This window comes from Dermacentor silvarum, chromosome 6 (genome assembly GCF_013339745.2).
Source record: "Dermacentor silvarum isolate Dsil-2018 chromosome 6, BIME_Dsil_1.4, whole genome shotgun sequence".
Classification (NCBI taxonomy): domain Eukaryota; kingdom Metazoa; phylum Arthropoda; class Arachnida; order Ixodida; family Ixodidae; genus Dermacentor; species Dermacentor silvarum.
The window spans coordinates 3,223,744-3,295,477 of NC_051159.1; the positions used below are offsets into that span (position 1 = coordinate 3,223,744).

The 71,734-nt window shown below is 47.4% G+C and overlaps 2 protein-coding genes across 3 annotated transcripts; one reads left to right on the forward strand and one right to left on the reverse strand.

Moving 5' to 3' along the window:
• Window positions 1–8,776: 8,776 nt before the first annotated feature.
• LOC119455258 (pyruvate dehydrogenase protein X component, mitochondrial) lies at window positions 8,777–10,346 on the reverse strand. The gene has a single exon (XM_037716657.2). It carries the CDS (start codon window positions 10,325–10,327, stop codon window positions 8,918–8,920), a length of 1,410 nt encoding a protein of 469 aa, XP_037572585.1. The 5' UTR covers window positions 10,328–10,346; the 3' UTR covers window positions 8,777–8,917.
• Window positions 10,347–10,588: 242 nt separating this feature from the next.
• LOC119455259 (metaxin-2) lies at window positions 10,589–43,576 on the forward strand. 2 transcript variants are annotated; one of them, XM_049668665.1, is made up of 9 exons: window positions 10,589–10,780; window positions 10,925–10,972; window positions 11,082–11,201; window positions 11,299–11,375; window positions 12,585–12,677; window positions 19,934–19,972; window positions 27,107–27,232; window positions 36,011–36,087; window positions 37,647–37,885. In XM_049668665.1, exons 1-9 carry the CDS (start codon window positions 10,720–10,722, stop codon window positions 37,648–37,650), a joined length of 645 nt encoding a protein of 214 aa, XP_049524622.1. In that variant the 5' UTR covers window positions 10,589–10,719; the 3' UTR covers window positions 37,651–37,885. The 2 variants fall into 2 exon arrangements, with proteins under 2 accessions (XP_049524622.1, XP_037572587.1); XM_037716659.2 differs by lacking the exon at window positions 37,647–37,885 and adding an exon at window positions 43,204–43,576 and having other exon boundaries at window positions 10,590–10,780.
• The last annotated feature ends 28,158 nt before the right edge of the window (window positions 43,577–71,734 follow it).

Here is a 71,734-nt window from a genome sequence, read left to right on the forward strand (position 1 = left end):
AAGAAAAACTTCAGTTGCTGTTTTTTGTGATGTAATGCACTTTGTACATGATGTAGACTTCGCAGAGTGAATATTGTACTGTATGCAAATTATAATGTGTTTGTTCCCCTCCTGTAAGCCTACTGTAAGCCTGTTTAGGGTTACAGTATTGAAAATAAAATAATAAATAAAGAAAAAATATATTTAGCCACTTGAAAAATATGCTTGATGTTTTAAAACAATGAAAAAAATTGAACTGGCTATATGACGGCATGCTGACATTGTGAGCAAACATGCAGTCTTCCAACTCATTCTGCTAAAGTACTTTGGAGACGTTATTCAAACTTGCAGCACTTGTTCGATCAAAAGTGTTTCAAAATGTGTGCCATATGCTTAAAAAAAAACTAATACCACTATCATTTTTAGCAGTACTATTGCTTTTGATGCACCATCTTGGCGTGCTTAATTGCACTCACAATGCCTGCAGGGGTTAAAGCAATCAATCGAGGCATTTACATTGCAGGCCATGGACAGGCACCTGAAGGTACTGCTCCAGGAGCGTGCTCGGCTGGGGCGCTTCCGCTTCGCCACACGGCAGGAACTCAAGGGCCTCGACGATGTCTGCCCAGTGTGCCTGCAGCGCATGAGTTTGGCTCGTGTCACCCCGTGCCGCCACATGTTCCACGGCGACTGCCTGCGCCGAAGCATCAAGGATCGCAGCACTTGTCCCATGTGCAAGCAGGAGCTGTGGTGCTGATGGCCTCTGTCAAGTTCTGTTACCACGCCACAGTTTGAGTGCTACGGCAGTCTTCTCCTTCGCCACGCCGCAGATGGCGCCGTCGCCTTGCCATGTACTATCTCTCCGAGTGGTGACTGCATCTGCTGCGAGGCTTGCCGAGAGGAGCTGATTCTTTTCCGTTGGCCTTCCCTACCCCGGTTCTTTGCTTCTTGTGAAAGAGATCCAGCTTGGTGTGCAGCTATTCATCCTGTGAGTTGTTAGTTGAGTTCAACGAGTTTTTTGCAAGATTTCTTGTGGCCTCTTAACACCAGGGACTCCAATGTGAACACTTAGTTTGGTGCAAGTGTGTGGTTGCTTACTCTGCAGAACTTCTGTTAGCTTAGAGGTTTGTGACTTTTGTTCCTTCGCTGTGTTGGTAATTCTTCCCTGCAGTCTGGATGGACAGTCGACTAGGCAGGTGCACTTGTGACTACTCACAACACGATTCCCGTTAGTTGGCAGCTCTCCTTCACTTTTGAGTGTGACTTTTCTGTTGTGTTTGTGTGGGGGTCGGCACTCCCTACTGCAAGTGTGTGGGAAAATGTTTGAAACATACATCAGGCTGTGCCAACGCATGTTTGCTGCACATTGCCAATGAAAGTACTGTCAAATAGCAGGCGTTGGAACTGCTGGGCAGTGCTGCTCTACTGCGACTGCTATTGCACATGCTCTGTGGTTTTGTTCAGTCTGCTTTGTAACTGTGAATTTTAATTTATACTTAATAACGTCACTGCACCAATGCAAAACTGTCACGACTATATGTCAGCGGACTGAGTCTGCTGAAGTTTGCACTGTTGGCCGTTCCTTTGACCACATCCTGATATAGTTTTTTTAGGCCTGTATCATATTCATTTGTTACTACATTTTGCTTGTGCTTTTTACATTGTTGTAGTCTGACAAAAAGAAAAAGAGGTTGGCCATATCTGGCCAAAGCTTTCTGAAAGCGTTAACACTGGAACTTGACCAAATACTTTGCCTGGCAAAGCAAGAAGTTTAAGTGGTTTTCATATATCCAATTCACCACGTGAACTATTTAGTTTTAGTTAATAAATACACAAGAGAGGCAGCAGTGCATCATTTTTGAGTCAGAGAAATGCACGACTCCTATAATTGCTAAACTATCTCCTTGTGGCAAACTTTTTTTTTGGTGCAGAGCAAGGTTACTCCTAAAGTGAAACGGTTAGTTTGAAAGAGGGCCATGTGCCTTTTGAAAGAAAAGTGAGCAAACTGGAGGTTCATGCATAATTTTGTTAGCAGGCATCTCTGCTGTGAACTTTAGCTGCTTCATCGGCACCTGTTCGTGGGCCACTGTCAGGTTGTCGTACAATGGTGCAGCAATTGAAGGTGGTGCAGCTAGAACATTGGTTTGCCTGTCTACATAACTCTAATTCAGACACCAGCAGCCTATAGCATTTCATTTTCTGTGCTTGAAAGTACGGGTGTTTGAATTGCGAAATGTCTTAATTGAATTGTATACAAATACCATCAAAGAAAAGCAATCTTGGAATATTGAATTAAATACCAAATACAGTACAGTAAAAGTAAACCCTCTTAACTTGGAAGCCCTACAAACTAAAAATTTTAGATGAGCAAAATTGTAAAAATAGAAGCCTGCTGGCTGTGCATAGACCACATACAGACTTTCCAAAATGCTGCCAGTAATATTCTCGGTCATTGTCGCACGCATTGGCACCGCTCACATAGGCATCTACAGACAAAGGTGTTACTGACACCGTGGCAAGACAGTGTGCACTTGGCACGGAGTCAAGGCGCTTGTTCCTAATGCAGTGTTTGAAGCCAGTCATCCGAACCGGTCAAACATCCAAAAATATGATGTTGCTACTTTGTACTGTGGGGGTCTCGCACGTGCTCTTGGGACAAAGGAACAACACAGTAGTGTAAACAATCACAAGGGCATTTATTGCGCCTTTCATACACCAATGCACACTAGCCGAATTACAACCAATAGAACATTCACATGGGCGCGCGACAAATCAAGGAAGTCCGACTCACCGTGACTGGATAGCGAGTGAATATGTTCGCCCCCTGCTATGACACCATCGCCTAGTCGTTCACGTGTATGGTCACGCGAACGGTGGCGCGTTCGAACGATCCGTGTTCGTCCATACCAGTGTCCCGCTCTTAGCCTCGTGAGATGGTCTCGCGAAGCGTAGATCGGCGCACGCGCGGCACGTCCGCATCGCTTACCGATCCCAACCCGCAGAGGAAGCGCCTTCTTCCTTTTGCCCCCAAGTCACCCCGCCGTTCGGTGGCGTTAGCATCACGACACTCACGCCATCTCTCGCAATGCGCCGCAACCACTACGACCACCGCCGGCGCTTAGCCACGGGGAGAAGCCGGATTACAGGAGACGTGCGCTATGTGGAGAAAACAACATCAGGGGACGCGTGACACAGCCGGCGCTTAGCCACGGGAGGAAGCCGGCTTACAGGAACGTGCGCTATTTGAGAAAACAACATCAGGGACTGTGAGCGCGCTACCCCAGTACATCTTAATAAATCCCGGACAATTTCACTTCCAAGACCGAAACTGAATAGCGGAAGAGTGCACTTGTCACGCCTCTAGCGGACGCCCACGAGTGGTGCGACGTTTATGCCTCACCATCATTGGAGCATGAAGTCAGCATCCTGATCATGCCATGATGTCACTTTAGACGTTGTGGGCTCACATCACACGTTGGTTACAGACTTGAGACATTAACTAGTGCAAAAAAGACAGACAGGACAGAACGCTTGTTGCTGTCGTCCGATGTCCTTGTCGCGCTAGTTAATCACGTCTCAAGTCTCTAATGAGCACTAACTAGCCCAACTGTCTACTCAAATTGTCTCACTTGCTGTCTTTTGGGCACAGTGCGTGGACTGATTGTGCATGCTCAAAAGTGTCGATCATTTTGCTCAAGCTCATGATTAATAAGCTATAACCACATTGATGTGTGATTTAGCACAACACTCTAATTGAGAGGGGAAAAAAAAAGACTGACTCCCAGTTCACCGTTGCTGCTTGAGGCCACAACAAAGTGCCAGGTGAAAAACGAGTGCAAGCGTCGCTGCCGATGCTGGCCCACCACCTTTTATTGCGATAGCAATTATATGGACACTCAAAGAGGATTTCTGCCGTTGCATCGCCGTGAGGTTTCGTACGACGTCAACGGCGATGAAATCGTCGCCGCGCACCGGACGCTGTATGTGCGAGTGAAAGGGCGCGAGAGACGCACGCTTTCACGGGGAGCAAACGTATGGCAGAGAACAAACGCGTGGTCTGCGCCGTGCTCCCTGAAGGGCTGCAGAATTAAGCGTCTCTTTCCTCCTTTACAATCACCATATATACAGAGCAAACTCGACTTCTTCCGTCGTGCGAAAGGCCGTGGGGGGACGGGAGGGAGGGAGGGGAGGCGACATTTAGCTGCGGCACTAAATGCGTAATTATATAAAAACATTGTGAGGCAAGAAGGTGGTAAACACTTCTGACGCTGCTCGACAAGCTTCCCGTTCTGATCTCGTCGAAAACCTCCGGGCCGCCCCCAGAGGCCCTGGCAAGTCACCAAGGCCGTGTGCATTCGATGGGAACGCGGGCAAAACGGCGACAGCGTCGTCAACAGTTCTGCGCGTTGCTGGTGCTGCTGCATGTCCAAGTTTATACAGCTGATAAATCTACTATCCTTACTCCGTATAGCTCCCTACTAAGTTGCTATCGCAATTGATGCTTCGCCTTTCGGGTGAAACTGCGACAATTTTTTTCCTGGTATTTTCAAAGTCGAGATTTCAAGATATCTGGAGTTTGGCGCGAAAAATTTTTCAAGATTAAAGGTGAAAAACACATGGGTTGACACCATTGCCAGAAAAAATATTATACTTAGCTGATATTTAGAGATATCAGAGTTCGAGTTAATGAGGGTTTACTGTATATTCTCATTTCTAAGCAACATGAAGCGTAAAATCTGTGCAGGGTCTATGTGCTAAGGAAAGAAGGCTTATCATGATTCACTGCATGTAAAGCTGTTCAGAACTGGACATCTGGTCAGCTGAGGAGCTTGTAAAAGAGTAACAACTGAAAGGTGATCGTATACAATACATTATCACGACTCTAATGAAACATAGAAACAGTGGAAGTTATTACACGGTTGGTCAGTAACTGGTGTCTCTCTGCAGAGACTGCGGCTTGCCCGCAGTAGAACAGTTGCCACTTAAATCTGGCTTTCCTTGTGTAAACTTTGATAAGTGCTGTTATCTTGTGCATTCCAATGGAAATCAATATTTGACAATGTTGCATAATCATTTCTCAAATGATGTGGTAATTCACAATTTCGAGTATTTGCATGCCCTTACTTGAAAGTAAAGATGCTATATGAATTTACGCTTTGGCAGCTAGTCAAGAAAACCTGTGTTACCAGTGATTTAGATTGCCAATAGACGTTTAGCTTTAGCAGACATGAGACACAGTCTATATGGAGACATGCATTTGTAATTAAACAACTTTAAAAGGACGTTTTGTGTTTCTGCTGCGGCATTTTTACTTTGACTTCTCAACAAGATTGCATTTTCGGTCTGCAGTGTTCACTGCAACACGTGGCATTGTTCTTTGCCTGGTGCGTCCGAATTTTTGTTTGGTAATAGGCAGTGAAAACAGACCATGTTTCTGCAGCAACTTGTGTTGCTGATAACAATGTGCACATACGATGGTGTGTTATTATTTGTTCTGGATGAACCAAGCAAGAAAAAAAAAAAGAAAGGAAAAGAAAAAAAAGTGCAGGAACCAACGACGATGATTTTCAATGTAAGCAAATACTCAAAGGCTTCAAGAAAGCTATCCATTTTATTAAAGGAATGGTGAGCCTGACAGCGAATATTTGTTGCAGTGAGGATAGTTAAGCAGCATTTGTTGTTTCATTGCATAAATTCGTACAGAACAGCGCCGTTAACCGGCATATCTGTAGCAGTAGTATAGGTAAACAGCACGTGTGTCTCAAAGAGCACTAATAGTTACGCGCAACTCGGTTGCGTGAATACATGCATTGTTTGCATCAGTGCCTTTGCATTGGTGGCAAGTGCAACCTCAGACCACCAACCACCGACTGTGAAAACTGGCGAAAGAGAGAAAAAAAAAAAAAAAACTTTTTGCTTTTAAAAATTCAGAGTGCTCAGGATGCCAAGTGCTTTATAGAATGGTGCAGACCAGAAGATATGATCTTGCTGCAAAATTTGAGCAAAAGTGAAGCAGATGTAAGCACTAACCTGGCCTACTTTAAAGTAGGCTAGTTTACAGAGTTTGCCGGTGCAGATATGTTACAGTATATATATTTTGTATGCCTGCTTCTATGAAAGGAGTGTGCATGATTTGATGTTTGCACTTTTGTGGAGTTGTCTTTGGCACTTCAGCACAATTTGTATGCACACGTGTCATTTGTTTTGGCAACTGCAGCAGTCCTTCAGACAAGTGCAGTGCTCTGTCGCATAGCTACGGTTGATGCAATCTGTTCTGCAGTGCTTGAGCATAGCCTCCTGTATTTTTTCAATGCCAAGCCAGTGATGTTTAAGCTCGGGTGACTGAGAGGGCGCCACTTTCCCAGTAGTTGGTCACAGTTTATGGGACATTGTTAGGGTCATGTCAACTATCCTTCACGTGTCTTGCGGAAGCCAATGAGCAGACAGGGAGTCGTAGCAGTGCCTAGCTAAAGTTGCCCATGCTTTAGCAACAATGAGTATAAAATTATTCGGAATGTGGTGTATCTACTGTGGACCACTGGCTCCCATGCATTGCAAAAGACTGGGCAGGCCCTGCAAAATACAGGAGGCTGTGGCTACAGTCACTGACCACTTGCTCATGGTTGTGATGCAGCCTTACAAAGCCTCTGACAATCCCCATTTCGAGACATTCTAGTCTTGACAATGTGCCTCGAGTTGGCATGACTCGCAATCAAGTGCCACATATGTATGTTGCAATTGAAATGTGAATATTTTGTGCAAGGTCAACTGTAACGAAATTTCAGACTGCACGTGAAAAGCCTAGTTTAAGATGGTGTACATAATTTAGGAGCCTCCATGCAAAATCTTATGGTTAAGGTAGAATTGGATGCACCATAAAAAGCTCGCATAAAATACCGAAACAGAAAAAAATGCCGCCACTACTGCTCACTAGAAATGATGCTGAACCCAGAATGTTCAGAGCAAGTGCGGCTCCTGGACATGGCCTCCGAGGTCAGGCGTCACCTCTGACACAGTGCAAATCTCGGAAGCAATATGCTGGGACTTGTTCACATCCACTAACCACCAGGTGCATACATTGCCTGCTAGTGTTACTTAAAGGCTGTTAATAATAAAATTAGATAATTACCACCTCTCCAGATTTGCCAAGATTGCTTCAATAGCATATACTACTCATTTTTAAACAATTTAGGTAGCGAAATTTCATTGCAGTTGGCACTTAATGTTTGCGAATACTCATCTGTTCTTGCACCCTGAGAGACGTTATCAATGTGTGCATGATGCAATGGACTCACTGAGTAGTCGTGTATAAAATGAAAAGACGGGACAACCAAATGCATTGTGGAAGCACCTTTCACCTCAACACATTATGTCTGATGCAATCAGGGGTGACCTGCTAAACTTATGAGATTTGGTCCTGTTGCTTTTGCCAACACGCTTGTCAAATTTAAGCACTTGTAGCAGTTTTTTCTTTTGGGGGGGGGGGGGGGGGGGGGTTAGTCAGCAATCAAGATTTTTCTATCAGGGAGTAGTAATCTGCTGTATATTGCCAAATCAACTTTGGCAGGCCCAAGTTTCTGCTTAGACACAATTCACTTAAATATGACTCTCTTGTTACAAATGAAAAAAAAAAAAAAAAGCTATTGGCATTCTTGATTAGTGCATTATTGATGACCTTTGGCCATTATTTCTTTTAAAGGAAAATTCAGCCATCTAATAAAACATGTATGAAAAATGATGTAATAAGCACATTTTCAATTGAAATTAGTTGCATTATCAAGATGCTTTATTGACAAAATATGCTGCTTGATTTGGGCTAGTTTGAGGAAAGCCATCTTATTCTTTCTTTCTGTTTTACTTCCTTTCTCTTTAACTTCAAATTCTGTTTCTATTACCTCCTTCCTAAGAGCACGCTGGCATATGCCAACCTGCTCCCTCCTTATTTTCATCTTTATCCGTTGTATATGTTTGTTTTTATAGTGAATATTAATATGCCATTCTGTCGAAGTGGGCTTGGCTTGAATGGGATATTTTCCCATGTCTTATTTAATCTGATCATCTGGATTCAGAATGCATATTGGGATTGGTGCAAGAAAACAAGGGACATGGGAAAAATAACATAGGACGAGCACTAGATTTTTAGCCAACTAGCATGAAATTCATGGTTGGTCACCGAGACTGCAAGTGACTGTACAACTGTTTGAAAATCAAGACTGCTGCTGCCCCATAGACTTCACTACCTAGTTGGCTATCACTCTGTGCACAATTGCCATTGCAAGAGGAGTACCCGGTTTGTGCTGCAGGTCATGGTCAAACGTACTGAAATATTAGACATCTCTTAAAGCACTGGTGGCAGGCATGGATACCAACTCTCATTATCATTATCCTTGCAGCCATCTATGCTTATTAAACCCCAGTGAATGTGGTAGGTCATGATAGGTGCCTCTGCATTATCATTGTTCTCTGGCACTGTGTTCTTTTTGCAGCAGTTGTCCCAACCTCTTAGCATTGGCCAAGAGGCATTTTTATGCTTGAAAGAAACATGTAAATTGATTGAAATTGTTCAGCCTTTATCGTGGCTTTCGGGCACAAGCTTCGTGTGCAAGTCTGCTGCGAGCTTGCATGCTCTTCTGCACTGCAATTTTCATCAAATGTGCTCAACATGCTGCTGAGTTGACAGTTTCGGTGGTTTGTCTTGCGTAAATTCAGAGTGCACATTTTTTATCTGTTGCAATGTTTTAATGGTCACCCCTGTTCATTTTTTGTTCATTGATGGCTGAATAAATTATGCTGAATGTTTGCTGGTCACAGCAGAGAATGTTTATTTTTAGCAGTACACACCGAAGAGACTAGCAGTGTGGATAAAAGCTGAGCAGTTCAGAATAAATATCGCACCATGTGGCAGCTGCCTTTGTCACCTACAGTTTGAGTATGTGGCCTATTGCCCTTGTGCTTCACTGTGCTTTACGAGAGGCATTCCCAGCATGTTGAGCGGCTGTTCGATGTGGTCTTTGAATGCTGTCACAAACTCGGCTGCAGTTTCCTCGGTGATGACTCGTGCGTCGTATGAAAGAGTGGCAACCATGGCATGCAGCGGCCTTCCGTCACACCCAGGCACTAGCGCAGATCCTCCTATGGCCAGTATGGAAGCCTGCGGAGGGTTGATCACTGCACTAAACTGCGAGATGCCAAACATGCCCAAGTTGGAGATGGAAAAGCAGCCCCCTTCGAACTCGTTTGGCTTCAGTTTGCCCTCTCGGGCTCGGCTGGCCAGTGCCTTGACAGTCGTGGCGATTTCGTCAATGCCCAGAACATCTGCGGCTTTCACAATGGGCGTGATGAGGCCTGTGTCGGTAGCCACAGCAATGGAGATGTCGATGTCGGCCAAAAGCTCTACGCTTTCGTTTTTCCACATTGCATTCATGGCGGGCACTCGATGTAAAGCCATCGCTGCTGCTTTAATGATGAAATCGTTCACAGACACCTTGACTCCTTCGGCGGCGTATTTCTTCCGGGTCTCTAGCGTTTCGTCGATGTTGCACACCACGTTCATATAACTGTGGGGGATCGTCGTCTTCGACAGGGTCAGTCGTTTGGCGATTGCACGTCGCATGTTGGTTAAAGGTATGTCCTCGTATTCGTTTTCCTCCGCCAACGCTGTCGATTGAGTAACCAACGGCTTAGGCTTGCCGGCAGAAGATGTGGCAGGCGCGGCGCCAGAGATGCCTTTAGAGGATACGTACCGAGCAACGTCCGCTTTCAGCAGTACGTTGTGGGGACCCGTAGCAGGCACGTCCTCCGCTTTCAGCCCGTACATGTCTAAGAGGTGCTTGACAGCAGGACCAACCATGGACGCCTTGGAGCGCGAACCGGCCGGTTGCTTCACTTGTTTCGGTTGGGAAGCAGCGGGAGCCGTCGCGCTGGGTGCCACTGTTTCCTCGCCAGCGGGGATGTCGACGTCCTTCCAGTCCTGCCCTTCCTCGACCATGAGTCCGATGAGCGTGTTCAGCGGCTGCACTCCGGAGTTTGCGTCCTTCAGAATTTTGGCGAGGATACCAGAGTCCTCGATTTCGTACGCGACAACGGCTTTGTCAGTCTGAATCTCGCAGAGAACGTCTCCGGGCTGGACCGTGTCCCCTTCGTTCTTGAGCCATTTGATGATCGTGCCTTCCGTCATGGTGGGCGATAGCGCAGGCATCCGAAGCTCGATGCCTTTGACGCCGAACAGGTAGGCTGTGTGGTGGAAATTGTGCCTCGGTGGAAATATCTGACGGGACGACCGTAGTTTCGCGAGCAGCCGAAATGTTTGGACGAGACGGGAGGATTTTCCCAGAGTCAAGGGCGCCATATCGACCACAGCCAACCAGTGTCGCAGCACGAAGCATACTGTTCACGCTTTGCGCCAAACGCAGAGTTTCGATTCCGTATTTCACCCAAAATTTGTGCTCAAACATTTCCAGTAGGTTTTTCTAAATAAACCATACACTTGCTTGTATATGTTTAAAATTGTAATTAGTTTTTTAGCCTTTTGATGTTAGAAATATTCAACAATTTTTTTTAAAGCTTCGCCGTAGCCACGTCTTGACTGGTCTTGACTAGAGTGTAGTCTTGACGTGAAAGCAATGAGAATAATATTGGCACGGCAGTCGTGTGCGTCTGTATCATGGTCTGTATGCATTTCCATGTGAAAGTTTAGGCAGATATGAGCGAAATTTAAATAATTATTTTTGTCCTGAGCCAATGCCTGCTATGACTATGCCTTCAGTACTTTTGGCTGACTCAATCGCTGTTGAGCTTGGCGGTAAGCGCTTATTCTTCTAGTAAACTTTGTTTCTTTTTAGAATGCAAATGCCCTTCTGGGGAAGGACAGTCATGCTGTTTTTCACTGTGTGCACATTATAGCTGCTAACTCAGCCCTCAATGCCCTGCATTTTTCTTTTCTCAGCTAACCAGCCGTGGCCTGACGATGCTAAAGTATTTCAGTCTTTTGAAAGTAAGCTCTTGCTTGCTAATTTATTATTTTTAATGTCCAGCCACTGTTTGCAAGGTCGTGCTGTCTTAATTTATTTCCTGTGTCTCTTGTACGTCTGTGGCGAAAACAGAGTATCAAGTACTTTTACCGGAAAGTGCGAGTTCGTTAGGCGTCCAAACATTCCTTCGGATGGCCGGCCTTGACCATGAAGTGGAAATGCGCCCCAACGTCGAGAGCATTTCGCCGTCAGGTAAAACATTCAAATTCTGATGTGCCTGCAGAGGCCCTGTTCTTCGCAGCCCATGGTTATTAGGTGATCTAAGCAGCTATTTTTTTTTTTTTTGTAGGTAATGTGCCGGTGCTCAAATGTGGGCCGTTTGTCATTGCCGAAATGGACCCCATCGTCGCATTTGTTAATACAAAGGTAAGAGATTACCTGACGACATGAATTGTAGCTGAGGTAGAGAGTCGTTTGTCATATAAGTATGTCCCGTTTCTGTGTCATTGTCAGTGCAACCTCGCATATTAAATGATGATATTTAGCCACACATTGACAGTGTGGTCTCCATGAGCCATAAGCAAGGCTGAGCAGGTAAGTGGAATTTCTGCTTGGCAGCGGTAACAGGTTGAGGTGACTACACACATGTAGAAGCACCCATAACGTTAAAGGAAAATTTCTCATGCACCTGAATGGAGAACTAACTGCAAAGTAGATTGATAAATTGCCCTCAAAATAAAGATTTGCAATTTGGAAAAAAGAAGAAGATTGTCATGATTATTTGAAGATCACTGGACCACTACCTGACTGACTCGGTCATTGTATATCAGCTAACTAGCAGACACTATTAATGACTGCAGTACCAGGGTGTCGAACTGAAAAGCTTTTGAGTTCAAGTTCATACTACATATTTTCTGGTTTGGTTCAAGTTTAACTCCAGAGCAACAATATAATGGGTTCATAATGGTTCAGAATTAAGGGGAACGAAAAGTTCTTGAAAACAAACGTTTTTCAGCCTGATTCGCACATTTATTTGAGCAATAGATAAATAATCGCTATTTTTCACACTGGTGTACATCTCAAGACAAGCAAGTGCACTGTTATTTGTTTTCGAAGTCCCACAGAGCCTAATGTGTTAAAAAATGTTTAAATCTGTGCTGCAGTGCGCATTGAAGACAAGGGTAGAGAAAAGCACATGGATAAACATACGAGAGTGCTGAAGCAATTTACATTTACTGACACTTCCCGTGCTCGTGTATACATGCGTCGTCATGTGGCCTTGTGACGCATCCTATCGTACTTTTAAAAGCACATTTCTTTTTCCAACAACAAAACTGACGATGTACTGACACACCTGGCTCCTCAGCTGATTATGGCTTTTGCCTCTGTGATTTCAGGTGTTCATTTATCTTTGTGGTAGCTGTATATGCCACAGTTTGAAAACTGGTGAGCAAACACAGCTATTGCAGTGTGTACACAGGTGCCCATCTCAGTAACATGCAATGCCTTGTTAGTGCTCTCTTAACTGATCACAACAAAATGGAGAGCAAAGCATTGCGAGTGGCCTGTGCGCGGTTCTTGAAGTACGAAGTTATGCAAGTATCCTATGGGTCACCGTTTTCTCTTTCATTGCAGGGCATTCAGCTCACCCAGAACTTGTCTGTGCAACAGAAGGCTGACATAAGGGCCTACATGTCCTTAATCAACACAGTGTTGGTGAATGCTGAGGTATGCCATTGTCGACACTTGCGAATAACCATGACCTTGTTGGAATTCTTGCACAGCTTTTAGTCAAGCTACCACGGAATGCACGCATGGGTTGAATTGTGTGGAAGCAGAAATCTTGAGTTGGCTCATTATTTCTCTTATGTTTTAAGTAGCATTATAGGCATCATTCAAGGGTGCTGAGCATTGTGGTTTGTCACCAAAAGCAGTTGTTACAGAGAGACCAAGAAATTATGGAGGGAAGGGGGTGGGGGGAGCAGAGGTGAACCATTTAATGCTTGTTGCACAATGTGAGTTCTTACATGGCAGTAATGCAGTTGGGCCTCAGATAATTCAACTAAAGAACCACAAGTTGATGTATGAGTCAGCACACCTGCATGATTTAACTACAACGCAAGCTAAATAAGTGGGAGTGTAGAAGGACGGCCATGTTACACAGGTGATGAGTTGCAACTGAAAGTCTTTTGCATGTGACATTACACACACACACACACACACACACACACACACACACACACACACACACACACGCACGCACCATTTTACAATGAGAGCAACAAAACCAGCACCAAGCAAGCACATAAAGCGAAGTGCAAGGTAATTTCCTAGAAGCATAAAAACAACTGATTTCTCTGCCTTGAAATACATACTTGGTGATTCCTTTTATGTGGAAATTATAAAACAAAAAGGCACTGTCATATCTAAGCCCCTGCCATTTTTGCTGATAGGTTATGTGACTAGGCAGACAGCAGAAAAAAGATTTTTTCTTAATTTGATAATCATCTTTTTAACTAGTAACTTTAGTTCACTTGCTGTAATTGTGCAGTTGAAGCTGACAGTAGCGAAGTCATGTCTATTTATGAGAATTTCTAAGACTTGGACCATTTTCTTGATGTCCGTCCCCAAAATCTGCTAGAAAATGCCTTTGCATTCCATTTATGGTTATCCTGAATGGTTAGAGGGACACTTTTAGGAAACTGCTAACTGGAACACCCATGTACAGTCTGACCCGCTTATAAGAATACCAGTAACAGAAATGTATCTGATATCAGAATGAAAAGCAGCGGTACTGTCAGCTTTAGTATGCGTTCTGTGGTAAAACAGCCTGCTTTCTAGAGTGTTTCCGAGACATGTTATCGGTCATAGGAATGGATGGTGGCTGCCTGGGTTGCCAGTGAAAGCTCGAGGGCTTGAGCCTCTGCAGTGACAACTATGACGGTAACATAATACATAGTACAGCCTGCTCCTGTTGTGGTTTTGCAGGAGGCCGTAGATTCTTTAGTCTCTATCCAGCTTCGTTTTTGCAAAGGACTTGTCACTATGCTATGTGGAGCACTTAGATCAGTGCTTCTCAAACTTTTCCAGTAAGTGGCCCCTTTTAGTAATACCGAACCTACCTTGACTCCCCACCTTTATTAGTCTTCTGAAAATTTACTTTTTTCAGTGACACAGGTACATTTACATTTTAATTTATTGTAAAGAACAAATCTTTGGTAATATTTTTTTAACAAGGAATGATTTAATCATGTATTTCAATGAGAAGGATGGGAAGAATGTACTTTAGCCCTTCAGGCCCGGACATTATATGCGATAGCATTTCTGTGGCTACCTCCCAGCAAAAATTTGTCGTATTGCACTGATAAACGAAGGACTGCTAAGAAGGAAGTGAATAGTTAAAAGCGTGATGCCAAAGCTTGGCAAGAGGCATTGATGTCATGGTGGTATACAGTGTAGACCGCTTATAACGTAAGTCGCCGGAGTCGCGAATATCCGCACTATAAGCGGTACCGCACTATAATCAAAGCAACAATTTTCAAGGCCCGCACATATGCAAAACATGTGCACCGAGCTGCCACACGTATGTGACAGTCGAGGAACGCGGCTAGAACGTTTGCATTCAATTTACAGTCGAATCTCGTTAATTCGAACCAAATCACGCAGCGGTGCCTCCGACCGGCATTGCTCCAGCACTGTCATAGAGTAAAAGCTTAGGAGAGACCCCTCAATGCCGTGCGCGAACAAAACAAAAAAAGAAAGAAAACGCGGTGGAAATTTCACCCTCTCTCAAATGGCAAGGTTGCTGATTCTGCGTTGCGCCGGAACATGCGTGTACGTGCCGACGTCTCAGCCACGCCACCGTAGCCACGCGTAGAAAATGGCAGTGAACCCTTCTTTCTCTTTTATGCTTCCTCTACTTTCTAGTCACGTGTTGACCTTGCACACTGCGGCTACGGCGCAGAGGGAAGCGGCCTGTCCCAGGCCGGCCAACGAAACTGCCCACGCCGACAAACGCCCGCTTCCCGATATCGGCAGAAAACGAAACTTCGAGGGAGCTGACGCCGGGCCGGCTGGAGCGGCGGCGCCTGCACGGCGGCAGGCGCGCACGGTGACAGTCAAAAGTGAGGGAGCTACGAGGGAGGGCGAGGGGAGCCACCGAAGCGGCGGAGTTGCCAAGGCGAAACCCGCTTCCCTGCCGCCCTCCTCCCTCATATTCCACGGTCCCCGCGTGCGCCCTTCGCCGTGCCGGCGCCGCCCGCTCCCTGAAGTTTCGTTTACTGCCGTTATCGTGAAGCGAGCGTTGGATGGCATTAGCAGTTTCGCGGCCCTCGCTCACTATGCGCGCCGGGATATTTCACGACTCGCACTCAAGATTCTGGTTTCAGCCTCACTGGCTGTTCGTTCGCACCACGTGCCCTTCTCCTCCACTCTGTCTCTTTCTTCCTCGAGCACTCCTTGGGGCGCCTGTTTGAGGGGTGTGTTCGCCGTCTCCGCTGACTTCCGTACTCCCAGGCAGCCGCACTGTAACCGGTATTTCGTTTCCCGCAACTGCACTATAAGCGATGCGTGTATACATGGAGTGCTATGGGAAAATTAACGGGAGTCTGAAAAGACCACACTATATCCGGTCCTACACTATAAGCGGTTACAATATAAGTGGTCTATACTGTAGTTGGATGCTCCGTGACCCACAGAAGAAGGCTCATGACCCGCAGTTTGAGAAGCACTGACTTGGATGCTTTAGAGCAAAATGCCAGCAAGCTTTGTGTGAAGCAAGCAAAGCTGACAGATTATGGCCTTTCTCTGAAACAGTTAAAGTGACATGCTTTTCTTTGGATTAAAATGTTTAATGCAGTCCTGAACGACCCATCGGGCTTGGTGAAAAAATGCAGTCTGTGGATAGCATACACCACTGTAAACATCTCAGCCAAATTTTGCTGTCGTGCGCGGCGCATAGAGCTCACAAGCGGAGCGCTAAGTCACCTTTTTCTCTAATGCTCTTTTCAACAGAAGCCTTCCCCTCACTCTTTTTGGCCGCTATATTTTGTCATATAGCATATTCCCATATGCGGCTGCTATTGGCAGCGCGTTATGGGAATCAATCAAGAAGGTTGTTTGGATCAGTGCACTTCTCCTACTCTTAATATGCACATTTATTGACAAAGTTATTAACAGGCTGAAGTAAGCTAAAGTCTGGTTTCGAAATTGGATAAGAATTACGTACTTCCGGAAGAAGCCGACTATTGTCTGCTCAAACTTGGCCACGGCCGCCTGTGTAGGAACTAAACTTTGGTGAGACTGCTTGTGAGTGTCATAGCCATTGGGTCTCGCTAATTTGAATTAGTTTTGAGCACTCAACTAGCCTTGAACCACACGAAACTTAAGGTCAGACAACACGCACGAGCTCGAGTGCTGGCCGGGAGGCAGGGTCTCTCTACCGCCCCTGCCGCGGCCTAGGCCCAAGCCTCAATCCGCTGGTCTCAATAAAGTTGTTTCACTCATTCACTCCTGGCTGCTCCTAGCTAGACGCCTTGGCGGACTTCGTTTCGTATTGAGCTATTGACAGGGCTTCGAAATGCGCAACTTGGATGTGGCTACTATACATCAGTCAAGCTCGTGCAGGACAAAGCCGGTCCGCACCACGCCGCATGGCCAGGCTGGAGTATATGAATACGAGTGCACACTACAGTTGCATGTAGCTGCAGCCTGCTATGTAGCGTAGATACCGTGGCTCCCGCGGGGTGCCGCGACGAGTCTGTTGGCTGAGCGTGCTACGGATCGCTGAGGACAACTGCATTTGGTGCAGTGTAGACGCCAAAATCGGAAATAGTGGCGTCTACGTGAACATCCGAAATCAAATTTGAACTGCACGCCGCAGTGATTTTCAGTAGGCGGAGTGTTGCGGGCACACACTGCTCCACTGTAGCCTTTGACCTTTGGTTGCCAATTACTCCGTTTATGCTGAAAGGACTGAAGTACTTTTCGCAGCAAAGTATTTATGAAATAGTCAATTTTTATTGCTAGTGCATTTCTCAACTTCGATAAGAAGTCCTTCAGGGCCCCTTTAAATCTTTCCTTGCCTTTTTTTTTTCGTAACCTGCTTAGAAGAGTTATGTTATAAAAATATATGTTATAAAAAATATAGATGGCAGCTAATTGCAGGTTATTTTTTTTTCTTGTTTTTTCTTTTTGCACACTAGATGAAATACTTGTCCAAACCTTCAGCCGGAATTGATAGCAAAACAACAAAAAGCTTCGTGCTCGCTATACTTCACTCTGTCATTTCGGCAGTGGCATCCCGGCAAAGTTGGGGGTTGAGCGAAGAGGAAATTCTACAGCTTGTCTTCGACAGTGATGATGATATCGACCATTTTGAGGATGAAAATGCTTCTAACAATGGTGACTACATGGCCACTGACAGCAACAATGATGTGAAAGAGAATGACACTGCAGCGCAAGCAGAAAATCAGTGCTTGTTGCGACCTTCGAAAGTGCCTAAAGTTGAAGAGTGGCAATGGAAGGGTGACATCCGCTCAGAAAACATCATCAAACACCGTTTCAGTGGTCCACCAGGTGTAAAGTGAGCAATTCAGCTTCGGCTACAAGTCGGTGTAGATTTGACTGTTTAATGCATGTTTGACGCTCTTGTCGGGGTGGATTTCTGGAGCATGATCACTTTGCACATGAATGTCTATGCAATGGACCAATGGCGTTCATGTCCAGATTTGAGTCGGTGTGAGACGACGACGGCTGAAATGACAGCTTGGCTTGCCCTCTGTGGGCTGATGAGCCAAGTAAAGAAGAGCAGTATACAGTCCTTCTGACCATTTTTTTTCTTGAGTGATGCCTAGGCAACGTTTCTGGGCACTCACACTCGATATCTCCACTGTAAGTGATGACAGGCTTCGGAAATTGTGCCCAGTGCTTGATTATATCTTGGCATCTAGTATTGGCATCGCCTACCATCCCGAAGAGTGTTCGTCGGTTGACAAGGCCTGATAAAATTCCACAGCCGGCTCTCTTACGTGCAGTTCAAACCTTCGAAATATGGCTGCTTCGGCATCAAGGTTTATAAACTCTGTGAGTCATTAAACGGCTAATGCTTGAACTTTTCTATTTACACCGGCAAGGCCAAAAAAGCTCCAGCTGCAGCCGGTATGCTGTGGTTATTGCCCTCGTTAAGAGCCGCCTCGTAGATGGTCACACGATTTTCCCCGACAACTGCTATTCCTCGCCACTGCTCTTTCTATGCATCAAAGAAGCTGGATTTATTAGCTCGGGTGCAGTTCGACCGCATTGCAATAACATGCTGAAAAGCTGAAACAAGCCAAACTTCAAAATGGTGACAGCAAAGGACTTTTTTGTCAAGGCATCATGGCTCTTGCATGGCAAGACAAAAAAACAGGTTACCATGCTCACAACCTGTCACATCGCTGTAGCCACAGCTGATACTGGCAAGAAGGATCGCCGAAATAACTTGTGTATTGAAACCACAGGTTGTGCTGGACTACAACTGTGGAATGGGGTAATGGATCAGGAAGACCAGCAGCTCGCTTCATTTCCTCTCATGAGGAGATATGCCAATTGGCGCAAAAAGATATTTTTCTGTGTAATGGATATTGCTATTTATAACAGCTACGCATTAGCGGCAAAGATAGGAAGCAAGAAGCTAACTTCCACTGCCTATAAAGAACCTGGCTGAAGGAATCTTTGAAGCGGCCGTGTTACCTGAGTACCAAAGTCGAAGAATTCCATCTCTCCAGCCCTCACCAACGCAACTACAGGCTTTCGAATGGGCTCATTTTCCTCAGCACATACCACTGAACACTGTGAAGCAGAACCCTTCAAGGCTGTGCTTAGGGTGCAAGAGTCAAGGCAAAAAGAGCTGTGTTGAGTGCGAGAAATGCAAAGATGCACTTAAGGTCCCTGCATGATTTAGGATATTTCACACCTGCAAGTCATTTTGAATTAATTTGGTGCAGAAATCCTTTGTGAACAAAATAAACCAAACATTTTGTAAATGAGATGTGTGTAGTGGACTTTATAGCGATTTATTTGCACTGTGGAACATGATGAATGAAGCACAAGGATGCCGTGGAACATCAGGCACGGCAGAGCACCGAATGGGCGGAAGCAAAAGGGACCGGCCAGTCGCACGACAGTTTTGCGTGTATTTGCAGGCTTCTTTCATGCTTGGAAAAACTTTTATGTAGCACGTATTTAGCACCAGAAAGCTGTATCGGTAGTTTCTCGTGTTGCTCTACAATTTTCGCATTCACACTTTTCATCTAATTATAATATTTGAGAAGTTGATTAATTAATTAAGACTAATGATCTAATTAGGTGGAATGCAAAAAATATTCTGAGTATCTCCAAGCGACGGCAAACAGCATTACCGCGGTTCTGTCCAGCTACGTTGCATTTGCATATTTTAAAATCTTGTTGCATGATAGTTGGGACACCCTGTATATTGTTAGTTATTTTTTTTAAACACGAAGGTAAACCAATCACATGCATGTAGACTTGTGGCTTGCAGCAGCTCATGTGTGCATTGATAAAATCGCCAACCTACTTTCATTTTTGTTTGTTTCATGAATAAATTAGACCTTTACACCTTGGCAGAGTGGTACAATAATGACCCATACAATAGTGGTCTGCAACATACAGTCAGCATCAGAAGTTTACAGGGCATGGGTTCTGCAAAAAATTTGAAGCAGTTAATTTCCGAGCAGTTTGTGGCCATAACCAGTAAAACCATACACCACTATGTTGTTTGCATATACAGGCTGTAAATCCAAATACCACGCTGCATACCCAAGCTGCGGAAATATTCAGGTTTTTCTCAAATACCATAGTCCGTAAACTTTTGATGCCGATGGGCATTCAAGCGTGTAATTCACTTCACTGTATCTGTGAGTTGAACAGCAATACCTGCTTGTCCTTCATTTGCTAATTATTGCCATCTGCAAAAATTTTTCCAGCTTTACATCTGTTGGGCCAATGATGAAACTTACTACGAGGTAAGCCAGATATGTTACTACCAGGCACTTACTTTCTTGAACCATTAAAATTAGTGGTGCATGGGATTTTAGACGTGACTCGGATGTCTTTTGCACTTTGACTTATGCCTAACTGAACAATTTGCTATTTACTGCTTTGGGATGTAGTAGGGCCAGTAGGACCTCGTCGATATGTTGCACCTGATTGCACAGATGTGGTGCATATGCAGTGATGTATCTGTGTATCATGGAGTGGCATGTATCAGCAGGGTTGTAGTGTACAGTCAACTGCCATTATAACGACACTCTTGGGGATATTCCTTCATAATAAAGATTGTGCTTCGTACTGCTTACAATAGAGCAGGCTAAGCACAGTCAGCAAAATACCTTTATTTAATATGAATTCATTTACATATTTAATGAAAAAGGCTGCTGGTTTGCTTCTGCAGACTTCGTCCGACTGAATGTACAGCTGCAGCTGACCTTGTGGCATTGAGGTGCATAGCATGCTAGCGGTGTTTGTCAAAGGTCTGTGCACGCGTACTCGCACATACACGTGCACACATGCGTACACATCTACGGACAAATCTGTTGTAGTGGTCGTCGCTGTAGACATGTCCACAATACATGCAAAATATTGGAATTTAGTAGGGATTATGGAATCATTCGTTATATAGATAATTGTGTCAAGTGGTCATGACTCTGACTATCAATTGCTTACTGCCTACTGATGTGGGTAGTGGCCCGTACAGGTCGATATCAATGACTGCGTAAAGAGATTCAGGACATGGGACAGGTTGGAGTAGCCCAGCCGGAGGTGAGGTCAGTTGTTTGCGGCATTTGCCGAGCGAAGAAGCCATGTACAGTGTAGACAGCTTATAACGTGAGTCGCCGGAGTCGCGAATATCCACACTATAAGCGGTACTGCACTATAACCAAAGCAACAATTTTCAAGGCCCGCACAAAGCTTAGGAGAGACCCCTCAAAGTCGCGCGCAAACAAAACAAAAAAAAGAAAGAAAGAAAAATGCGGCGGAAATTTCACCCTCTCTCAAATGGCAAGGTCGCCGATTCAATTTACAGTCGAATCTCCTTAATTCGAACCAAATCACGGGGCGGCGCCTCCGACCGGCACTGCGCCGGCACCGCCATAGAGTAAAAGCTTAGGAGAGACCCTTCTGTGGTGGTTCGTGGGCCCAGGGACTCAGATACAGGAAGCAAAGTCATAGACAGGACAAACATTTATCGACGACAGACGCAAACAGTTACACTTAGGAAGAGCTACAAGATACTGTACAATTTCTATAGTGTCCACGCAGTCCACGACTCACGCAAGCTATCGCAGTGCGTGTCCTTCGGTCATTTCGTAAAATTGTCACTCACAATACTGGTGACGACGACGGGGGCGGGGCGTCGGCGCTTGCAGACGCAGCGTTGTTTGTATGAAGAACTCGTACAGGCGGCCAGTGCACGAGAAGATGAACTGCTTGCGCGACAGCACTGCAGGCCCACACGGTCAGCAACGCGGCACCGTGGCCACGACCCCAGCAGGCGGTTGTGCGGGACCCTCTCACGTGGCTCACCCGAGCATCGCACTCGCGACCAAGGCCATCTGGAACCGCTTGGCTCGAACGCTTGTTCACCGCAGGAACAGCACCGACCCGTTCAGCCTGGTCTGCATCTCAGCTTTGGCCAGAACACAGGTTCACTATGGGACACGCCAGCCTCGTCCCGGCTGGTCTGGTAGCACCGGCTCGGTCCGTGTTGTGCCTCAGGTCGAACCCGTACACGCCCTGGCTAGCCTGGCAGCGCTAGCTCAGCTGTTTGCGTTCCGAAGGTCCCGAGCTCCCATGCACGTTCGTCACGAGCTCGCACATTCTCTTCTTCTTCGTGGCTTCCGTTGGCTTCTTCCAAGTTGGAATTTTACTTTCTTACTACGAATTTTACTTTCTTACTACACCTTTAATGTCGCGCGCAAAAAAAACAAAAAAAAACAAATGGCGGGAATTTCACCCTCTCTCAAATGGCAAGGTCGCTGATTCTGCATTGTGCCGGAACATGCGTCTACGTGCCGACGTCTCAGCCACGCTACCGTAGCCATGCGTAGAAAATGGCAGTGAACCCTTCTTTCTCCTTTATACTTCGTCTACTTTCTAGTCATGTGTTGACTTTGCACGCTGCTGCTACGGCGCAAAGGGAAGCAACGGCGCTGTCCCAAGCCGGCCAATGCCCGCTTCCCAATAACGGCAGAAAACGAAACTTCGGGGAGCTGGCGCAGGGCCGGCTGTAGCGGCGGCGGGCGCGCGCGGTGACAGTCGAAAGTGAAGGAGGTACGAGGGAGGGCGAGGGGAGCCACCGAAGCGGTGGAGTTGCCGAGGCGAAATCCGCTTCCCTGCCACCCTCCTCCCTCACATTCCATGGTCTCTGCGTGCGCCCTTCCCCGTGCCGTGCCGGCGCCGCCCGCTCCCTGAAGTTTCGTTTACTGCCGTTATCATGAAGCGAGCGTTGTCCGGCCTTGGCAGTTTCGTGGCCCTTGCTCGCTATGTGCGCCATGATATTTCACGACTCGCACTCAAGATTCTGGTTTCAGCCTCACTGGCTGTTCGTTCGCACCACGTGCCCTTCTCCTCCACTCTGTCTCTCTTTCTTCCTCGAGCACTCCTTGGGGCGCCCGTTTGAGGGGAGCGTTTGCCGTTTCCGCTGACTTCCGTACTCCCAGGCAGCCGCACTGTAACGGGTATTTCATTTCCCGCAACTGCACTATAAGCGATACCTGTATACATAGAGTGCTATGGGAAAATTAATGGGAGTCTGAAAAGACCGCACTATATCCGGTACTGCACTATAAGCGGTTACGTTATAAGTGGTCTATACTGTATTTGGGTACGCTGTTGCCTAGGCCAGGCCAAGAGAAGCAATTAGGAATGCGCTCATAGGGTTCATGGAAGCTGAAGTGACCGGCCGTGGGATCGTCATGAAAGGTCTCTAGTATCTGGGCCCAAAGTGATGACAGGAACCCAACTGGTGTCCTTCGGGATGAAACGCGTATAGGTATATTATCAAATGTTCGATCTTGAAGTTATTTAACTGCCAATGGGGAGCTGAGCGTTAAGTGGATGAGATTAGCTGTGAAGCTACTCCATAATGGAGTAGCAGTAGGAGTCACTGCATTGGCAAGATGCAAACATCGGACAGTTTCGGACCCTTTGAGATCCGAAACTTTTACCCAGTTTCCGGCTGTCCTGGTCTGAAACTATTTTGCCAGTTTGTGGCACCGCGAGGAAAACCACAAACTCTGGAAGAAAAACTCACAGGATATGGATTTTTTCTTTTGCATTCTGCCTCTACTGATATTTGACCAGCGTGTGATACCGCTCGAAGCATTCTCCTGGGTGCAGGCCAGGGTTGTTACGGCAGGTTTTGCAGAAAAACAGTTTCCCTTCTGTCTCCGTTTGTTTTTCGATCGCTACAAGCAGCACAGTCCTTGCTGCTTCGGCCTGGGAGCTTGTAGATGAAATGGCTCCTCCCATCTAGCCTTTCCTCGCACTCCTTCCGCGCAGACGGGCCCCGCTTTTTAGCTCAAGCCCTCGCGTCACCCACCAGCTGTTGGAAGAGGTTGCGGTGGTACTGCAGGTGTCGCTGTTCTTTCTCGCCATGATTCTGCAGCTGTGTGCGCCTCAAAATAAAGCTATTGACAATGGAAACCTCTAGAAGCTTTCACTAAATGCACCACCGTAAAACGCATGCGGTGAAAAAGTGGTCATGCTTCTCAGCGAACGTGCGGTTCCGCGCGCAAGTGAGAACGCTCTGGTATCTAGAAGCCGTGCTGAACATTGTGCTGCACCCTAGTGCAAAAAGAAGTAAACTTTAACAAACAAAGTTTATTTATCCCTCAAGAGATGGCGCGTCATGTATACAAAGAATGCGCACGATTCGCAGTGAGAGAATCCGCGAAATTTAACCCCCGAACACCCTTGTCGGGCGGTGCCCGACAGCGGACCTCTACGGCCATGTCCCGACAACGCAACAAGGGCAGGGCCCGTTGTTGGGCGCTGCCCGACAACGGGCCGCAAATGGTTAAGAGTGGAGTGTTGGGAATTCGGTCAAGAGCTAGAAGCGAAGGAACAGCGGAAGATGTGCCCTCAGGCTTGCTCATTCAAGGTGGTGAGCAAGCAGCGTTTGAAGACAGTGGACAGCAAGGGAGAGCATTGGCATCCTGATGTTTCTTTCCAGACTTGTAGGTCACATCGAAGTCATATTCTTGTAGATGAAGTGTTCGACATCCAAGAAGTCCCGATAAATTCTACAGCCTCTTTAACCAGTACAAGGCATGGTGATAACGGCTGTAAAGTGGTGGCCGTGCAAATAAGGTCGAAATGTTTGGATAGACCAAACAATGTTGAGGCACGCTTGCTCAGTGATTGTAGTTTTTCTTTGCAGCTGTAAGCATGCGACTTGCGTATGCGACTAACCGTTCTTCAGAACATGTCTGACGTCTCAGAACAACAGCGCTGGCATCTGGCATCAGTATGGCTGCTGGCATCAGTAATTAGATGAGTCGGTACGGTGTAGTCGAAATGACAAAGCAGCTGGCCAGGCATGAGGGCACACTTGAGGGTGTCAAAAGCAGTTTGGCATTTGTCCGGTCATATGTAGGGAACTCGCAGAAGGAAGGAGTTGATGGAGTGAAGCTTCTATGGTGGCAAAGTTACGTACATAGTGCCCGAAGTATGAAGCTAGGCCAAGGAAGCTACGCAACTCTTTGGTACTTTGAAGCCTGGGGAAGCAGAGAACTATAATAAGCTCATCGGGGTCAGGTCGAATGCTGTCATTGTTGAAAAGGTGGTCTGGTACTTTAATCGTTTGCTTTCGAAGTGGCACTTTTCGTATTCAGCTGAAGGTCAGCAGCAGAGAGGCGTGTTAGAACTTCGTCTGGGTGCCACAATATGAAGTCTTAATGTACTACTTGTATGATCGTGTGGTAAGCGCTGCACATGGTTTCATGTGCCTTTGCATCACCGCCAGCTTCATTATTCATGGTAAGACATGGCAGGATGCATTTCATGTCGCCCTATTAAATCAAAGCAATGTCCCATATCATGTCACACAGCTTATGCTATTGGAGCACACAGGCAGCCATCTGTACGTTAAAAAAAATTGTCCAGTTTTGCCTATGTAATCTTTCGTATATTGTTTTTGCGGTGTATGCTGCTCTTTGTATAGTTTAGTAGACTTACTCCAAGCCTTGAATGAATTTGTATCTCCTTTAATTGATGTGTGTTTTAGCATATAAACAGGTGACGAAACCTAATCGTTTTTTTAAAAGCCAACTGCAGTGAAATTTCACTCTGGTTAAATTTGTTACAAATGAGTAATATATATTGTCACATAGTAGTGACGGTGAATAATACAGCAGCAAAACTGTGAATGACGAAACTAACTTGTTATTGGGCAAACTTGTGCCTACAAAAGCAAGTTACACTCAAAGCACAGCGAAAGCGGCAAACACAGTAGGCGATCGTCGAAATCTGATCATCGGATCAAGCGCATCGGCTTTTGTACATCACTCGTTGAAGGTTCTAGTGTAATCGCTGGTGCCCACGTGGTTTCCAGTGTAGTACAGTGTTGTACTTGCTAGAAAACTCGCCGGCACCTGAAATTACTCTGGAACCTTTGATGACTCATACCAACGCGCTTGACCTGCTCATTAGATTTTGTTAGCCGGTGAAGAGCAGTAACCGGAGAAAGTTAAACAAGCACACATGTCAATATATATAGCTCTAAAGCAATCTTGGCGAAGCTGCTGGGCTGGTAATTGCATAGTTTCCTTGTTCACATCCTTTAACAGCCCGTAAGCAGGCTGCACGTGCACCTGGTGCTTGTCGCTGTGACATGAGTCTCGGCATGAAATCTGAGATCTATCATTGCGCCGTTGGCAGCCGCAGGCACCACCTTATCTCGGAGGTCATGCCAAGGAACCATGCATTCTATGTCACGCATCACTTTCGGCGAGCGGTGATGACGGCATCTTTTTTTTTTTTTTTTTCAGTTTTGGTATCAAAAACAGCTGTTTTTCCAAGCTTTTCATGACGCTTCCATTCATATTTCAAACATTGAATTGTGCATGGAAGCTCCACTCCATCTACACTACCTTAAACATTGTATTTACTTGAAAATAGGTCAAACACGAATACAGGTCGATGCCAAAATAAAGAAGTATCTAATTCTAATATAGGTTGACCCACACTTTATTAGCAATCACCGCCCAGGCACTCGGATGGTTAACCAGCGAAGCTGAAACGTGCGGCCCCGGTGTTTATCACTGGGTTAATCCCGACGGTTCATTAAAGTCTTTCTCAATTATTGGTTACGTTTTTGTGTTTCTTAATGAGGTTACACACATGTTTGGCCGCGACGGAGAGTACGACGTCACTCGTGGTATGTCCGCACTAGGCCGTTGTCACATTGCTGCTTGCGATTCTTTATAATTCAATTGCTTCAAAATTAAATCTGCCCATCACGTAAGACAATGAATAGCTCTTATCCCCTTAAGCAATGGCTCACCCCCCATAAACGTGGCCTCCCCATTACGACGACAGAAGAGAAGGGAAATTCTATGCTGGAATGACGAGCGGCAATGGAGCCAGCTGTGGAAGATGACGCTCGAGCCATTGCTGATGATGATAGTTTTCGGCCTACAGGCGACAGACGGACGAATGGCTAGCCACATACAGCTTCGCTGTAAAAAACGAAAATCTTTTAACATGCCACACCTTTATTTACTGAAAGCTGGGCTACTAAATCTCTCTAGTCGATGCCACAAACTGCATTCTTGTCGGATGCGTCGCAGGCATTCTTAGCGCCCCAAACGGTGTTGTCCTCAGTGCCGTAGAGTGTGTTTGATATGCAGCATTTCTTGCTGTGGCGGGTGGGACTGAGGGACATCATTAGCTTGGTACTTTTGGTAGCTTTGTTCATGAATATAGGTTGAGATTGATTGGTCACAAATATATAGCTCAGTTTGGGGAACATTAAAAAAAAAAAAGTGTTCACTTATATTTGAATAAATACGGCAGGCTTTTTACATGGTCCGAAATTTTATTGCAGATTCGCGTTTAATCTCTTGCGGTCGATTTTTGTTTTTGCATACAAACAGGTGACAAAACCACGGTATGGTTCGGTGTACCCGTGGCCCCTCAACCACATTCTGCCGTTCCGAAAGAGACGACAAATTCTGGCCAAGCTCTCTGTTTCTGAGTGGAGCGAAAAGTCGTTGGAAGAGGTGTGTATAACTTAATGTATGGCCTTGCTTTATCTTTTCACTTCACTGCAAAAATTTTGTGAGGACACTTTGGTTTGCTGCCCTTACATTGTTGTCTTTGGCCGTTAGTTTTTTCGTTTTAACAAATGCAAAAAGGTGCAACCTTGCCGTTGCGTCTCAGCTATGAACAGAAGCAAGGACAATGTGCCTGGCAATTTACAATGACCAATATTAAATGTAACACAATTTCACTCAGTAACGTTTTTAGTTTGGGACTTGTACAACGTGTCTGCCAACTGAGTAGTCCAGGGAATAACCAGGGAGTAAGGTAGTTTTGGAAAAATCTGGGAAATATTGACAGTTTTTGTAGTGGTGAAAGAAATTGTGCTTTATTGTTTTCGATAAGGCAGTTAAATTCTTTACCAGCAGAGAAATTGACGACATGCCATTCTGTCAATTTTGAGTGTCATAATTGTCATGTTGATCTGCGAGGAGGAACTTCACAATAGATGATTTTATATAACAGTGCGCGAAATCAGATGGTCATCGAGACGTATCATAGGAATCTCGAGAGATTGTGCTCCATCGTCTGCTTCTCTTCAGTTGTACGCATAGGATGCTTGGCGTCGAGAGTCTATTCTCTTGTCTTGAGTCGTAAAGTGAAAGCTCGTTAATTCGAAAATCAATAATTCGCGTTTATGGATAATTCTATTTCGTCTAGCCAAGCATCATACAATTCTGTGTATAAAAAAGTCCGTTAATTCGAATGAAAGTAGGTTTTGCCATGGATAATTCGAACTCCACGCCACCGCGCTGGCCGCTTGGCTAGTCACTGGATAGGGTGTTGACTGGGAATGGAGAGAGAAGGTAAAATCAGGTAAAACCAAATTGGCGCAGAGGCCAGAGGGCAGTGGCGGCTGCCTCCTCTCAGTCATACGTGACCTCCAAGATTTGGCTCTTTAAACGCTGATCTTGGAGGCTTTACAAATATTCTGAAGTAGAGCTCCAAGTCGGGCAAGTTGGTTGACATGCATGGTATAATTTTTTAACTGCGCTAACACACACTGACAAGGACGAGGCAGACAAGACGTGCGCAGACTCGCAACTGAATGTTTAATGGGTGGAAATGACATATATACAGAGAAAAATGAACACATCTGATTGGCAATCCAACCATGGATACGTTGACGTCACACAGTAGCATCTAAAAGCGCCATCTCGCAATCAGCTAGTGATACCAAAAGTTCGCTTACACACCGACGTGTAGTTTTTATCTGCCTCAAACAGTTCCCTAGTACTACAGTCCCTATGACGGTACAAAATTCTAGTTTGTTTAAGAAGTGGGAGGCAAGTTTCCTTGTTTAGTCGGGCTAGTTGTTGGCTGTTTTTTTCTGTGAAAACCCATAAGCTTGGCTTGCCGTTACGTTCCATCGTTTCGGAAAAGGGTACATGGCAGTACATTGTGGCAGGGTTCCTTCAAGAGCACCTCGCCAATTTAGAGATAGCGGATCCGTATTTGGTGCCTAATTCTACTGCTTTGGTACGCTACCTAGAGAAAGAAAACCCAGGCGGGTGCAAAGCTTTCAGCCTAGATGTTGAGGATTTGTTTTATGCAATACCGCAGGGCGAACTTATGGTAGCAGTAAAAGAGTGCATTACGGAGTTTAATGATGAACATTGCTTTGTCATGCAGTGTGGCGTTTCCCTTGAGGCTTTTTTGGAATTACTGGGCATGTATTTGTCGTCCACATATGTATGCTGGCGAGGGCAGCAATACATCCAGAAATCGGGGGTTTGCATAGGCTCTAGGGTGGCCCCTACCCTCAGCAACATCTTCCTGGCTAAAGTGGATAGGGCTGTTAATACAACAGTCTGTAGTATGGCTTCCCGTGTCTTTCGTTATGTCGACGATTACCTGATTTTTGTAGATGGAAGTAGGCTTGAAGAACTGTCTCCAAGTAAAGGAAGTTTTTTGTAGGTCGGGACTAGGCCTCAATTTCACTACAGAACTTCCCCACGAAAATGAATTGCAATTTCTGGACATACGTCTGCGTTTTGAGTTATTCCATACATGTTGGTTTTATCGACCAAGGTCCCATAAGTCCCCCCTCAATTTTTCCTCCAGGCTTTCGAAGATTGTAAAGAGTGGAATTGCCTTGTCGTGCATAGATGCAGCACTACAGAAGTCATGCCCCCACGTAGTAATGGAAAGTATCAGTTTCCAAGGGACCTGACGAATGCTGGATACCCAAAATTTGTAATTGGAGCAACATGTGAGAAACTAGTAAGGAAAGTTAAAAGTAGTGGTCTGCACTCACCCCGCACTAATAAAGAAAAAAGAGCGTTTGCTGTGATTCCGTACCAGCACAAAGTTGCACACAATTTGAAGAATGTAGCGCAGCGCTATGGGGTCAGCGTCGTATTCTCAGCCCCTCAGAAAATGTCGCGTTTATGTGCTAGAGTAATGAATGTAATTGACAGGGCATCTAACCACAGCCCTTTTGTCTGCAAGATTGAGCATAAGCAAGGGTCAACCATTGTCCCCTGTGCCTGCGCAGTTGTGTATGAATTTCCTTTTTCTTGTGGGTGTGTATACATCGGCCAGACGGCTAGGTGTATTAACGTTCGGCTGAAAGAACATAAAACAAACAGCACTTCAGATGGTTATTCCCACGTGGCTAAGCATTGTAATGACTGTAAAAAAACTAAACAAGGAAACTTGCCTCCCACTTCTTAAACAAACTAGAATTTTGTACCGTCATAGGGACCGTAGTACTAGGGAACTGTTTGAGGCAGATAAAAACTACACGTCGGTGTGTAAGCGAACTTTTGGTATCACTAGCTGATTGCGAGATGGCGCTTTTAGATGCTACTGTGTGACGTCAACGTATCCATGGTTGGATTGCCAATCAGATGTGTTCATTTTTATCTGTATATATGTCATTTTCACCCATCAAACATTCAGTTGCGAGTCTGCGCACGTCTTGTCTGCCTCGTCCTTGTTAGTGTGTGTTAGCGCAGTTAAAAAATTATACCATACTTTGCAAATATTGTGTAGCTTGTTGCTGTTGAGCGACAGATGGCACGATCAACGCAACAACACAGCGAATCAGGTGCATTGTAGCTTCACCCACACTTGAGAACCAACGAATAGGAGCCTTTGCCAGTGTATGTTTGGCACCTGTGTCTCTGCAGTCTCCGTCTCAGGCGTGCCTTGTACGCTTCAGTTTTCAGCGTCGGAAGCACCTTCTGTCGCGATTCTTTGTGGTTGTGGTAATTGTTAGGCCTTGGCTAACGCTTGCTGCAGTGGACTTCGGTGGCGTAGCTGTGACTTGAAGATGGCTTGTGCCCTCGGCAAATACCTCGCCAGAACACTAGAAGAGAAAAGTAACATCCTGAGGGAAGTGGATGCCGGACTGTTGTCTAAGCCAGAAATCGCGAAGGAGCATGCAATATCGAAAACCACGCTATCCACTAACATAAAAAATAAGAGGGCTATTGAAGACGCCTTAGAGGCACAAGTTGCCAGCGAAAGAAAGAGGTTGTGGCCCGCCAAGTATCCCGACTTTCAGAAAACCCTTCTCATGTGGATTAAGGTAATGCGTGCACAGGACATACCACTGAGCGAAGGCAGCGTACTTTGCCCTGCAGCTGGGCTATGATGACTTGGCTGCTTCAGATGGGTGGTTGCACTGGTGCTCTGAGGTGCTTCAAGGCTACATGTATAAGTATTCTCCGCAGGACATATTTAATGCGCTCGAAACTGCCTTATTTTTTAAATAGCTGCCCACCAAAATCATCACTTATAATGCTGACAAGTGCACGGGAGGGAAAAGAAGTAAAGAAAGAATAACTGTGATGGTTGCAGTGAACTTGACCGGGACTGATAAGTTGCCGTTGTTTGTGATTGGCAAACCAAGAAGTCCTCGTTGCTTCAGGAACATCTGGTCCCTCCCAGTGGGCTACGCCGCCAACAGAAAGGATGATGGGGGAATTGTTTGCACAGTGGCTAGTGAAGATCATCAAAAAGTTTGAACGCTGTGGTCGCAAAGTCCTGCTTCTTGTAGACAACTGTTCGGCTCATAAGGTCGAGGTTGAGATGAAGGCCATTGAGCTGGCCTTCCTTTCAGCAAACACAACAGCAGCGCTGCAGCCCATCGACCAAGGTATCATCGAAAATTTTTAATCATTTTATCGGTGCCAGATGTTGGAGCAAGTTACTTTATGCAACAACTACTTAGTGACACTCCTAAGTGCGCTACACGTGCTTGTGCGTGCTTGGGAACAGGTGACAGCGGTTACGATAGCAAATTGCTATCGCCACTGCGGCTTTGGCACGCAAGCTGTGCAAGCTAACGAGCCACCTGCGCTCGAACATGGCATCACCGCCCCCATGGCGGATGCTTTGGAAGACGTCTGCTTTGCGGACTGCGTCGATGTGGACACAAGTGCAGTGGTGTGTGGCACGCTCACAGATGACAATTTCTCAGGTAAGAAGCTCAGAACCTGTCGCTGCCAGTGACGCGGAGGAGGAGGACGAAGCACCAGTGCAGCCCTCTGCTGCAGAAGTCATGGACGGATAGAATGCCACCCGTCTCTTCTTCAGTTTTGAAGAAGGTGAAGAGGAGCCCTTCCGCCATATTTGCTCGTTAAAGCAAGAAGTGCTGGCTGTTGCCTTCAAGGAAAAAAGGCAGACCGCAATCACCGAATTAAAAAAAAAAATTGCTGACATGCCCTACTGCTTCCCAATCGCAGTGTACTGTTGTTCTTCACTTTCTTTAGTAAGAACTTTTGTTAATTCGAACTGAGGCGGCTTCCCCTTACGGTTCAAATTAACGAGCTTTTGCTGTATAGGTTTAGCATGGCAGAACATGAAGTCATTGAGGGTCCTTTTGCAAATCACTGACATGCACAAGTGACCGCAAGAGGCCATAAGTTTTGCAGACAGCAGATATCACAGAGCGTCTTAGTTCTGTGCCTGTAGGCTACGTTATCAGTGATCCAGTGCCCACTCGTATGGTTGCTTTTTGTTGTTTGGAAGCGAGTTCCAAGACGAATGTTGGTCACACTAGGCTGACATAATGCTGACAAAACGGCAGCATGGTGCTGATGCCAACAATCAGCTGACTGGTCAGTGGACCCTTTGTTGTTGAGAGACATTTTGTAACACTAGGACGACAACGATGCTCACGCGATCAACGACAGCGACTTGTCGTAGTGTGACAGGCTTTTCTGCTAACGAGGCCAACAAAACCATTCTGCCGGCCATTGTTTGGCCGGTCTTTGTGCGATCAGTCACTGAGCGAAAACATGGCACCAACAATGTGATTGTCACAGCAGCTGTGCTTGTGATGTTTATTCATGCTCAAAGTGAGTCAAAATGCGCTTCCAAAGTTGAAATGCATGATGGTCAGCCCTTGCCAGTCATCCACATCGAGTTTGAGTCGGTGTGGATCTCGTTCAGCGGATGTCAGGCCCAGCACAGACAATGAGTTTGTCTGTGCTGTGAGACAACCAACATTAGTATGTCACCGTTCTCGATCGAAGGCTGTCGATTGCTTTTGCTGACGCTTGTATGAACGAAACGTGACTACATAGAGTGGCAGCTTTTATTTAATGTTATGCTGACACATTTCTTTGCCCCTTATGCCAAACAGATAAGTGACGGCCCATCCAACAGCCATAAAACAGATGGGGAAAAAATACAATTTCCAGCATTGACGCATTTCAAGCGCTGGCTGGCCAGTTTGGATTGCCAGATAGATTGTATTGGATCGCCACGCTCAATCATTTGGTGCCGAAACTGAAACTTGCCTTCAAAGTTCCCATGACTCCCTTGTTGCCATAAGTGGCGCTGGCTTTTCTAAAGTCTATTGCCAAAAGGGTGGCAAGCCAGGTGATGCACGTGTGGCTGCTATGAGTGTTTGCGCAGGGCAGAAGGTCGAGGATTGCTGTTCCTGCACAGGCTAAAGCCCAATTTTGTTTGACTGTATTAAAGGGGAACCCGTTTATAATGAACTCGATAGTTCACGAAACGTGGTCGTTATATCCGTAGTTAGTTATACATAGATTTGCCCTTAAAACGCAAAAAAAAAATAACTGCATTGAACCTGGCATCAGCAGATGCAATTTGGCAGCAGGTTGATCTGAAAAACAGATTTTCAGTGTCATTTTTGTTCCCGGTGCATTCCTGTGCCTAGCTGCAAACTTGCGTTCGAAGCGTCCATCTAAAGAACGAAACGCGGCAGGGTACATTTCGAAACTGCAAGCGCAGCCGCCATTTTTTTATTCAAGAGCTTGTGATATATTTTACTACCAGCGAAGACACGACTGTATTGTGCACACGAGAGTGAAGCGTTCTAGTTGGCCAGAAGCGTAAACTTCGGAAACTACTGCAGCATGCCGCCATTCTGCAAAGGTCTCAGACATTGTGGTCTCGGCATTAAAACTGCACATCAGCCACACAAGAGCCATAAAATTATGTTATCTATCTTGTGTCAGGTTAAAAAAATTCGGTGCTCGAAAGTTAAAACATCACCGCGCTCTGTTATCAGCAATCGGCAACGGGTAAATGAAGCACCACTGAACCGTGATCTCCTCATAACAGCGTAGTAACTGCAGAGCCTCTATGGCATTGCGTGGTGGTAGCGTCTGGTCACGGTGGAAGATATATAGGTGAGGACACAGCGGCCCGCACTGGTCCCCGATAAAGTCCCCTAGTAATTACTGGTGCTCGCGCAACTTCTAGAATGTGCAACACTATTCGTGTCACACATGCAACCTGATTAAAAAAGCTTCAGCGACAAACAGACAACCGATAGATTCGGCTACAAGAATTGAGAATGTTCGCGTCTTGCACCGAGCAATAACGTTGAACATTTGTTAGCCAGCAAAATTGGAAAAAGATAAACAAGTACACCTGTGAATAGTAAGGAACTGATAGGTAGTATCAAATGTTGTCTCTACTGGATTCTCTGCCATGGCATGGCAAGACAGGCCTGTGGCTTCTTTCTTTAATTCAGCTAAGATGTGGTTGGAAAGCAGGAGGACACCTACGTTTCAGCATTGGCTTTGAGCCACATTTACTCTCTTCTTCTCTGGACAGAAAGGATGGTGTTGACACAGGGGTCCTTAAAGGAGCCCTGAACCGCCTTTTACCGAAGTCGAGAAATTCATTTAAGTTCAGTTATACTATTTTAGAAATGCTTTGCGACAAAAGGTACTTCAATGCGTTCAGCAGAAGTGGAGTTATTGGCAATGAAAGGTCAAAGGCAAAGGTGGAGTGGCGTGTGCCCACAACACTCCGCCTACCGTGTGGCGCGCAGTTCAAATTTGATTTTGGATGCTCACGTAGACGCCACTATTTCCAAAATTTGGTGCCTACTATACACCAAACGGTGTTGTCTTCGGTGATCCGTAGTACGCTCAGCCAGCGGACTCGTCGCGGCACCCCGTGGAAGCCGCGGGCCCACAGTATATGCGCGCTACATAGACCGCAGCTACGTGCAGCTGCAGCATTTGCTTTGTGCTTGACAGGACTTGAGTGTGCGCTTGTGCATATATGCTCCTGGGGGGGCTGTGCTGCGTGGTGCGGACCAGCTTTGTCCTGCACCATCTTGACTGACGGATAGTAGCCACATCTAACTTCCACATTTTGAAGTGCTATCAACAGCTCAATACGAAGCGAAGTCTGGCGAGGCGTCTAACCAGGAACGGCCAGGAGTAAACGCATGCTGGCAAGCGTACGTGTGGTCTGACCTTAAGTTTCGCGTGGTTCGAGGCTAGTTCAGTGTTCAAAACTAGTCAAAATTAGCGATACCCGACATCTACGACACCGATAAGCACGGTGGCCAAAGTTTAATTCCTACGCGGGCAGCCACGACCTAGTGTAGGCAGACGTTGGTTGGCTTCTTGTAGAAGTACGTAATTATTATTGAAATTCGAAAACAGATTTTTGCTTACTTCAGCCTGTTTATTAAACTGTGTCGGCATACACCGTAACAGTAGGAAGAAGCGCACTAATCCAAACATTGTTCTTGATTGATGTCTGCTATTAGACAATAGCAGCTGCGTGTAAGAATCTGCTATGTGTCACGAAATAAATTGTCCTGAAAAAAATGAGGAGCAGGCTTCTGTTGAAAAGAAAGTGTTTTGAGAGAAAAGGCGACTTCGCGCTCCGCTTGTGAGCTCCACGCTTTCTACGCACGGCTGCAAAAATTGGCTGAGATGTTCACAGCAGTGTATGCTATCCATGGAGTGTGTTTTTTTTTCACCAAGCCCGACGGGTGGTTCAGGCTGGCCTCAACGAGCCACATTTACTCTCTTCTTCTGTGGACCACATATTATTTTTCCATTTGGATTTTAATTCAAAAATGTGCGCTTTGGTAATCTTTCATACCTTTCATTTTTTTTTTCTTTTTCATTGGCTTTAAACCCGTTATTGCATACCAGTAGGGACGGGTTTCCCCAATTTTTCTTTAATTTGATTTCATAAAATCAGGGGACCAGAGATCATCAGGGTGGCCTGTGCTGTCTTGGGCCTTAATCTTCTTACGACTGTATAGTACACCTTCACATTCCCCCATTCACTGTTAGCAGATTGTCTGACACTTGTCATAAAATTTGTGAGCTCTTTCTCTGAACAACTTATGTTTTTACATTTCCGAAATTGGTGGGCCCAAGGAAGGTCGAGGATGGCCTTTCCTATCTTGTTTTCTGCCTCATACGCAATTCATTGGATCTCTCTTTGTAACATTGTTGTAAGGTGTGTGTGTTACTGTTTTACTTCTCCATGTCAAGGTGTTTGAAGAAGTGCAGTCATGTTGTGCTGCGCTGTCTGAACGCCTGGGCCAGAGCAATTACTTCTTTGGTGACAAGTAAGTAATTTTTAGCACGTGCTGTAGTAATTGCAGAGCATTTTTAAAATTGTGAACATCATAAGTTTTGGGAGTTTTGGGAAAGGTTATACAACAAATAGCCACACTGTGTTCATGTGACGGTATCTATGCATTGCTGCACATCCTGCTAATATAAAGGTAGGCATTGTTGGGCTCCTTGTTAAGCGACCAGTTCCCTTTCATGGTACTCAGGCCTGTCATTTTTGCCAAGTCAGCTGCAAAGTTTTCAAATCACAGTTTCACAAGCTGAGTTTGTGGGTTGGTGTGGTGCAGATACAGCCCACCGCTAGCCCACATATTTAAGTCCACGCGACATCTTATGTAGAACTCACAAACTCAGGTGCATGTGTTCCATTTTCCACAGAAGTGCACAGGGCACTTCAGTAGGTAGAGGGATATACCACCTGAAGCATGTTAAGAACTTTGTCACATACATTTTGGGAGTCTTTTATAGCATTCAGCTTTACATTATACATTGGACAAACAGGCCGGTAAGTCAATGAAACATTGAAATTCTTTAAATAGTGTGCCATTCTCTCATCTTGCATCACATTGCCAATTAAGGCCAGTGTCATCCTTTGTTCGAAAGTACAGCCGTGTTGTGCGCCCTGACCAGCCACCCTGACTAGACCACACGAGAAAACTCAGAGGAATGTCGTATTACCAAGAATGTTGCTCTGTGATTAAGCCAACCATACTTGTGCTTGTCACTTCATGATAAAGAGTACAACTACATTTATCACTGTTAGACACATGGCTTTGTTGTCTGGTTTTAGTTCATGTTGACATAAGCAATGTGTCTGTATATATATTTTTCTGTTGTGCAGTAAAAAATTGAGAGTTAGCACTTGTACGTGTCCTCTTTCTTTGTGTCTCTTCCTCTCAGCACTTTGGTTGGTTTTCCAATGATGAAATACCAACTAGTGGAATACCGGGTGCACGAGGTATTTGAGAACACTATTTCTTATTGCCATAGACACCAGCAGGCTCATCATATCTATCTAGGCATGCGGCTTCTTGTTGGTTGACCCCTTATCATTCATACTACGCAGTTTGTTCAAAGATGGAAGCGTACAGGTTGACGCAGGAAATGAAATGCCATGCAGTCCTCGTCGCCCTGGCCGCACACCACTGTGACTTGGAAATTGCCACCTTTCTGAAAGTAGCGAAGTCTTTCGTTTACAAGGTGCGGACAGAACTGATGTGTTCTGGCGGTGACGTGGCATGTGTGACGGAAAGGAAAAAGCGCAGTCAGCGGTCAGACATCGTCAGAACCCCCTATTTTCTCCGGTGGCTGCAAGTCATCATGAGTGATGACCCAGGGAAGTCAATGCGGGCCATATTAAAGGAGCTCCAAGTCGCAGAGTCGACTGTCGGGCTCGCTGTGCACGAGGACTTGAGGTACCATTCCTTTGTCATGAGGAGGGGGCAATTCATGTCCGATAAAGCTCGGGACAATTGTCTGCTCCGGTCCAAGCGCCTGCTAAGCAAGCTGAAGAGACCTGAGGAGCCTGGAATGCCCTGTTTTTTTTTTTCAGATGAAAAGACCAAAAAGTTAACCGCCGTAACAACTGGTGGCTTTGCGCAAGCGCTGATGAGGTGCCTACAGTGATGCACACAAAATTTGTCGTCTGTGATGGTGTTAGCCGTCGTCAGCAATGAAGGTGACGTCATGCCGCTACACTTTTTTGCCGGAGGACTCTGCGTTAATGCTACTGTGTACGTGGAGGTGCTTGCCACCGTTGTAAAGCCCTGGATAGAGACTGTTTTAAAAGGAAGACCTTATGTCTTTCTGCAAGATTAGGCTCCTGCCCACACCCACTGCGTCACCCAGGAGTGGCTGGTTGACAACTTCTACGACCACGTCACTCCCAACTTGTGGCCTCCTAGTTCTCCAGATTCAAATACGCTTGACTACTGTCTGGGGTGTCGTGAGAAAGAGGCCAACAAACGGCCACATAATGCAAAAGACTCGCTGAAGGCCGCCATTGCTGACGCAATGGCCAACATCTCTAACGACCACCTGATCCGTGCATGCGGCCGTTTCCGAAGCTGAATTTAATCAGTTATTGCTGTGGATGGCAGATTCATTGAGTAATTGTGGAAATAAACAGTAAGAGAAGTATTTCGCAAAGTTTGGTGAAAATATGTCTATTTTTGCTGGAGATATTCTTCTCTGCCTGAAGCCAACATTGTGTTCTCAAATACCTCGCGCACCCGGTATGTATCATATTGCAGGCCTGGAAAAGTCACAGCTACCAGTTTTTGTCTATTTTATCTTCCCATGATTAATGTTGACTTCTCAAAAAATTGGCCAATTAAGTGGGAGATCTGTTCAGCCAATACATTGGTTTACCATTTGTTTACAATGGTTTACCCAGTTGGTCTTGTAAATGTAGGGATGTTATGAAATGAAGGGCAATGGTGCTGGTGATGCTGCACATTATTTTTTTAGCTTCTTGACCTATGAACAAAACCCTCGCCTTGTGTACTATGCCTGTTCATTCAAAATAGGTAGTTGGGCGTGCTCTGGATGCCTTGAAGTGCACCTCATCTGTAGCAACTTATGCATGCACTCATTAGAGTACGTCTCATGTATATGCCATTACTGGAAGGTCCTAGTTGACATTTGGTGTTCTCTCATGACATTTCAACATCCTTTACGAAGTAACAAAAAAGGATTGTTTGTTGGTCCTTCTCTTTCGTTAGGAATGTGCAAATATAAAAATTTAGAACGAATTAAATAGCTTATGTTATTTCACTCGTATTCAGTTCAAAAATTCAGAACTGGAAGTTTTTGAATATATTAATTTCTGACTGAATATACAAGATAAATGATTCTTAGGGCCTTCAGTGAGGTCATTAAATGTCCGTTGTTAATCTAACTTAACTGGAATACTTAGCCGTTCCTGTAACCATTACTCTAAAGTTGGCTACTATTTGTTGCTAACAGCGGCACCGATTTCCTACCTAGCATGTGTATTAGTCGATTATTATTGGCTGATACTTGTCATCTAATGCATGATGTTTCCTCCATAGCTGTTTGTGATGCAATTACCTCAATTGGAAATATTTTAATTCCTTGTTGGTACTTTACCATGTTTGTATGGCTTGCATGAACAATGTTTGTATGATTCCTTTTTTCGTAACATGGGGAAATGGTATTCAATTTGATATTTGAAGCCAGTTCCTCTCAAACGCAGTAGACATCTGTTAATTCGATCTCAACTGAAGGTACCAGCTAGAGCACTGCACAAGCCGTTTTTCTAGGCTCGGGCCTGCCCGAGCCCGAGCCAGTGATTTCAATCCTGGCCTGTCCCCAGCCAGAGCCCAGAAAGTCTAGGCCTGCCCTGGTTCAGTTTGAGCTATTATCCCTTGAGCCTAAATGAAGCATGGTCGAGTTCTCGGTTATTGTGAAGATTCTAGCCGAACACAGATTTTATTATTCGATTGTTCTATATGAAAACACACAGACAATAGAAAGAGAGGAAAATAGGGATGGAGCAGCTTGGCAATTGCCACCGAGAGAGACACAATGCCTGCCTACTCTTTAGGACGGAGGGAATATAAAATGAAGTTGGATTATTTGCAAGAGGCAGATTTCACTGTGTCATGTTTTTTGTTGGAGCTGTTGATAAAAACAAGAACAAAAAAAAAAGAAAAACAGGGTAAAAAAAGAAAATAAAGTACATCCTCTATTCATCATGCTCATGTGTTAAAATGGGCTTCTTCGATTGTGCAGTCCCAGACAGTCTACAAATCATCCGTGGCTTCTGTTCTGACTAGCCCTGACAGAAGGACACGTGACATTCACTAGATCCAGCTGTCGGGGACTGTCCGAGGTTTCATTCGAAAGCACCGTGACCGGAAGTCACTCTCCTGGCTGCCGTCGTCTGCTCGTAGCTATTTGTAGATAGCAGCAGTATCTGGTGTTGGGCTGCTAAGCACGCAGTCGCGCATTCGAATCCCGGCCACGTCGGCTGCATTTAGATGGGGGCGAAATGGGAAAGCACCCGTGTACTTAGATTTAGGTGTACATTAAAGAACCACAGGTGGTCCAAATGATTCTGGAATCCCCCACTATGGTGTGCGTCATAAGACTGTGGTTTTGGCACGTAAAACTTCATAATTTGATTTTTTGTGATAATGAAACTACCGAAATGTGAAAGCGCGGGCGGCGCAGATACGAGCGAAAATGAAACCTTTCGGCCACCTGCGTCGTTGTCAAGCGTAATGTCAATGCTTCTTTTTCTAAAAATGAAATAAAACTGGACAAGTAGCATTTTCTTTCCTCTTATTATACAATACAATGATGTTTTTACAACGGGTGGTTGAGTAATAGTGACAGAATTTAAATGAGGAATGGCCTTCGTCATCGGGAAAGTTCTTGAATTTCCCGGGCAGTCTAATGGTGCCCTGCATTTACCTCAATTTCTCGATTACTATATATAAGGCGCTGTTCACGATAATATTGATGCCTTAGAGATTCTCGAGTGCGAATCTATCGCTTTATCTTGACTTAATATTTGCATTTAGTGTCCCTTTAAGTTTCTATGCCTAATTCTTTTTGTGTGTGGTTTAAAAAGCTACTGATGCTTAAAAAGTTTGCACTGTTTGAGGCTTACCTTGCCCCACAACGATAATCGTAGTCTGCCTTGATTGTGTTTCCTTTCTTGAAAACTCTGCGCTCGCTACTTTCCTGTAGAGAATGCTACGTCACGCTGATAACGCGCATGCCGTTCGTAACCTGAAAGTATCGGACGCACAGCGTTAAAGGAAATGCAGGCAAGATAGATGACGATTCTCGTTGTGGGACAAGATAAGACCCTAAGCGTGCAAACTTTTTTAAGAGAGTATGTGAATGAGCCTTGGGGAGATAATGTGAAATAAAGATAGGACATCAAGTTTTTGTTTGTTCCTTCTTGGTCAGACCAAGAACATTTCAGTACACTGATAGTGACGAAGTCGTATATGAAATACTGAACCGCCCAAAGGACTGCATGTCGTGGCCCACTGATAAATAGCTAACCAAGAGTCACGAAGATGCTCATTAAATTTAAATGAATTTATGTTCTGTGAGGGCAAACTCTGAAGGTTTCATCTTTCCTGATTGCCAGAATCGGAGGCATATGCTACATTTTTCTCTTTAAAAGTTCGGATGCATGTTAAGATTTTACCATTGTTGGTTTTCTAAAGTGTTGAAGTGCAAGCCAATTGGTGTAGCATCCCTCCAGTATCACGCTGTAGTGACGGTCAGGAACAGTCGCAAAACTGTGAATGACGAAACTCTTTATTAGACCAACTTGTGCCCTTAAATGCAAGTGAAATTCGAAGCACAACGATAGCGGCGAACATAGTCGGCTATCGTCAAAAATCTGATCAGCGGGTCAAGCGCGTTGGCTTTTTTACATGACTCGTCGGAGGGGGGTCCTGCGTAATCGCTGGTGCCCGCATGCCTTCCAGAAAGTACTACGCAATTCGCGTCGCGCCATATTACGCAAGGTTAGGTGACCACAGACAACGGATAGAACTATCGATAACATTCGAGAAATTTTCTATACATGCAGGTGCGTCCTGTACCGAGTGATAACGTTTAATATTAGCCAGTGAAAAGCTGTCACCGAAGAAAGATAAACAAGTACACGTGTACTTGTTTATCGAACAGTGCAGTTGGGCTCTACATTGGACTCATAGTAGGTGTGTGTTAGACTTGCGGGCACATTAAAAATTTGGTTAATACTTGCACCTAAGCACTAGTGTGTTCACACATTTTTTTTTTTCTGCCCGTTTTAATTCGACCTGCCGTATCATTTCCGACGATCTTGTCAAAGTCGTATTATTGGAAGTCGACTGTGACTTGTAGTCATTTAGTTCTGTTTGGAAATATAAACATTTGGACACACCTACCTTTGATGCGAAAGTGTCAAATGGTCTACTGAGCAAAAAAACTGGCGACTGTAGTCTGTAGCTGCGAAATGGCACCTAAAATGCCATTGGCTGCGACGCCACGTAACGAACACGGCCTCGACGGAGCATAGCGGACAAAAGGGAACACCTGCTGCCCCGCTAGCATACCAGGGCATCGTCGCGACGCCACGTCACCCTTGCTCTCACTCTCGGAAGCCTGTATTCGCGTATTTCTTGGCAGCACAAGCTCTCGCCTGCGTTCTAACTCTGCCTTGATAAGGCCAAATCAAACCGCGCCAGTGTGCTTGCATGCCCGCGAGTAGTTCATAACTCGAAGCACTGCTCAGTGGCATTTAATTGCACATTAATGCTTTCGCATTCACAACTCTTAAGTGCTTAGGTGTCCTCGGAATTTTTTTTAACAGCGAAGCTGTTTAGGCCAACCGTAATGTGTGGTTCGTATTTCATATCTAGAAACTGTGGCGCCGTAGCCATGGCAACCAGGAGGGCGGCGCAGCGCATGTGCACACGGTCTCCTCGCCAGCTCCCTCCCATTCCGACCCCCGCCTCTCTTCTCTCCGCGGCGCGCTGAGCCAGGAGAGAGAGAAGGCGAAGCTTGCACTAGGCCGCGCAAAGCTCAACACACAGCGAAGCTGGCAGATTGACATCGAGCGGCTAGCCTCCAATGAGTTCGGTGTCGGCAAGCAACAGCGTTCTTGGCACTGTGTCAACCTTGGTTAGCCTGCCTGCGTTTGTGGCATGCCAGGAACGCTGTCGCTCGTAGGCGCCGACGCGTCCAGCGCTAGTCACGTGAAATGTCGCGAAAGGGAAGGTACCTCCGAAAATGATCGCTCGAGAATACCTTCCCTACATGTGTAGTTAAGTTAAACCAATTTAAGACCTAGCAGCAACCAAGTTAATACCTAGCAGTAAGTAGCAGCCAGTAAGATTTGAGGATCAACAGTTTCGCTGTGCCTAAGCTTTGCACGACCGAGTGCAAACTTGCCCTTTTTTTTTGGTGATACGGAAATGGTTCGAATTCTGTACTCATTGTTCCGCAGTTCACTGCATTCGATTTGACTGATTTATTTATTTTAGCATGCTGCTGCAAACATTGCAATCTGGTCTTGCAATGTTAAATGTTGCAATGGTGACCATGCAATGTTGTCTTGACTGTGATCTTTGCAGGCCAACTGAATTGGATGCTTTGACCTTTGGTCACCTGTTTTGCCTGATGACGACTGATCTTGTTGACGGTCGGCTGGGCCAGATTGTCAGCGGATTCAGCAACCTGGTTGACCTGTGTCATCGAGTTGAATCTCAGTACTTTGCAGATTCCTAGCATGCATTTTAATAGCACAACACTGTGATCGGGTTTTCACTGCTGCTAATGTCTTGATCTTCAGTAGAATTACTGAAGGAGGCTTTGTACACACATTTCTGTTGTGCTGCACTCTTCCTCCTCTTCTGAAAATTAATGAGGTGGTGACGAGCAGTATTTCATGATGTAACTCCTTGATGTAACGCATGATGTAATAAATAAAAAGATAAATTGTTGATGTACTCTTTTTCTCTGTTCCTCGTTGTGTGTGTGTGTGTGTGTGTGTGTGCGCGCGCGCGCGCGCGCAATGCTCTTATTGGCTTTGTTGGTTTGAAAAGGGTGCACTAAATAAGAACCGCCCAAGCACTCCGTACAGATGGTCAACCAGCGAAGCTGAAACGTACGTGCGGCCCCGGTGTTTATCACTTGGATAATCCCGACGGTTCATTAAAGTATTTCTAAATTATTGGTTACGTGTTAATGAGGTTACGCACACGTTCGGCTGCGATGGAGAGAACGACGTCACTGACGGTATGGTATGCCCGCAGTCCGCCGTTGTCGCTTGTGTTCGATGTCTCGAGTTAGCACGCCGAGCGTGCTAACCACGCTCGGCGGCGTAGTTAGGAGCATTCGCCCGTCCATTGCCGCTTGCGATTCTTCAAAATTAAATTGCTTCAAAATTAAATTTGTCCGCCACGTAAGACAATGAATGGCTCATACTGCAGTGACTCATAACCTCATAAACGCGGCCTCCCCATTACGATGACAGAAGTAAAATTGTACGCTGGAATGAATAGTGGCACAGGAGCCAGCTGTGGAAGACGACGACGAACGCGGGAGCAGTAGGCACGAGCGCATTCGCGCGGTTGAGCTGAGGGGCGCCAACGAGCCAGCTGCGGAAGACGACGACGCTCGAGCCATTGCTGATGATGATAGTTTCCGGCGTACAGGCGACAGACGGGCGAATCGGCAAGCCACATACAGCTTCGCTGTAAAATCGGGCTTCTTGGTTACAGTGATGCCAGAAAAGAAGTCTTGATTTCTTTTTATTTCGGCAGAACTTATTCAGCATACCAAATCACTCCATGCAACAAAACCAAGCCTATTTTCCCAATGCAAGCTTTTGTTTCAGCATGAAAAAATATGTTAAGGTTGAACACGTGGCTTATGCAGTTGCATATGTTTCGGCTTTGAAAGAGTAAATTATAAACATGTTTTATGCCTTGAAACGTTTTGTTTTGTTTAGACTACATAATAAAAAAATCAATCTATTGCACTATTGAACAGCAAGGTCGGCTTTTTGGAGGTTAGTGACTATAGGTAAAGTGAAAAGAAGCCGAGACTCGCTGTGTATCTACTCCTGTCCGTCTCGTCTTAAGGTACGTTCAGACTACTTACGTAATGTGCAGATATTTCGCAAGAAACGGAAGCGCAAACGCAAAATGCGAAACTAAATTGTTCAGACTACAATCGTACATATGAACGCAACAGTCGTCACGAACGCGAGCGTAATTGTTGGAAGGCCCGCTACTTTTACGTTTCATACAGATACGACAGTTATGGCGTGGCCAGTAAGCGCCGCAGTTTCGGTTTTAAATTTCCGGTGACGCGACTACCGGCATCCCCAGTTAGAGCAACGGCCCAACGGACATGGCTGCGTGTGTGCGTAGTAGCTTGTGTGCGTAGTTCGAGTTGTGTGCGTAGTCTGTTTACAGCGCCATGTTGAAATCCACTGAGACGCAACTGGCCAGCTCACGTTTTGATTGGCCGGTCGTAAGATGCGTAACGTATACAACTAACAATGTGAACGACCAGCATTGTTAACGATCTTAACGCTTGTAACGCGCGATACGGTCGTTATGACAGATGCACGCTTTGCTACCGTTACAACCGCAGTCTGAACATACCTTTAGGCTGTATTTATGGTTATTACACAAGCATGAAACAGGCAAACAAAAATCCGCCTGCATTCCACCCTGTGCTGGTGGATGTACAGCGAAGCTGTTGCCGACGTCACGCAATTAAGCACCACCACCACCACAAGCGACGTACGTCACGCGCACGTGTGCGGAAGTGTAGCTAGCATACATCCTCATTCTTCTAGGCCCTCCGCCAAGCGCAAGTGCCTTATTGAAATAATGGAATTTTTCAAATTGCGTCAAGCAAATAATAAAGTACGACTTACGCACAAGCTGTAGACATGATAGCTTCGGACTGCAATTCGAATATACGAGAAAAATATGTTACGCGAAAACTTAATCACAAAGCCTTTTCCAGCGCCGTTCGAGGTCTGTCTGAGTGGCCGCGGCCGCTAGGTTACGGCACTGTTTTTGGGTGCGCACAGAACGAGTCCACGAAAGATCCCGACCAAGTAGCTCCAGCTTCGCTGTTAAAAAAGGACAGAAATGTGCAGAAACAGTAGGCGATAACTGTCGGTGTAAAGGCGCTGATATAGACCGACGTTTCCATCGTGCCAGGCACCGGACTCATTACGCCGCGGCGACGCAAGGATCGCCTAAAAGTTGCGCCCGGCATAGTTCCGCGCTGAACATAGAACGCAACAGCGCGGCGATCAGCTATTGCCAAAGCGCATGCGCTACGCGGGTGCTCTTTTTCATCTGCCAAAGGCGAATTCTGCGCTCTCTCCAGTGCACTCGAACTGTAGGCCAGCATGCTGCCGGTCTGTCAAGATAGCGCGCGATGCACTGCAGTCTAGCCATGGAGGAAGCATGCCTGCCAAGTCTCCCGGATTTGGACTATTGCTCCCGGTTGTACGGTTGGCAGGAAAATCTCGCGGAAATTGCACTTGTGTCCCGTTTCTATGCGCATCCAGCGCTTTGTCAGGCCACATTGGCAAAAAGAATCCAACCCAATCCAATCCGGTTGGAAGTTGATCGCGCAAAACATTGTGAAGAAAGTAGTAGGGATACAGTGTACTAGAACCTTACTATAGTAGGGATGCGCTATTTCGTTTACCGCGGAGCCGCTTCTTACGCTTACGGGGTTGTTGAGTGCCCTATAGTGGCCCTAGTCTCATTAAGCTAGCGAGCGAATGTCGCGTTCCGCAACTAGGAGCACTCGACTGACTCTCCATCGTTCTCCCCTGCGTCAGCCGCTCTGGTAGCTCTGGCATTGCGTAGGCCTATGGTCAGTCATGGCTTTAAAAAAGGAAGGAGCGCTAGCGCAAAAACTATCTTCAAGTATTTATAATGGAGTGCTCAGCCGAAATGATGCTGGGTGTTTTGTTGATACCACAGCGCAATGCAGAGTGCGAGCGGCAATTTAACATCGGGAAAAATACGAGGACGCAGTGCTGCTCGTCCATGTGTCGCTCGTCTAAGACGCTGGGAATCTCGTCCTCACAAAACATGAAAAAAAAAAAAAAAGGAATTTCTCACAATCAAACATTCTCTGAAGAATTTTTGAACACCCGCCGTGGTTGCTTTATAGTGGCTTTGGCATTGCGCTGCAAAGCTCGAGTTCGCGAGATCAAATCTCGGCCGCGGCGGCCGCATTTATATAGTTGGGGCGAAATACAAAAACGCCGTGTGCCGTCCATTGGGTGCACGTTAAAGAACCCCAGCTGGTCGAAATTAATCCGGAGTTCCCGACTACGGCGTGCCTCATAATCAGATGGTGGTTATGGGACGATAAGACCAGAGAATTTAATTAAATACGAATGAAATTTTGAAGACAAAATTAGCAACAACGAAATTGTTGCAAAAGTGAGACCTTGATGTTCATGTGGTCATTTGTACATCGGTAAATAAAATTGTAATCAAGTTCTGTTAGTACTTGGAAATATAGACGTCAGAAGGGGGGGGGGGGGGTCGTGTAAGCGACGCCCCCCCCCCCCCCCCCCCCCCCCCCCGGTCGGAAGATCTCCCGGATTTAGGTCCTTCGAACTTGGCAGGTATGAGGAAGAAAAAAAAAAAAAACATGGATAGAGGACATGCTCTGTTCCCGCCACGCCATGTTCCCGCGCTGGTCACGGCAAAGCGCGCCGAACGCAGCCTGGCTGCGCCGTTATGCTAGACTTTAGAGGCGTCCACCTTGCGCCGGTGTAGCGTAACTGCGCTATGCGCGCCCGCGTAACGCCGGGCTGTGTTTAAGTGTTTAAGCAACAGCCGGGCGACATTAGAAACGTAATTGCTTTATGGCAAGCATTATGAGCTTCAAGCGCATCATTAATATATACTCGTCAAGCTTCAGGTCTCCTTACGCCGCTTTTCAGTAAAAAGTTGTCGCAGTTTCACCTGAAAGGTGAAGCATCAATTGCGATAGCAAATTTGTAGAGAGCTATACGGAGTAATGATATTAGCTTTATCAGCTGTATAAACTTGGACATGCAGCAGCACCGGCAACGCGCAGAACTGTTGTCGACGCCGTCGGTGTTTTGCCCGCGTTCGCTCAAAATGCGTGCGGCGTTGGTGACTGTTGCCGGAGCCTCTGATATAAATAGGCACTTGGTGCCGCAGCTAAACGTCGCCTCCCTTCCCTCCCCCTTCCTTCCCTCCCCCACGGCCTCTCGCGCATCGGAAGAAGGCGCGTTTGCTCCACATATATGGTGATTGTAAAGGAGGAAAGAGACGCCTACTTCTGCAGCCCTTAAGCAAGCACGGCGCGGAACGCGCGTTTGTTCTCCGCCGTGCGTTCACTCCCCGTGAAAGAGCGCGTCCCTCGCGCCCTTTCACTCGCACATACAGCGTTCGGCGGCGCGCGGTCACGATTTCATCTCCATTGACGTCATACGGAACCTCACGGCGACGGCGACGGCGACGCCGACGGCAGAAATCTGCTTTTGAGTGTCCATATAATTGCTATCGCAATAAAATAATTTGAACATTTATCCGGTGCTGACCGTAATCGAACCCGCATCACACCGGTTCCGCAAGCTCAACAGACCGATTTTTTGGCGCTGCCCACGGACAACGAGGGACCAGCGAACCACGCATCTCGTAGGTCACGCAAAAAATTTGCCATGGTTGAACGCGATTAAAGCAAGTTTGTCGAGCGATAGCGCAGTTTTGCTTGCTTTGGGAAAGGACTGAGACGCTGCTCGGGGCCGTCGGCAACTACCGCATCTACAATTGCACCACAAGACAACACACACAAGCTGCTCGGCGCGGCAGCAACAGCGAGCGAATTGACCTTCATGCTACGTCTCGCTTCAACGCAAATTAAGCGTCGAAAGCACAGCGCATACGAAGCTACCAGCACTCGGCGCACTTTGTACACCGCAGATCATTTGAAGATGGGGCTCGCTCGACCGCGCCCTTTGTCCACATCGCAGATCGCTTTCAAGATATGGGCGCCCACGCAGCGTACGCAGCAGCCGCCGGTAGCGGCAGGCTGTCCCAGTTTGACCTTGGCTGAGCTTGAAGGGCAGATTTACGGAATAAGGCGTTTTCTGGGTTTGTACCTGGAGTAGTAGAGCTATCGCTCTAAAAACGAACTTCGCTGGCGCACAGCTGTGCAGCATGTCCAGAAGGAAGCGCGAAAGAGGAGCCCGGCTGCAGTACACGGCACGTATGCACCAGCATGGAGGGAAAAAACTTCCTCTATGTGCACTGGTAATCTCGGAGGCCACGTGCTGTGCCACGAATGCCCAAGGGCAGCGAGGGATTCTCGGCGTTAGCTGCCATGTCATGCATCTCGGAGGCCAGTGGCACCAGAGGACGTCCCGAAGACCGCGATAGCAACACCTTTCGGCCTATTTGAATTTCTTCGAACGCCATTCGGACTTCGCAACTCTGGACAGACATTTCAGCGGTTTATGGACGGTGTCTTACGCGGTCTAGATTTTTGCCACGTTTACCTGGACGATATGCTTATCGCTAGCGCCACTCCATCTCTGCACTGCATGGCATCGTCGTCAATGCAGTAAAATGCCAGCTTGGTGTGCCCGAGCGGACCTTCCTGGGCCATACCATATCGAGTGCCGGAATTCGCCCCCACCCGGCAAAGGTAAAAGATGTGCGAGAATTCCCGAAACCTAACACTAAGCGGCAGCTCCGCGAGTTCCTTGGACTGGTGAACTTCTATCGCCGTTTTGTACATCAGTGCGCGGGTATCTTGCACCCACTACACAGACTAGTAACAACTGCGGAGAGCACAGCAGGGACCCTCATCTGGACTGACGAAGCATGCAACGCTTCGGTCAAGGAGGCATTGGCAAACGCTGCTTTGCTCGTGTATCCGCAACCAGGCATACCGCAGTGCATAATGGTCGATGCCTCAGACACATCCATCAGCGCAGTATTACAGCAGCTGAGCAACGGAATCTGGCGGCCGACATATTTCTTCTCGAGAAAGCTGGCCCCTGCAGAAGAGCGCTACAGCACTTTCGGCCGAGAGCTGCTTGCTATTTATGCCGCCATCCGACATTTTCGTCATTACCTGGAAGGCGTGGATTTCTTTGTGCTTACAGACCACAAATCTCTGACGTACGCCCTGAGTCTCCCGACATCGGACAGAGGAATGCACACAGCCCGTGAGCTACGTCAGATGTCTTACATATCCGAGTTCACTACAGACATGCGGCATGTGAGCGGCGTCAGCAATGTGGTCGCAGACGCACTGTCACGAAGTCCTGTGAACGCTCTTAGCCTTTCCGAGGGAACTAATTTGACTCAGCTGGTGGCAGCTCAGCAAGCAGATCAAGAACTCGGTCAGTTGCTGACAACAACCGCGCTGAAGTTGCAATGGCTACCTGTGTCCGGCTCAAAAGACCGAGTGTGCTGCGACGTATCAACGGGCAATCCTCGTCCTTTCGTTCCTTCTGGCCTTCGTCGTACCGTCTTCCAGTCGCTGCACAAGCTGGCACATCCGGGAGTTCGGGCGACACAAAAGCTAGTGACGGCATGGTACGTCTGGCCATGCATAAATCGAGACGTCCGGCAGTGGACGCGAGAGTGCATCGCCTGCCAGCGCTCCAAAGTCCAGCGCCACACCATGACGCCATTGGCGAGGTTCCCAGCGCCAGACGCACGATTTGAGCATGTGCACTTGGACATTGTCGGACCGCTACCACTTTGTAATGGTCAGTCGTATTTACTTACTTGCGTGGACAGAATTACACGCTGGGTTGAAGCTGTGCCTATCGCAGACATCACCGCGGACACAATCGCCCACGCTTTTCTGTACCACTGGGTGGCTCGCTTCGGCGCGCCGTCCACAGTTACGACTGACCGCGGCAGGCAGTTCGAGTCGGTTCTTTTCGCCAGCATAACACGGCTGCTTGGCACCTCTCGCATCAGAACTACTGCCTACCATCCTCAGAGCAACGGCTATGGTGGAGCGCTTCCACCGCCAGTTAAATGTGGCTCTCACGGCGACGGAAGGGCACAGTTGGACCGAAGCACTACCACTCGTCCTTCTTGGTATCCGCACAACCCTGAAAGCCGACATTGGCTGCAGCGCCACCGAGCTGGTGTATGGAACAACACTGCGATTGCCTGGCGAATTTTTTACACGCTGTGGAGATGAAAGCCCTGTAGCTACTGGCGACTACGCGAGCCGGCTGCGCGACATCATGGGCAAGCTTCGCGCCACACCACCGCGTCAGCCAGCGCCGCGAGCCGTTCACATGCAGTCAGAGTTGTGGTCCTGCTCCCATGTGTTTGTGCGGCATGACGCAGTGCAGCGACCTCTTCAACCACCGTATGACGGCCCTTTCAAAGTCCTCATCGTACAAACAAACAATTTACTGTGGACATTCGCGATCGACGTCAAGTAGTCTCTACTGACCGCGTGAAACCGGCTCACATGAAGAACTCTGAAGGTCCTGCGGCTTTTTCTCTGCATTTTTAATGCAGCACTCACATTGGGTCATTTTCCTTCTTGTTGGAAGGTTGGCAGAATCATCTTCATTCCTAAACCCGGCCGTCCCCCTGACCAACCTTCTGCCTACCGCCCCATTGTGATGAATTCGCTATTTGGAAAAGTCCTTGAACGCCTACTAAATTCACGGCTCTACTACTTTCTCTGCTCCCGAAAACTAATTTATCCCTGCCAATTCGGATTCACTTATGCGCGGAGCGCCCCTCTAGCCCTTTATGCCCTGCGGCAACGCTTGTATTCGCTCAAAACTGCTAAGACCCCGGCGGTGTTAATTTCGTTAGATTTCACCGGCGCTTTCGAAAGCGTCTGGCATGACGCTGTCTTGTTCTTTCTACGTAAACACCACTGCCCTGCCAACATTTACTATCTGCTTCGGTATTTTCTGTCAGGCCGAAGGGTTGTGTACAGGTCCAGTCCAGTGCAGGTGAGGTGTCGGCATGCACTTCAATAGGCAGCCCGCAGGGCTCGCCTATTAGCCCTCTCCTGTGGAACATCATCACCCACTCCCTCCTGGAAATTGACTTCCCCGCCGGCGTTCATGTTCAAGCATATGCAGATGACACAGTCATCTTAATCTCCGGCACTTCGCGTCTGCAACTGCAGGCATTGGCAGAATCTGTCCTCACCTTGATCTGTAATTGGGCCGCGCAGAACAACGTTAAAATTAGTTCTCAAAAATAGTTTTTTTTGTTTTCTTCAACAATGAGCATATTCGAACGTCAAAACCACGTCCGTCTATTCGTCTGGACGGAGTCTTTCTTCAGCATAAAGATCACATTAAACTGCTCGGCGTGGTCTTTGACGATCGGCTTAACTTCTTCGCCCATGTTGATTACATTAAAACTAAAGCCGAGCTATTGGTATCCCGATTGCTAAATTTCTTCCGTTTATACATTACTCCCTTCCTCCCGCTACTATTCGGCGGTTGTACGGACAGTTTCTGTTGCCTGCAGTTGCATATGCGTCGCCCGTGTGGTGGCCCCCTTTTCCGTCAGTCACCTCGTTGCTCGGGTACATTCCGTACAACGATCGATACTGATCGCGCTTACTGGTGCCTATCATACTATATATACTCGTACATCGGCACTTCACATCTTAGCTAATTGTCCCCCTCTTACGGTGGAGTTGGACCGTCTCGCTGCGGAATTCTCCCTTTTCACTCTGCGTCAGGTGACTCATTACGGTCCCACAACCATCTATCCGGCCCAGGTCGAATATCCCTGCGCTCAATGGACCGAGCACCCGCGTGAGAAGTACCGGCATTCCATTCATGAGGTTAACTCCTCTTCAGGCGACACAGCTTGCTCGCGCGCGTGCACATCATATTTATACGGATGGCTCCTTCTCCAACAACACGGCCGGTGCAGCTTTCGTTGCGTTCGAGCCGACTGGTCGCCTGAGTGTTGTTCGGAAGTTTTGTTTGTTGCACGCCTCTAGTGCGTATACCGCTGAAGTGTGTGCCATGTCGGAGGCGCTCGCGTACGCGGCATCTGTGCGTGGCACGGCTCCGGTATACTTGTACACTGACTGCCTGTCACTACTAACCTCACTCTCAAGTCTCTGTCTGTACCACAGACGAACGCTTGCGACAAATGAAGCGCACATTGCGTGCCTCGAGCGCTGGCGGTCGCCGTATCTTTCTGCATCACGTCCCGGGGCACCGGGGAGTGGCGGGTAACGAGCTCGCGGACGCGGCTGCGTCGTCTGCTCGTTCGACTGGAATGGTTCGACCCTGTGCCGCTTCTTTCCGAACGATTCGCCGCCGCTTTTACGCCATCGCCAAGAACCAATGGCACGCTTACTGGTCCCGGGAGGGGGTCGACATGTCTCTCCATCGCTGGGTGCGTAGTGTGCACGCCGTCCCTTCTTGGTTCCCCGCGAACCGCCATCTCGCACGACTCATGACTGAACATGGGCATTATCCTTACTACTTGTATCGATTAAATCTCAGTTCATCAAGTCTGTGCGCGTGTGGGGAGGAGTGTGACGGCGTGCTACTATATAAGTGGTTCATTTGAGAAAGGAAAGGTTGGCGCTATCTTCTGCAGCCCTTGAGGGAGCACGGCTCAGCGCCAACGGATAGGGTAAAGTGGGAGAAAAAGGAGGTGGGAGAGGAAAGGTGTAGATGTCGCCATGGCAGGAGCGAAGCAGATCGGCAGGCAGGAGCGCGGTCGCGCCATCCGGGGGTAGGGGCCTTGTCAGCTGGCGTCTGGCCTGGTGTGGTCAACTAGTCCAAGGTCGGGTGGTGGGGCAGGGCTGGAGGGCCTGGGGTGAAAGGAGCCAGCACACATGGATAGCCGCCAGGCTATCCATATGTGTCCTGGGGGTGTTAAAGAGTTGTTGAGAGCCCTGACGAGTCCAGGTACTCAACAACGCTGAGCAGGGCCGAGATGACGGCGTGCTTCACTATCTTACTGTGTGCCCGCGAACCGCGGACATTGCCGCTCAGTTGCGGGCGGAGTGTAACATTCGTGACACCATCACGCCTGCCACTTTCCCGAGGTTGCTTGACAGTAAGCGATCGCGGGCCTTACTTCTACAGCTGGCACATACCATCACTTCACTCGTGCCTGTTGTTCCTAGTCCGTCTGCTCTCCCTGATGCCTATTAACATTTCCTCCTCTTTTACCTGGCCTTTTTCTTTCCTTCCCTGTTATCTTCATTTCTGCTTTCATATCCCTCATGTTACTTTCGCATGCTCTGTTTTATGCCACTTGCACTGTTTACGGCAACCAAGGCGGGGTACGCCCCATCACATCTGGCATTAACTGCATGCACCATCCTCATTTCGCTTGCCTCGTCCAACTCTTTCTTCACTATGACTGCTCACTCCCATTACTCACCAGTTTTTTCGTAGCATTCGGCCATGCGCAGGTACAGGATGGGGCCGGTCTTCCTGCGTTCGAGTGGTGATCTCGTTCTGCATCCACGAGTCGGCCCTACCATCTAGACCAGCCAGCTGCTCAAGATTCTACTTTTGGACTTTTCTTTCATTTAATTTTATACAATAAGTTGCTGATCGCTGCGGGTCACTGCCGAGAGCTGCTACATATAATTTCCTTAACCTTCCTTCCGGAGCCGATTACCATGCAGGTTTATTTATTGTTCCACTAGTACTACCTGACTTAATGATTTTCGCAGATCCCACTTAAGCTCGCTGACTTTGCCCCCGAAACTCTTTTTTTTTTCTCTCTGTTTGATTGGTTTTTTCTCGGAATTTGTTTTTTTGGGTTGTCAGCCCTGATGACCCTTTTTATTTTATGATTGGTTTTAATGCCCGTTATACCTTCCGGTGGTGCGGGCTCCCCCCACTTTTCTTTTTGATTTCCTTTTTTGCCCTGGGGGAAAAACTAAGCAATAAAAAGGACGGGCTTCGCGGGCGCCGCTAGGGGGCGCAGCGTGTCTGGAGGGAATGTCATAGAGCAAGTGATTAGAACAAAGAATATTCCCGTTGGATGGCGTGAAAGCAAGATGAATCTAATCTACAAAGGCAAAGGAGATAAGGATAAGACGAGCTCGTACAGGCCAGTTACAGTAACGTCGGTGATATATAGAATGGCAATGCAAGCCATAAAATTAGAACTGTCGAAGTGGGTGGAGGAAAACGGTGTATTGGGGGAACTACAGAATGGGTTCAGGCCAGGCAGACGCTTAGAAGACAATATGTTTGTACTAACTCAGTGCATAGAGATTTCAGTAGCTCAGAAAAGACCTTTATGGGTAGCATTTCTAGATATTAAAGGAGCTTATGACAACGTAGACAGGGAATTGTTGTGGGATATTCTTCAATACGAAGGCATAGATGACGATTTCGTGGAGCTGCTGAGGGAGATGTATCGAGACAACCAAGTACAAGTGGCATGGGAAGGCCGAAAAGGAAATGAAATGGTGGGAATTCACCAAGGATTGAAGCAAGGATGCCCTCTGTCACCATTGTTGTTCGCGCTTTACGTCAAGGGCATAGAAAGACGACTGGAAAACAGCGAATTAGGTTTTGATTTATCCTACATGCGTAATGGACAAATGGTGCAACAGAAGGTCCCTGGATTGATGTACGCAGACGACATTGTGCTACTAGCGGACAATAAAAAAGATTTACAGATACTTGCGAATATCTGTGGGAACGCAGCGACAAATCTAGGCCTTAAGTTTAGCACAGAGAAATCAGGGATTATAATCTTTAATGAACACACGAGTTACTTCGTGGTGTCAATTCAACAGCAAGTAATACCCACAGTGAAGCAATATAAGTACCTCGGCGTACACATAAACGAAGGAAAGAATTACTCAAGCAACCACCAAGATAATCTGAAAATAAAGGGGAAGCGGAATGCAGCATTAATGAAACACAGAGCACTGTGGGGCCACAATAAGTATGAGGTGGTGCGTGGAATCTGGAAAGGAGTAATGGTGCCAGCGCTAACATTCGCAAATGCCATTATATGCTTAAAATCGGATATATTGGCGGGTTTGGAAGTTAACCAAAGATCAGTAGGCCGGTTGGCTTTGGGAGCACACGGTAATACGACAAATGAGGCAGTGCATGGAGACATGGGTTGGGCCTCTTTTGAAGTCAGAGAAGCACAAAGCAAGATTAGTTTTGAAGAAAGGCTCAGGAACATGGATGAAAATAAATGGGCGGCTAAAGTGCACAAGAATCTCTACATGAAAAGCGTGGACACAGAATGGAGGAAGAGGTCAAGGAAGTTGGCAACCAAGTACAGGATAATCGAAACTGTAAATAGACAACCAGGGGTCATCAGAAAGAAAGTGAGAGAAATAGAGACCGTGAATTGGATGCAAAGAATGGAAACGAAAAGGACAATGGAGATTTACAAGAATGAGAAGAAAGAAATTAGAAGGGAAAATCTGTACGATAACACAAAGGGCAGTGCCTTGCTATTTGAGGCTCGAGCCGGTTGCCTCAAATAGCAAGGACGAAAACATATCGGAACAAATATTCGGAACTAGATGAGACATGTGTATGCTGCAGTAAAGATCCAGAGACCACTCAGCACATCCTAATGGAATGCGACGGGATCCACCCAGCGAGAACCGTAGGTAACGTGCAACTCCCAGAAGCGCTTGGGTTTAAAGTGGAAGGAAACATAAACAGATCAGCCGTAGAGATCAGCAAGAGACGATTAGAGTACTGGTGGAAAAAAAGCAGGGAAAAGATGGATACGATCTGATCTCTTAAAATCATAGGCAGCGGTACAAGCTAAATTTTTGAAAAGGTATACAGAAATGCTAGATAAAGAACATGTGTAGTATACCTGATTAAATCAAGCAGGCTAGGTGACTATTTGTCGCCGCCCCGTTTCAAAGGGGATGCCAATAAATCATCATCATCATCATCATCATCATGGAAGCGTCGTCGGGCTTCTAGATGAGCGAGCGATGCTTTTGGTCGGCCGAAATGCTTCGTGGCCCAAGGCTTTCATGGTCAAAGCGTCACGTGCATGGACACGGATTAATTATCCGGGACCATGCACGGATAATCCCATTGGTGAATTTATGCGCACGTGTGTGACTTGGCAGTCATGCGACAAATCAGGCCGTCCCTTTTGAGCTCCAATGCAGCCCGAAACTATTCCCGAGAAAACTTGGGAAAAGGTTGCTATAACGACATCGTGGAAGCACGGCCGCTCGATGAAGCGCACGAGGTGCGGCCTGCCACGTCGCGCGGCGAAGTATGGGCGGAGCTGTGAAGCGAAAGTTGACATTTGCCGCCGCTTTTTTTAGGGGTGGCGCTACTGCTGCGGGACTGCTCTCCCTCCGGGAAGGCGCCGCGGGAGAGATTTCGCGTCTTGCTTGCACGCCTTTTGTCCGCACACGTGGTAGTATAAATGTGTCGAGGTTATTGTCGTGTTGCATGTGACACTATCCCGCGCATCTGTTGCGTGCCGCGGTGTGTTACTAACGCAAGAAAAGAACCATTAACCCGGTACCCTGAGTTTCCGAGCGACGTAGAACGCCGTAACGAATGGCTGAAAAAATATTTCGCGACAGGGACAAGTTGCAAAGGAAGCATTTGGGAGCCGAGGGGCACGTTTTTAATTGGTGTGTTCGCTTCCCTTCACCGACGGCCACACCGAGGAACTGTGTAAGGTGTTTCTAAGCAAATTGTTACAGCTGCTGCTGGCGAACTGCCTACAAGCTTCCGTCACGGAAGGTAATACAATTTTAAAGCTGTTGAACGAGGCGCTTTTCCATGGCTTCACATCTTGTGAATAAAGAAAATACAGCCTCCCTTAATCTTTTTTTCTTTTCACCATTGCAATTGCTCTGTTCACACTGAACAGCTTCTTTTCACGGCATCGATCGTCTTCACATAAATATGCTACATACCGGCCATGTGGTTAACGTATTTTCCGTTATAAACTGCTATCTACCCCATTTTTCTAGAAAGGTGAAACTAACGAAATCTAGCAGAAAATAGTTATACAAACCTGTCATTATGCGCGCATTTGTAAGAAGTTTCATATTACAGGGTTATTTTTCCTTTTTTTTTCTTAACATAGCAAGTGCTCTATTCACGCTGAACAACTTTTTTTCACTGCATCGTCTTTACATAAATATGCCACACGCCAGCAATGTGGCTGAATGTACGATACGTTGTAAACTGTTACGTACCCCATTATTCTAGAAAGGTGAAACTAAAGAAATCTAGCAGAAAATAGTTATACAAACTTTTGTCATAATGCACATATTTGTAAGAAGTTTCATATAACGTTTTTCTTTTTTTTACCAGCAAACAAGACGTCAAGCGAGGCAAGTAAATAAGCACACTCAACAAAAGCGCCCACTGTATCAGCAGTACTGCCTCACGATAAAGAACTCGCCAGTTCTCTTGAACGATGGTAATAAGGCTCGAAACCAGCGGCAGAATTGTGTGCCGTCCTGGCCTATGTGAGCCTATTAGCGGCCCAATACCGACTCCTGGGTATATTGATATCCTTGCAGGCAGCGTTGATATTTTATTTTATATCTTGGAAACAAAAAGCACAACTCTCGCGTCAATAAAATGTAAACGCGAAGCGCGGCCGCTGCGCGAAGCATGCGGACGGCGCCTAAGAAACGCTCCCACCCGCCCGCCTGTCCCGGAGCAGTGGCGCCGCTGCGATGGCGCGGAGAACTAGGCGCCTCACACCGGTTTCGGGCGACGTGGCAGGCCGCACCTCGTGCGTTTCATCGAGCGGACGTGGTGGAAGCCTTCACGCAAACTTCAGCAGACTGCCGCGTTGCTGTCACAATTATCGGCTACTGCTGCAAGTGGCCGGAGGTGGCGCTCATGACCACGTTCGCGGTGCAGACGTGGCTATTTGAACTTTTTGCACGTTGGCTTTTATCCGATCAAGGTTCACAATTTTCATATATCGCGAAATACCCGTAGAAAGCGAAATGATCCACAACTCCTTGGTGTGACCCGTAAGCTAACTGGTCGGTGGAACGATTTAACAAGGTCTCGAGGTCATATAGTCAAAATGCGGTGTACGAACAATGTGAGATAAGAACATAGGTGCTTGAATGCCTGTGAACGCGCTGCTGTAAGCCACACGTGACTACAGGGGTTGCACTAGCTGTTCTTCACTGACGCCAACTAGACGAGACTCAGTAAGACTTCAGAGGTGGTCATAGCGGTAGAAGACACGGACAAGAACGAGAGAACAGGACGAGCGCTAACTTTCAACTGAGTGTTTATTTCGAGAAACAACCGTATTTGTAGGCCCGCATACAGAAAAGGCCCAATCATCGCACATGAAAACCAGCCGCATCCAGGAACGCAAATTCATTTGTAGTCAGCGCAACTGAAGGGGAGCTGATGCAGCTATCACCGGCCCTCGCTATCAGAGTGGCTTCAACAACCTCTCGCGTAACTTTATCTACATTTCTATACAAAACGGAACACTCATTGAACAAGGGTTTGCATCCACAATCACTGCAATGCACAGAAACATGACCATCTCGGTATCGGTTCAATTTCTGTTTATGTTCTCTTAACCTATCATTCAGGCACCTCCCAGACTGCCCAATGTAAACTTTCCCGCACGATAGCGGAAGGCGATACACAACATTCTTTACGCACTATACAAAAGGGGTCTGATGATTCTTTTTACAACCTCCGCGTTTCTTGGCAAACGGATCAGTGGCACTGCATAAGCTAAGCAATTTCTGCGGAGCGGAAAATATTACATGTACTTCAACCTTTCGTCCAATCTTCTTTAGAGCGTGTGATACGTTATGCATATATGGCACAACAACCTTTTTCATGTTGTCACTACTGCTCACGTGCGTGCCATTCTGTTTCTTTAGCTTCCTTAACGCACTTTCTGCTATTGATATAAGTACATGGTTAGGGTATCCTGCGTCCAATAGACGTTCTTTTTGTAAGTCAAAGCTGCTCGACATTTTATGGGGGCATGATTTGCGGAACGTGTTTTCAAGACACAGATTAGCGATTGATCGTTTCACCAGCTTAGAATGTGATGAATGATGCGGAAGCAGCATCTTATTGTCACGAGGATCATATTCCCAACAAATATGATGATCGAACAGAAAAATTCTTAAGTCTAAAAACTGGATGGAATTATTGACTGGTAGTTCATCTCCAGATTGTCAAGACATCGCGAAAAAATGTTAACTACATCATTTACAGATTGAGTGGAATTAAACAGGACTAGATGATCGTCCACATATCTAAAAACTTTGGTGATCTTCACCGCTGACATACAAGTTTCTATAACTTTGTCATAATGGGCCAGGCATGTATCACTGAGTATGGGTGCCAGACACGACCCAATGCAAACCCCTCTCTTTTGAATGTAGATGTGTCCATCGCATTCAACGTAGGTTGATTGTAAATAAAACGTAAGAAGTTCTAGGAACCCACTAGCTGATATGCCTGTCTTAGTCTGAAACCCAATTACTCCAAAATGATCAATACATTCTTCAACACATGCCAAAAGGTGGCTTTGGGGCATGGAGTAATACAAGTCCTTCACGTCAATAGAACAGGCTGAAATGCCCTTGTCACAATTCGTTCTAAAGAACTGCACCACATCACTCGAGCTTCTTGCAATGAACGGATCATCGATGTGCAACATGCGTAATGAATCCTGAAGAAAACTGGCGAGCGTTATCTGCCAAGTACCTCTCTCTGACACTATCACTCTAAAAGGCCAATCCGGTTTGTGAGTTTTCACAGAAAACATTACTTTCAAGTGAAGGTCCTCACTTTCCTCCAAGCGCTTCCCTAGCCGGGCTATGTTGAGGCGAGAGCACAACTGCTTCCCTCTAGCCTTTACTTTCTTTAGTGACACCTCATCACATCTTTTCATTACAGAAGTTACTGCTTCAAAAGCTTTTGATGCAAACTCACCCTCAGTGAGGACAACAAAACCACCATCTTTATCCGCTGGTAAGACGCACAGGGAGTTGTCCTGTAGAAACTGTTTCACGCGGCGAACAGGCTGATGGGTCGACGCAGGTCTCTTTCGGGACACAACAATGACACATTCATTCACGAGAACGTCATGATCTTTATCCGGTGCGGCCTTTGCTACACGTCTCGCCATGGAAATCAGCTCGGGTGCCGACTTTTTGGGTTCTGTGGCGAACTTTGGTCCCAGGCCAAGCTCATTTGGTCACGGGATGAGGATCAGAAAAATCCTTAGATCTGAGTGGCACCGGCAAGCCCGTATATACAGGAGTATCCTACAACAGCGCATCTATTTGTCTTCGAGGCACAATAGCGAAGCCTACGGTCGCTACCAAGAATTCCGTCGCATCACGGATCAGACTTACGGAATGGCTGTGGTCTGTCACTCTGGTAAGGCTGCGAGCCAGCTTGCCAGAGCAACGGCGCGCTTCGACTCAGGCGGTAAATACGTCGGGGGATGTTCGCCTTCCTGACTTCGTGAAAAAGACGCTTGGCCTGGGACCAAAGTTTGCCACAGAACCCAAAAAGTCGGCACCCGAGCTGATTTCCATGGCGAGACGTGTAGCAAAGGCCGCACCGGATAAAGATCATGACGTTCTCGTGAATGAATGTGTCATTGTTGTGTCCCGAAAGAGAGCTGCGTCGACCCATCAGCCTGTTCGCCGCGTGAAACAGTTTCTACAGGACAACTCCCCGTGCGTCCTACCAGCGGGTAAAGATGGTGGTTTTGTTGTCCTCACTGAGGGTGAGTTTGCATCAAAAGCTTTTGAAGCAGTAACTTCTGTAATGAAAAGATGCAATGAGGTGTCACTAAAGAAAGTAAAGGCTAGAGGGAAGCAGTTGTGCTCTAGCCTCAACATAGCCCGGCTAGGGAAGCGCTTGGAGGAAAGTGAGGACCTTCACTTGAAAGTAATGTTTTCTGTGAAAACTCACAAACCGGATTGGCCTTTTAGAGTGATAGTGTCAGAGAGAGGTACTTGGCAGATAACGCTCGCCAGTTTTCTTCAGGATTCATTACGCATGTTGCACATCGATGATCCGTTCATTGCAAGAAGCTCGAGTGATGTGGTGCAGTTCTTTAGAACGAATTGTGACAAGGGCATTTCAGCCTGTTCTATTGACGTGAAGGACTTGTATTACTCCATGCCCCAAAGCCCCCTTTTGGCATGTGTTGAAGAATGTATTGATCATTTTGGAGTAATTGGGTTTCAGACTAAGACAGGCATATCAGCTAGTGGGTTCCTAGAACTTCTTACGTTTTATTTACAATCAACCTACGTTGAATGCGATGGACACATCTACATTCAAAAGAGAGGGGTTTGCATTGGGTCGTGTCTGGCACCCATACTCAGTGATACATGCCTGGCCCATTATGACAAAGTTATAGAAACTTGTATGTCAGCGGTGAAGATCACCAAAGTTTTTAGATATGTGGATGATCATCTAGTCCTGTTTAATTCCACTCAATCTGTAAATGATGTAGTTAACATTTTTTCGCGATGTCTTGACAATCTGGAGATGAACTACCAGTCAATAATTCCATCCAGTTTTTAGACTTAAGAATTTTTCTGTTCAATTATCATATTTGTTGGGAATATGATCCTCGTGACAATAAGATGCTGCTTCCGCATCATTCATCACATTCTAAGCTGGTGAAACGATCAATCGCTAATCTGTGTCTTGACAACGCGTTCCGCAAATCATGGCCCCATAAAATGTCTAGCAGCTTTGACTTACAAAAAGAACGTCTATTGGACGCAGGATACCCTAACCATGCACTTATATCAATAGCAGAAAGTGCGTTAAGGAAGCTAAAGAAACAGAATGGCACGCACGTGAGCAGTAGTGACAACATGAAAAAGGTTGTTGTGCCATATATGCATAACGTATCACAAGCCCTAAAGAAGATTGGACGAAAGGTTGAAGTACATGCAATATTTTCCGCTCCGCAGAAATTGCTTAGCTTATGCAGTGCCACTGATCCGTTTGCCAAGAAACGCGGAGGTTGTAAAAAGAATCATCAGATCCCTTTTGTATCGTGCGTAAAGAATGTTGTGTATCGCCTTCCGCTATCGTGCGGGAAAGTTTGGGTAGTCTGGGAGGTGCCTGAATGATAGGTTAAGAGAACATAAACAGAAATTGAACCGATACCGAGATGGTCATGTTTCTGTGCATTGCAGTGATTGTGGGTGCAAACCCTTGTTCAATGAGTGTTCCGTTTTGTATAGAAATGTAGATAAAGTTACGCGAGAGGTTGTTGAAGCCACTCTGATAGCGAGGGCCGGTGATAGCTGCATCAGCTCCCCTTCAGTTGCGCTGACTGCAAATGAATTTGCGTTCCTGGATGCGGCTGGTTTTCATGTGCTATGATTGGGCCTTTTCTGTTTGCGGGCCTACAAATACGGTTGTTTCTCGAAATAAACACTCAGTTGACAGTTAGCGCTCGTCCTGTTCTCTCGTTCTTGTCCGTGTCTTCTAGCGCTATGCCCACCTCTGATGTATCTAACCAACTAGCCCAAAAATCCATACTTGTATACAGTAAGACTGCCTGACTAATGCTTCCAGCTCGCATCCGGCGAGGGCGCTCGAGCCAAGCGAGTAAGAGAGAGAGAGAGAGAGAGAGAGAAAGAAACGTTTATTCCTAATGAGGTAGGGTGACTTCCTCGTAGGGTGGAGACCTTAGTTCAGGGCCTCGTTGGCTCGCGCCACTCCGAGTGCCCGCTGGATCAGCTGTCGCTGCTCTTGCGGGTCTAAGCTGATCAGCGCAGTCTCCCGGGAGGAAGGTGAAGGTTTAGGGAAGTAGCCTGGAGGATGTGGTCATTCCCCAGGTGCAGTGATATACTGTGCGCTGTGTTCCACATTATAGGGGCGGTAGGAGGGATATTGTGTGGGGTGGAAGAAGTGAAGGTAAAGAGACAGGGGAATGTGTGTGTGAGTGGTTCTTGAGAGGAAGAAAAAAGTACAGCGCCGTAACTACCTCTCGCGAGAGGGCACCTCAACAGTACTGTACGGGGAGGGGTGAGTGAGAGATAGTGACAGTGTAGAAAAGAATGTGTGGGGGAGAAAAAAAATCACAGCATATCCACGAAGTGAATGATGATGAGTGGGCGAAGCACCGGGGGATCATTCGGGTAAACCACAGCTACGGACGAGAGATAAAGAGAGCGCGCGTCGGCAACGAGAGAGAAAGAGAGCGCGCGTCGGGAACGAACGCCCTTGTGCAATGCAGCGCCCCTAGCTACGGACGAGAAAGAAAGAGAGCGCGCGTCGGGAACGAGAGAAAGAGAACGCGCGTCGGGAACGAACGCCCTTGTGCACCGCAGCGCCCCTAGCTACGGACGAGAAAGAGAGCGCGCGTCGGGAACGATAGAAAGAGAACGCGCGTCGGGAACGAACGCCCTTGTGCAATGCAGCGCCCCTAGCTACGGACGAGAAAGAGAGCGCGCGTCGGGAACGATAGAAAGAGAACGCGCGTCGGGAACGAACGCCCTTGTGCACCGCAGCGCCCCTAGCTACGGACGAGAAAGAGAGCGCGCGTCGGGAACGATAGAAAGAGAACGCGCGTCGGGAACGAACGCCCTTGTGCAATGCAGCGCCCCTAGCTATGGACGAGAAAGAGAGCGCGCGTCGGGAACGATAGAAAGAGAACGCGCGTCGGGAACGAACGCCCTTGTGCAATGCAGCGCCCCTAGCTACGGACGAGAAAGAGAGCGCGCGTCGGGAACGATAGAAAGAGAACGCGCGTCGGGAACGAACGCCCTTGTGCACCGCAGCGCCCCTAGCTACGGACGAGAACGAGAGCGCGCGTCGGGAACGATAGAAAGAGAACGCGCGTCGGGAACGAACGCCCTTGTGCACCGCAGCGCCCCTAGCTACGGACGAGAAAGAGAGCGCGCGTCGGGAACGATAGAAAGAGAACGCGCGTCGGGAACGAACGCCCTTGTGCACCGCAGCGCCCCTAGCTACGGACGAGAAAGAGAGCGCGCGTCGGGAACGATAGAAAGAGAACGCGCGTCGGGAACGAACGCCCTTGTGCAATGCAGCGCCCCTAGCTACGGACGAGAAAGAGAGCGCGCGTCGGGAACGATAGAAAGAGAACGCGCGTCGGGAACGAACGCCCTTGTGCAATGCAGCGCCCCTAGCTACGGACGAGAAAGAGAGCGCGCGTCGGGAACGATAGAAAGAGAACGCGCGTCGGGAACGAACGCCCTTGTGCAATGCAGCGCCCCTAGCTACGGACGAGAAAGAAAGAGAGCGCGCGTCGGGAACGAGAGAAAGAGAACGCGCGTCGGGAACGAACGCCCTTGTGCACCGCAGCGCCCCTAGCTACGGACGAGAAAGAGAGCGCGCGTCGGGAACGATAGAAAGAGAACGCGCGTCGGGAACGAACGCCCTTGTGCAATGCAGCGCCCCTAGCTACGGACGAGAAAGAGAGCGCGCGTCGGGAACGATAGAAAGAGAACGCGCGTCGGGAACGAACGCCCTTGTGCAATGCAGCGCCCCTAGCTACGGACGAGAAAGAGAGCGCGCGTCGGGAACAAGAAAAAGCGAACGCGCGTCGGGAACGAATGCCCTTGTGCAAAGCAGAGCCCCTAGCTACGGACGAGAAAGAGAGCGCGCGTCGGGAACGAGAGAAAGAGAACGCGCGTCGGGAACGAACGCCCTTGTGCACCGCAGCGCCCCTAGCTACGGACGAGAAAGAGAGCGCGCGTCGGGAACGATAGAAAGAGAACGCGCGTCGGGAACGAACGCCCTTGTGCACCGCAGCGCCCCTAGCTACGGACGAGAAAGAGAGCGCGCGTCGGGAACGATAGAAAGAGAACGCGCGTCGGGAACGAACGCCCTTGTGCACCGCAGCGCCCCTAGCTACGGACGAGAAAGAGAGCGCGCGTCGGGAACGATAGAAAGAGAACGCGCGTCGGGAACGAACGCCCTTGTGCAATGCAGCGCCCCTAGCTACGGACGAGAAAGAGAGCGCGCGTCGGGAACGATAGAAAGAGAACGCGCGTCGGGAACGAACGCCCTTGTGCAATGCAGCGCCCCTAGCTACGGACGAGAAGAAAGAGAGCGCGCGTCGGGAACGAGAGAAAGAGAACGCGCGTCGGGAACGAACGCCCTTGTGCAATGCAGCGCCCCTAGCTACGGACGAGAAAGAGAGCGCGCGTCGGGAACGATAGAAAGAGAACGCGCGTCGGGAACGAACGCCCTTGTGCAATGCAGCGCCCCTAGCTACGGACGAGAAAGAGAGCGCGCGTCGGGAACGAGAGAAAGAGAACGCGCGTCGGGAACGAACGCCCTTGTGCAATGCAGCGCCCCTAGCTACGGACGAGAAAGAAAGAGAGCGCGCGTCGGGAACGAGAGAAAGAGAACGCGCGTCGGGAACGAACGCCCTTGTGCAATGCAGCGCCCCTAGCTACGGACGAGAAAGAGAGCGCGCGTCGGGAACGATAGAAAGAGAACGCGCGTCGGGAACGAACGCCCTTGTGCAATGCAGCGCCCCTAGCTACGGACGAGAAAGAGAGCGCGCGTCGGGAACGATAGAAAGAGAACGCGCGTCGGGAACGAACGCCCTTGTGCAATGCAGCGCCCCTAGCTACGGACGAGAAAGAGAGCGCGCGTCGGGAACGATAGAAAGAGAACGCGCGTCGGGAACGAACGCCCTTGTGCAATGCAGCGCCCCTAGCTACGGACGAGAAAGAAAGAGAGCGCGCGTCGGGAACGAGAGAAAGAGAACGCGCGTCGGGAACGAACGCCCTTGTGCAATGCAGCGCCCCTAGCTACGGACGAGAAAGAGAGCGCGCGTCGGGAACGATAGAAAGAGAACGCGCGTCGGGAACGAACGCCCTTGTGCAATGCAGCGCCCCTAGCTACGGACGAGAAAGAGAGCGCGCGTCGGGAACGAGAGAAAGAGAACGCGCGTCGGGAACGAACGCCCTTGTGCAATGCAGCGCCCCTAGCTACGGACGAGAAAGAAAGAGAGCGCGCGTCGGGAACGAGAGAAAGAGAACGCGCGTCGGGAACGAACGCCCTTGTGCAATGCAGCGCCCCTAGCTACGGACGAGAAAGAGAGCGCGCGTCGGGAACGATAGAAAGAGAACGCGCGTCGGGAACGAACGCCCTTGTGCAATGCAGCGCCCCTAGCTACGGACGAGAAAGAGAGCGCGCGTCGGGAACGATAGAAAGAGAACGCGCGTCGGGAACGAACGCCCTTGTGCAATGCAGCGCCCCTAGCTACGGACGAGAAAGAAAGAGAGCGCGCGTCGGGAACGAGAGAAAGAGAACGCGCGTCGGGAACGAACGCCCTTGTGCACCGCAGCGCACATACCTACGGACGAGAGAGAAAAACGCCGGAAGCGTTCTCCGGAAGCCGGAAGCTGGTTTCCGGAACCGGAAGCGAAACCGGAAGTGGAAACGGAAGCGGAAGTCAGCTTCCGGTTATACTATACATATACATATATATGTATATATGCGTATACATACAGCGCGAGACTAAATACCGACCGCAACATCGCCCAAGGTTAGCGGTATAGAAAACATCATGCTGGCAACCATGGGCTGCTCACCAAAGCTAGCTCTTTTATGTACCCAGAATGGAGGCCGAAATTCCCTAGTCAAGTCGACCAGTTGAACAGGCGAAGTGAAACTCGCTGTGCATATTTTTTCGCTGCTGCCCATATGATTAATGATGGACCGCCTATGCGCATTGTTCTGTTTATAATATTTTCTGTGTTTGTTTGTTTGTTTTAGGCAGGATTGCGTTATTTCGCGAGCGCTCACATGAATTCATGGGTAGATTGTTAAGACTGTCAACAACTTCATCTTCGGCGATGCCTTATGTCTTGTGTGGCATGTGCGATCATTTGGATGAATCGTCTTGGTGGCGACGATTTTTGACCCTTTTTGTGTATGTAAGTGGTCGATTGTGCGAAATAAGGAATCGGTTAGTCGCATTAACCTGTGTGTGTGTTTATTTGACCAGAAATTTAGTTCGCTCCGCGGTAAAGCTTCAGACTCTTTCTATGTTCTCAAATTGCGCAATCTGTTCACATCTGTGCGCCCACTAACCTCATGATTCCAAAAAGTCACGTTAGAAACATGATCTTTCCGTTTTCTTGAACCAGTAAGCTGTTGCCGGTTAGAGCTACGGGAAGTCCGCGTGGCAGGTCGAAAAGGTTAGGCGACTGTTGCAATGCACCTGTAGATCGTCAGCGCGTTTGTCAACGCAGGTTATAGGCTGACTTTATTTGAACTTGTGAATCGATAAGTCGCGCAGTGTGTGCTGCTATGAGATGCAGAATATGCAAAGGCACAAATGGAACCGAGATCGAGTTTTCTCAGACGTGCAAAATTTTTACAATAATCGGTTAAGGTCAGCCTGCTAGCTGGAACCATACAGTGCTGATGACATGCTGATTGCAAAATAAACTGCACCACCATAAGCTTAGCAACTGCCTTGCGGAATAGATAGCATTACATTTGCTAAATGTGTTGAGCATCGACAGGATCGAAAGACCTACAGAACGCTGATTTACGCACGGCAAGATATGTCAAGGACGGGTGGGCTGGGCCAGGAAAGCTAAGAAACCGCCACAACAAACAGGTGGGAGGGCAGGTAGGTGAATGGCTTTGAAGTCTACGCAGAAACAAATATAGGAATGCTAGGCGCCGCCACGCCGTTCAATAATCAGGTGAATGTTGAAGAGTGCGACAGTGACTAAGTAACAGAAAATAGTTTTAAGAATGGGAGGAGGACCGCATAAAAGGCGTCAAGAACGAGTCGAGAGAGCGCCTCGTCACTGCTCGATCGCTCAACACCAGACGGCCGTGGCCAGTCGCCTAGCTGAGGCTCACCTACCCTGTTGTAACACGTGCTAACTTAGATTTCTCATAAATAAATGCAACATAGTTTCATTTCTCTTCAGAATAAGCTGCAAGTGTAAACCATGCGCCCACGTTCATCTCCGGCGTGCACACAAGTTGAAATCTGGCGCACGCACGTACGAGGAGTGGGAGGCGATAAGAAGGCGAGCGCGGCCAATGCCTCCTAAAACAAAAAGGAGGCATTGGCGCGGCACGCAGTCGCGTGACTTCACTAGGGACATCTCCGCCTCGCAAATCTAGGGAACCGCACAAGACGAGATCTGGCAACACTGGTGTGTTCTGGTGGGATTTAGTCGCTCCCATACCATACATACATAGCGGTCTCCATGCCAACCAGAGCTACGGACTTACGCCATCTAGTGAACACTTCATAAAACTACAGGTGGCTACCACTTACGCCATCTAGTGAACACTTCATAAAACTACAGGTGGCTACATACTAAATCGGAGGAAGGACAGACCCACGCCCTAAGGAGCTTCGCCCCTAAAACCCAGCGGTAAGTTCTGAAGGTGAAGGCGGTGCGACTCACAGCCGCGAGCGCAAGTTGGAATCCTCCAAATAGTCAAGCAGCGTGTGCCGAGAAGGCGCGCTTGACGATGGAGGGGTGTGCAGCCGGGAACAAGAGCCCCTGTGTGGTGCCGGAGGGCAGCCCGAGGCGACGGTATGCTGCGACAAGTGCGCCGCGCTCCGACGCAAGTTCGGGGCACTGTCATTGCGTCGTTTGGGTTGGACAGCTATTCCAACGACGCCAGGTTGGCGAGCTCTCGGGCTACCGCATTAGAGCGTTCATTACCGTATATAGGGAAAGGTGTGTCCAGGTGTCCAGACGACACGCATTCTATGTAACACTGTGGGGTGTAAGGATGTAAGGATGCGGTTTGTGTAAGGTGTCACCATCCCTTGTGCCAAAGTCCTGCAGGCGGTTTGTGAATCGGTGACCACTGTGATGGGCTCATCCGGTGCCGGTATAGTTGAGGCGTGTACGATGGGTAGAGCGATAGCAGCCTCTTCCGCCGTGCCACTGTACACAGTGTTGAGCGTGGTCGAAGTGTGTTTGTGCTGTCTAGTACGACTAGACACAGGGCACGTCTCTGTGGGTACCGAGCGACGTCGGTGTATAGGACCGGTGTGTCCGATGTGTCATCGCCAAAGAGTCGAGCCAGGGCTTGTGCTCTTGCGCTCTTGCATGTCTACGGCCTTTATAACGGTCAAGGTGCATATTCTCGGGAATTCTGGCCACGTGAATTTTGTTTCGAATGCTAAGCGAAAGAACTGTGCGGTCTTCCTGTTGTGGTTTTCTTGGTGTTTGGTACCCTAACCGGGATGAAATGTGGCACCCCTGCCTTGGTCATTGGATGCGTTGTTAAGGTGGCCTTCCACTAGTTCTCGAATGGTGTTGTGCACCCAGAGTGGTAGTAAGAACTGCGTGGACGCATGTCGGGGTAGTCCCAGCGCTGGCTTTATTGCGTACGGAGGAGGGTGTTCATCTGGTTCGTCTCGGTCCGAGTCAGGTTGCTAGTTATGAGAGTTTGCACGATTCGGAGTACATCTTTTTCTGGGAGTCCCTTTCGAGCGACCTCGAAGATTTACACCGATGAAAAACGCGGTGCCAACGTTCCTAAGTTTACCGTTGGTGATTGCATGGGGACCTTCTCCGTACCTGCTTAAAAATGTACGTGCGTGGAACGCTTCCAAGTTTACCTTGAAGCTGTCAACAAAATGAAATTTGGCACTTCGGCTGTCATGAACTGGTCGATCAACAACATATGACAAATCACGTATTGAAACTGTGAGTGCAGCCACCAATCACCACCTGGACCCTCAACAGCGGATAACTAAATAATCGTAGGTTTACCTTAAAAGCGAAGCATTGATAGCGATAGCAATGTATTAGGCAACTATGCGAAGTAAGGTGAGTAGTTTTATAGACCGTATAAATTGCAGTGAACATTCGAGCGTACTAATTAGGCTAGCGAGGATGGTGTCACGCGCACGCAGGTAAACATGAGCAGCTTTCATTTATTTCTCCTTAAAGACCCGAAGGCATTACATAAGGGGAGGCTTGAATACATGTTTTTATTACTCACAAGAACATATTACAAACTAAAAAGGTAAAAAGAAAAGAAAAGGCGACGAGTTATTAACAACAATGCTAAGAAAACACTAGTATGGGTAAAGTTAAAAAGGTTATACAAACGCTGGTTTGCTTTCAAAAGGCGGGTATATAGGATCATTGAAAGTTCAAGACAAAGTAGTGATTAAAGTACGCATGTATAATGAGAACACGTGTAAGTTACGTAAAGTAGCATTTTAGTTTGTCACGAAATTAATTTTGGTCGCTGCATGTGAAAATGTTATCAGGGTGGGAATTCCATAAGAATATTGCGTGGGGAAATTATGGAATTCTCATTTGTAATGTACGTCCAGGAATGCGCGTTGGGGTTACGCTGTGACTGAGGCGAGCGGAAGCTCGCAAAGGCGGTTATAACAAGGACATGCCGTGAAAGTGGGTGACAGTAGTAGGAATTAAGAATGCATACACGCAGATATGAGGCGACGGCATGTGAGCGTGGAAGGTCGAACGTGCCTTGCTAGATTGCCTTGAGTAGTCTGATGCGATGAATGGGGTGGCGCGGTTGTCAATCGCCTCAAGGTGGGAGGTGAGGTACACTTGAAATGGGTACCAGACTGATGACGCGCATTTGAGTTTGGGTCGTATGTACTATCGACCAAAAAAGTTTACGGACCACGGGATCTCAGAAAACGCTAAATATCCGAGCAGCCTTCAAAAGTAGCCTGTAAAACTGTACATCACAATGTTGTTCGCATATACCTGTAGAGGCTGGAAATGGGAATACCAGGCTGCGTTTTGAGGCTGTGGATATGTTCAGCTTTTTGTCAGATCCCTTGGTCCGTAGCCTTTTTTGGTCGATAGTACGTGAGGTGCGTAAGTTTCTTGATCTCCGGGGTTGCTTTCCTAAGGTTAATTTGCTTTACCGAGCGTGCGCGAAGCTTCAGAGCAGATGACTTCGATGTGTGTTACCCGTGATAGCGAAGGGTTCATGTGAACACCAGGATGCTTGTACGATGTCGTGGTTGTAGGCACGGTGTGTTACGGTGCGTAAGAGGGAAACTATGATGATTTTACATTTGCTAAGGTTTAATGACATACCCATGTATAGCATAAAGTTGTGATTGAATCTAGGTCATTATGAAGGGCGATGATTTCATC

Bases quoted from the DNA above. Each gene is read 5' to 3' on its own strand.
- LOC119455258 (XM_037716657.2), bottom strand. From the start codon at position 10,327: ATGGCGCCCTTGACTCTGGGAAAATCCTCCCGTCTCGTCCAAACATTT.
- LOC119455259 (XM_037716659.2), top strand. From the start codon at position 10,720: ATGCCTGCTATGACTATGCCTTCAGTACTTTTGGCTGACTCAATCGCT. The intron at 12,678-19,933 runs GTATGCCATTGT...AAATTTTTCCAG, and splicing joins CAGTGTTGGTGAATGCTGAG to CTTTACATCTGTTGGGCCAA. The intron at 36,088-43,203 runs GTAAGTAATTTT...TGATCTTTGCAG, and splicing joins AATTACTTCTTTGGTGACAA to GCCAACTGAATTGGATGCTT.